This window comes from Chenopodium album, chromosome 11 (assembly GCF_948465745.1).
Source record: "Chenopodium album chromosome 11, dcCheAlbu1.1, whole genome shotgun sequence".
Taxonomy (NCBI): Eukaryota; Viridiplantae; Streptophyta; class Magnoliopsida; order Caryophyllales; family Amaranthaceae; genus Chenopodium; species Chenopodium album.
In genome coordinates, this window is record NC_137844.1 from 37,357,156 (window position 1) to 37,426,859 (window position 69,704).

The 69,704-nt window shown below is 33.6% G+C and overlaps 3 protein-coding genes across 4 annotated transcripts; all 3 read right to left on the bottom strand.

Annotated features, from left to right (window-relative positions):
- Positions 1–31,275: 31,275 nt before the first annotated feature.
- Positions 31,276–40,799, bottom strand: LOC145567545 (uncharacterized). 2 transcript variants are annotated; one of them, XM_081626846.1, is made up of 11 exons: positions 40,527–40,799; positions 38,724–39,439; positions 38,178–38,355; positions 37,859–38,087; positions 36,750–36,889; positions 36,271–36,560; positions 35,989–36,201; positions 35,396–35,887; positions 33,750–34,409; positions 32,483–32,950; positions 31,276–31,798 (listed from the first exon to the last, which is right to left on the bottom strand). In XM_081626846.1, the coding sequence occupies exons 2-11, from the start codon at positions 38,997–38,999 to the stop codon at positions 31,577–31,579; spliced, it is 3,168 nt and encodes a 1,055-aa protein (XP_081482972.1). In that variant the 5' UTR covers positions 39,000–39,439; positions 40,527–40,799; the 3' UTR covers positions 31,276–31,576. The 2 variants fall into 2 exon arrangements, with proteins under 2 accessions (XP_081482972.1, XP_081482971.1); XM_081626845.1 differs by having other exon boundaries at positions 32,483–33,004.
- Positions 40,800–44,963: 4,164 nt separating this feature from the next.
- On the bottom strand, positions 44,964–51,987 carry LOC145568843 (binding partner of ACD11 1-like). The gene is made up of 8 exons (XM_081628233.1): positions 51,819–51,987; positions 51,609–51,712; positions 51,445–51,520; positions 47,113–47,181; positions 46,963–47,028; positions 46,175–46,500; positions 45,439–45,562; positions 44,964–45,313 (listed from the first exon to the last, which is right to left on the bottom strand). The coding sequence occupies exons 1-8, from the start codon at positions 51,822–51,824 to the stop codon at positions 45,296–45,298; spliced, it is 789 nt and encodes a 262-aa protein (XP_081484359.1). The 5' UTR covers positions 51,825–51,987; the 3' UTR covers positions 44,964–45,295.
- A 3,662-nt stretch (positions 51,988–55,649) lies between these two features.
- On the bottom strand, positions 55,650–56,414 carry LOC145566570 (uncharacterized). Its single transcript, XM_081625948.1, has one exon. The coding sequence runs from the start codon at positions 56,412–56,414 to the stop codon at positions 55,650–55,652; it is 765 nt and encodes a 254-aa protein (XP_081482074.1).
- Between the last annotated feature and the right edge of the window lie 13,290 nt (positions 56,415–69,704).

Sequence of the window (69,704 nt, forward strand, 5' to 3'; positions counted from 1 at the left end):
TATTTGGACGTAATTTTAGGAAAATTGTTAATCATGACACGGTGGCATTTACCGCGCCACGATGGGAGCTGCCGCGTCATGGCATCTTGTACTGTGTCACGGTACACATACCGTGACACGGGAATCTTTCGTGTTTTTCCCGCGTCCGTACCTGCACTCGTTTTATCTTTTAGGGCAGATATTTCCCGCGTCACGGTATTATGTACCGTGTCACGGCACGTTTTGCCGTGTCGCGGCAACCTCTGCTGTGTCACGACGCCTCAAAACTAGGGTTTTATCTTTTTAGAGTTCCGTGTGTTTCCTCTACTCATTATCTCTATAAATACCCCCTCCTTTTTACAGTTCGGGGCACCAAAAATCATTCTCTCTCCCTCTACACCAACAATCATTCTCTTCTCTCTTTCTCTCTTGATTTACCCTAAACCCTAGCCACCTTATTCTTCCATAATACTTCCCCTAAACACTCCAAGGAGTCCATACAACACCTGAGGTTCCGTCCTTAAATCAAGGCGTGAAAGGTATAATTAACTGAGGGTTTGGACCAAATCAACTCTACTTTTAATTTAATTTAATTTAATTTCAATTTGATTTATACTTTTATTGAAGTTACTAACAATTTATTCATGATGTAGCAATTTTAAGGAACACGCAGAATGTGAGTAATTAATCACTTAATCACTCTTATTTGTATTCTTATTGCTAGTATCATGATTAGGTTTATTATGATTTTATTTGACTAACAATTTATCGTTGAATTGCTTCCAATATTAATGTTGATTTTTACTATATTTGTTGATCACTATATTGCATGTTTCAAGGGAATATGTAATCGAAAATCACGCCTAATAAGATAATTTAGACGACCGGTTTAGGTTCCTTTTTAATCTTGTTATAAATCGAAGCGATCACGATATTTTAGAATTATGTGTTGCACTAATATTCAACCAATTTAGCATAATAATAGTTTGGAGCGAATTGAATCTTTGTTTACATGCCTTTGAGATTGCAGGAATCACTTTTCGCTATAAGAATCAAGTAGAGGCCAATATTGGCGAATGTGACTCCATGACTCACTTCGTACCATCATCCCCGATCCTCCTTTCGTGGTTCCGAACCATATGGAGTTAGTAATCTCATGGACTATGAATGGGGTGTAACCTTCACGGGTTAATCGTTGTTGCATATCGTTGTCCCTTTATCGTGGTTGCCTTTTATGATCCGGGAACAGTTTACAAGTTCCTTAAAAACTTGTTGGCGGCTCCCTACTTTCCTTGTCCCTAATCGTATTATGTCAATTCTCACTTCCTAAGAGTGCCAAGCATATTCACACATGCTTAACGTAGGCGCACTTCAAACGACGCTTATAGTATTTAATTATTAAAGACATGATTTTTAGGGTTCTTATACAAATTAATTTGGTACTTTTATATACCCAATGTTTCTATGGATAATTTAAGTATAAATATGTATTGTTGATGGTGTTATAATGGGTTTGATTATACTAAAAGTGCTGAAAAAATTTATTTAAAGTACTAGTTTTGATGGTTTTATTAAAAGGGTTTAATTACCCATTAAAATAGGGATTATTTAGGGGTTTTTAAATAATTTTCAGATTATTATATGTTGTTTAAAGTGAGTTTAAGTTGCTGAAAATTGTGTATATAAGGGCAATTAATATAGTATTATTGTCCCTTTATGTAGGAGACTTGGTTCGGGAATTGTTGTAATGTACTCGGCTATTTTGAGAGCTTATTTGAGGTACGTACGCGTATTCGGAAATTTTTTAAGCGCGTAGAAACATTCTAGAATTTATTTGAGTGATTTCAAATTAGTGTCATGCTAGGAATTGGTTGGAATGGTTGAATTGAAATGAGGTTGGTGATTTGAATTGGATTGTTTGAATTGAGAATGGTTTTGGTGAATTATTTGTGAAGCATGATTGGTTGAAATAAATTATTTATTGGATTGGTGATTGGAAATAGTTACTTTGGCATGTTGTATATGAACCACACTTTTATTATTGGCATGATAATGAACATGTTTAATTAAACTAAATGTTTAATTTGGTTTGGAATATTGAAAAGGAATTTTATTATGGTTCATATAATTTTTATTGATGATATAAGCATGAGTAAGGAGCTACTTAAGTGTCTTTGTACACGAGGAATAAATTATATTTTGGTGCCTTGGTGCAATTAAGGTGTTTCTAACACCGAGGGATAGGAATTGTGGCGCATTATGCGTTTAAGGCATCTTTGACACCGAGGTAGATTAAAAAGGGTTCAACATTTAATATTATGTGGTCACTAATTACTCAAGAATTAAATTGGTATGTTGAATTGTTTGAATTATTATAATGATTGAATTGTGTTACGGTTTGACAGTCATCACCAAGTCTAATAATAATATGTAAATAACGTAAAGTGAAAGAGATTACACACCAAAACTCTTGGAACATATATACCTTGAGTATGAACATATGGGGGGAGTCATGGGGTTTTATATTTAACCATAACTTCTACTAGGAGTACAGGACGCTGTATATTCCTTTTTACTATTATGCGCAGGAATTCCGCCACTTACGAGTGGTTCTTTTAAACCAAAACGGTTAGCTCCCGTGTTAGTACCTCTTTATTGGGGCAGGTTAGGGGGAAAACCCGTTCGATGCGTAATCAAGCTAAATAAATAAATTAGTTATTTATTGAGGGTCATGTTGAATGTTGTATTCTTGTAAACAGGTGCAACAAGGTAAGTTGTGTAATGATAGGGTAAAATCATGTTAGTGTGTTTTATTTACGCTTATGTACTCAGCATTGCTGATTGTGTGTTTGTGTGTTTTGTTGGTCTTGTCTTTATCTTGGCCCTACGATGACCCATTTCTAATGGCGAGTAGTAGGGACAAGTAGAGAGGAGCTTTTCAGGTAATGAAGCATATTCATGATGGGCACGTGTTAAGAGCGAATCATGCTTAGTTTCCATAAGATTATGATGTGGTTTATTGCTTTAATTACTATATTATATTATGCTTTTGAGACTAATGCAAAGGTTTTTAAGTGTTTGTTCGGTTTTAAGAAAGGTCTACAATGGTTCCAAGTTGTAGGTTGATTTCGTTTGACTTTACTTTCATTTGGTTTGACTTTTATGTTGACTAGTTTTGAATGGTTTTAAAGAAAGTCTTCCGTTATGTGGTTTGATAAATGCCTTAGCCGTTATCACGATGGCGGTAATGCCTTAGAATTTCCTATCTCGTGCTTTTAAAGGGTAAAACAAGTATTTTAAAGGAAAGGAATTTCTAGGGTGCTACAATATTGTAACCAAATCATCACAGGTTTCAATTCCAGTTCATAGATTTTCAAAACAGTACCCTGTGGAACCGTTTACAAGTGAACAAGACCTGAAATTTATATTATAAACAATACAAGTCAAACCCAAGTTTAATACAGTATACTTCCTCTGTTTTTTTTAGTTGACACCTTTCTATTATCACGCTTGCCAGTGCATGTTTTTAACGATTAATATCTCTAATTATCAACATTGTAAAAGTATAAAAAGTGAATATTAATAAAATTTAAATTAAAGCGATTCAAACAAGATCCTACATGAATATTTTTTATTGTACCTATAAACCACAAAAGCGAGTCAAAGCGTGTTGTGTAAATAGTGTAAAAGTCAAACGGTGTCAACTAAAAAAAACGGAGGAAGTAGTAATTAGGCTTGAGCAAAAAGAAACCAATGGGCCAATGCTTGCATTAATATAAATGAAGTCCAAGCCCATTTCTCACAATCAACCCAAAAATGGTTACATATCTCACTCACTATTTCTCTCTTAGATACCAAAGACAAAGACACCACAAAAGGCAAGTTCGCAATTACCAATCTGATATGCTTCCCATCTAGGGCTACCCATTTTAGATATTCGAACCAATCTGATCTTGATAAATTATGTTCAATGAATGCCAATTAAGCAACAAAATATTTTAAAGCAGAACATGAAAAAGAAATTTCAATATTGTTTCTCGTCGCAAAGTAATACATCTGTGCATTAGCACAAAGTGCATTTTATTTAACAAACTAGCTTATGTCCCATACAACGCACATATTTATTATGAATTACGACATCAATTAATTCTACAATAATTCACAAATAAAATGATTATATTATAAAATATCAATAATATAAATTGAATATTATACCTAAAAAGGTTTAAATATAACAAAGCAAACATCAAGCTTGGTAATTGGTTGATACTATAACCATCCTTAGTTAACAAAATATGAGTGACATATTATTGTAGACAATAATATTTGATTTTTTTTAGTAAGTACTCCATATAGTAGGGAGGATTGTTTTATTGAAAAAATTGATTTAAACAATCAAACTTTTGGCCTCGTCAAAATCAATCAATCCAACCTTTATTCACAATAATCCAAGCTTTGGGGGTGTTTTTTTTTTTTTTTTATTAGGGCAAAGTGACCTGTTACCTATTATTAGCTGACCTTGTGTTAGTTAGTAGTTGTTTTTCATTTATTAGTTGGTTGCACGTCAAGAGGGATGGGAACTTCGTAGCCCACCATATTGCTTAGTTAGTGCCGTGTGGTGTTGAACAATGTTGGGAAAATCATACTCCAGGTGAAAATTCCCCGTATGTACTTTTGGACTCTCTTTCTATTTACGTCTGTTTCACCAAATGGCACTGAACACTTTAATAATTCACCAAATGCCATCAAGCTTTTCAAAATTCACCAAATGCCACCGAGTTTTAAAAAAATTCACTGAGTACCATTAATGACTAACGACCATTAACTCCGTTAGTCATTAGGGTTTAATCATGACACATGTCACAATATGATTGCTTCATTTTAATTATTTATTTTAATTAATAAAAATTAAAAAAAAAAATTCGATTTTCATGACAAAATTTATTCGGGTAAGTGTAGGGAATTATTTCAAGCAACCCTCACTACTTAAGCCCCACTATGATCATACACTTAAGTATGGTGGCGTCCAAAGGGAAGGAAGCTAGAGAAAAAGAGTCGCCAATAATTTTTAGGAACTTGTTAACCGTTCACAGGGTGAAGGTTACACCCCTTCACGATCCATGAGATCGCTACTCCATAGTGGTCCTGAACCATGACTGGATATTCGGGGATGAAGGTACAAATCCAACCTAAAAGAGATTGAACTTGCCCTAAATAAGCCTCTACTGTGTTCTCCTCATATTCATGTGCGCTTTTCGATCAACGTACAATCAATATATTAATCCTAAACTTGTTTAATATTAATGCACAAACAAATCTATTATTAGTGATCACTTGAATTAAAATCATATTAGTCTAATTCAAATTATTAATTATCTTATTAAGCGTGATTTCAAGTACAAATTCCCTTTAAACCTACAAGAGAGGGCGTGATCAAGTAGTAACAATAATATCAAGCAACATAAAATATTGATACAACAAATCATAATTATCAAGACAATATTCTCATCAAAGCATAATAATATTAGCAAGATCCTAGGCATGATACTAACAAGACTAATAACAAATCCTAGCATGTCACTAAACATTAAAGATCAAAGTTTTAACCCTAACATGATACTAGCGTACATGATATAAGAAATAGGAAGCAACCTAAACGTGAGACTAGAAAGCAATAAAAACATCCTAACATGATACTAGGAATTAAAATAATCTAAGCATTCTTTCTAAAGATATAGAGCAATGAAATTACTCACTTTGTTGCCTCGTATCTCTTTCTATCAAAATAATACACACGTTAGTAATTTCAATGAAAATATTAAATCAAACGATTAATTTAAATAATTGAAAAAGGGAATTGGGACCAAACCCTCAAAAATTATCAACCTTTCACGTCTAGGGCAAAGGCAACTTCGAGCTTGGCTATGTGTGTCTAAGTCTCATGATGGACGAATGATGTTTCGAAAAGGCAAGGCTTAGAAAGAATAAGCTTCTAGCTTTGAGAGAGAGAAAATAGAAAGATGTTTGTTGATGATTGTTGGTGATTGTTGATGATTGAAGACGGAGAAATACAACCCTATTTATAGAGAAAAACATCCGCAAACGATCAGAGAAGATCGAATTCATATCGCGGTGCGATGGTGCTGCTAGATAATTTTTGTTGTACGGAATCCTTTTTCCAATATAATTAGATATTTAGAGTCCGTACTTTATCATTAAAATCAGATTAAATCCTTTTAAAACACTTGTTTTATTTCAACTAAAATTCTTTATCTTTTCTAAAAATATAATTAAAATATAATTATAAATCCTAATCTCTTTAAACCTCAAAATAACCTTCTAGATTATTCTAGAAAATTAAAGTAATTCCTAATGACTTTAGGAATGATAATTAATGGACCATCCACTTGATCATTGGGTCGCCCATAAAACTCATTTAAGATCCAATTTAGTATTTGGGCCATAACTTCCTCATTATTCATCGTAATTGGGCTTATAATATATCGTTGGAATGTTCTTTTCGAGCCCCATCCAACTACACTATTATGGGACCCATATCATGGACCAAATTGCATTAGACATTTTTCATAAATAAGGTACGAAAAGAAAGATTTTTGAAAACAGAAAGAAATATTTTTATTAAAAACAGAAGCTTCACGAGACTCTTTCACATTTCACTTCGTTCGATAATCAAATGACGTGAAAAGTACTCATCACTGGGCTTGGTTTTGGAGAGACACAATTTGGAGTCTACGGTAAGGTTTTGGGGGTTATTTTAACCCTTTATGGATCCTAATTAAGCTCGAAATTGGCAAAAAAATAACGCAATTACCCTGTTTTTTTTTTGTCAAAAAATATCTCGTTAGCGAGTCATCATTTTTTAACCATGAAAATTAATCGTGTGAGGTTTTGGAAGTTATTTTGACCCTTTATGGGTTCAAATTAAGCTCGGAATCGACAAAAAAATAACGTAAATGCCTTGTTTTGTGTGTCAAGAAATATCTTAATTAGCGAGTCGTTTCTTTAACCATTAAACTGGTCGGTTAAGGTTTTAGGGGTCATTTTTTTCCTTTAAGGATCTAATTTAAGCTCATATTTTGCAAAATATTAACGTAAATGCCTCATTTTGCGATTTTTACGGTAAAAAAATTACGATCTTAACACGTAAAACAGAACATTTACATTATTTTTGCCAATTGCGAGCTTATTTTAAACCCATAAAGTTCCCAAATGACCGCCAAAAGCTTACCTTGACAATTTACACAGTTAAAAAAAACGACATGCTAATTGAGATATTTCTTGACACATAAAACGAGGCATTTACGTTATTTTTTTGCCAATTCCGAGCTTAATTTGATTCCATAAAAGAATCAAAATAACCTCCAAAACCTTACCCGATCAATTTTTATGGTTAAAAAAAATGACTCGTTATCGAGATATTTTTTGACACACAAAACGGGGAATTCACGTTACTTTTTTTGGCCAATTTCAAGCTTAATTTTAATATGTAAAGGGTAAAAATAACCCGAAAACTTTACTCGAAAAATTTTCGTCACGAAAATCGAGAAAAAATGTTATTTTTATTAATTTAAATAAATGGTTAAAATGAACCAATCATATCGTGACATGTGTCATGCTTAAACCCTAATGACTAACGGAGTTAACTCGTTAATCGAGATATTTTTGACACACAAAACGGGAAATTTACGTTATTTTTTTGCCAATTCTGAGCTTAATTTGAACCCCTTAAACCCAATTCTGAGCTTAATGGGTTCAAATTAACCCCTAAAACTTTACTCAGAACACTTTTCGTCACGAAAATCGAGAAAAAATGTTATTTTTTATTAATATAAATAAATGATTAAAATGAACCAATCATATCGTGACATGTGTTATGCTTAAACCTTAATGACTAACGGAGTTAATGGTCATTAGTCATTAATGGCACTCAGTGAATTTTTTAAAAATTCGGTGGCATTTGGTGAATTTTGAAAACCTTGATGGCATTTTGTGAATTATTAAAGTGCTCAGTGGTTTGGTGAAATAGTCGTTCTATTCAATTTAAGCACTAACTTTCCTTTAAAAAAAAAAGGTAATTTTTTTTATATCCTTTTCAATTTTTTTTAAAAAAAAAGGATTAAAAAATAATTTCTTAGCCACTCACTCCAACCCCTCCCCCCACCCCGACCAACCCTCCATTTCCTTTTTTGACCACCTCAACCCCCACCTCCCATTGTAGGTGTCATTTGAAGCGCGCTTACTTAATCATGTATGAATATGTTTGAAGCTCATAGAAAGCGGGATTTGACATAGTACGATTAGGGACACAATTAGGGACAAAGTAAGGTATGGAACCGCCAACAAGTTTTTTAAGGAACTTGTAAACCATTCACGGATCATTTAAGGCAACACGAAAAGAGATAATGAAAGGCAACAATGATTAACACGTGAAGGTTACACCCCATTCATAATCCATGAGATTATTACTAACTCTATATGGTTCGGAACCGCGAAAGGAGGATCCGGATGGTGGTACGAAGTGAATCATGGAGTCTCATTCGCCGCATTGGCCTCTACTCAATTCTTATTGTGAAAATTAATTTCTGCGATCTTAAAGGCATACGAACAAAGATTCAATTTTCTCCAAACTAATATTAGGCTAAATAGGTTGAAAGTTAATGCAACATATAATTCTAAATATCGTGATCACTTCAATTAAACAATAAGATTGAAAAGGATCCTAAACCGGTCATCTAAATTATCTTATTAGGCATGATTTTCAATTATATATTCCCTTTAAACTTGCAATATGGTGATCAGTATACTAATAAAATCATCATCAACATTGGAAGCAATTCAACCATAACAACAACGATTAATATAAGACAAAAATCATCAGAAATATAATAGGAACAAAAGGAACATGATTCCTTACTTTGATTGCGTTTGCTTGCAAGTATAAAACAATAAACACGTTAGTAACTTCAAGAAATCAATAATAAAATGGAAATTAAATCAAATGAAAGTAAAGTTGATTTCGGGCTAAACCCTCAAGCAGTTCTACCTTTCACTTCTTAGTTTAAGTTTATGATTTCGAGTAAAGTACGAACTCCGGGAAGTGCTTAAGGGACGAATTTTGAGAATTAAGAAGAAAATTGTTTAAGCTAAAGCATAAGAAAGATAGAATTATTTGGAGCCTAGAAACTGTATGGCCTCGTATTTAGAGCTGTCAATTCGGGTAAATAAGTTGGGTTTGGGTTGGGTAAGTGTGGGTCAGGTCAACTCGAGTCAGGTCAATTCGGGTTAATGTCGTAACCTATGTGGTTCGGGTTTGGGTTGGGTCAGGCTTGAGTCGGGTCACGTCGGGTCATACATCTTATCGGGTTTGGGCTAGGTTAATAACAAGTCGGGTTACATTCGAGTCGGGTGAATAATTGGTCGGGTTTAATTCGGGTTTTCACGAGTTAAAACGTGTTATAAGGTCATTTTCGGATTCGAGTCGGGTTTGGTTCAGGTAAATAATTGCGAGTTATAATCAGGTCAGGTTATTCTCGGGTTTAAGTCTGGTTCGGTTCAAGTCAATAATTTGCGGGCTATATTCAGGACGGGTCATTTCCAAGTTGGGTCATTCTTGGGTTCAAGTCGGTTCGGTTCAAGTCAATAATTTGCAGGTTCGGTTCAAGTAAAGACAAAATACTTTCAACATTAACATAGATTAGTTTTAGCCTTACGAAACTGTGACTTTTTAATAAGTAGATTACAATATATATAGCATTTATCATTATTTAGCTAGTCAATATCTACAATAATAAAGATGTATAAAATAATCAGTTGAGTTGATTTCGGGTCTAGTCAATTACAAGTCGTGTTGATTTCGGGTTAGGTTTGTAACAGATCGGGTTGAATTTCAAGTCGGGTTAGTAACAGGTCGGGTAAAATTCGGGTCGGGTTAGGAACATTTCAGGTTAGTAACAGGTCGGGTTTTGACGAGTTAAAACGGGTTTGGGTCAATTTTGGTTTAGGTCGGGTTCGATTCAGGTCAATAATTTACGGGTTATATTCGGGTCGGGTCATCTCCAGGTCGATTCATGTTCGGGTTCGGGTCTTAAATACTCGGATTAACTCGACTCTAGGGTTGGTTTCAGGTCGGGTCAGATCGGGTTCGGGTCACCATTCTTTCGGGTTCAGACGGGTCGGTTAAAATCGGGTCTGGGTAGGTATTTTTGGTCGGGTCAGCTTTTGACAGCTCTACTCGTATTTATAGAGGAAATAAGAAGGGTGCAGCTAAAACCCTAAAAATGAGGCGCTGCAAAAAAAATAAATTGTCGCGGTATGGTACTAATTGTCGTGTCACAGCAAATCTGCCGTGACACAGTAATTAAATCGTGGCTCGGCATGTGATTCTATCATTTCTGGAAGTCAAAGTGTTTTATAAGATAAAACCGGGTCAAGGAAATAGCCATGTTGCGGCAATGTCTGCCGTGGCACGACATAATCTGCCATGGCGCGGCAATTCTGCCGTGGCACGACATATGCATTTTTCTAGAATTCCGTCTAAATTCATTTTAATCTTTTATTCTACATTAAGTACGGGATAATTAGGTGTCGTTTCAGCGTTCCAGTTTTATTTCAGGTTTAGGGTTTTAATAATTATTAATCCGGCTTAACTAATAAATGAAATGAATTAAAATAGTTTGGGCTGAAATGAGGGTTGGACTATGCTTTGACTAAATACTTAGACTGATTTACAGAATGTGTTTGACTTGAATATGGGTTTTAAGCACTCTTGAGATTAAATACTCGACTGACCAATAATGGTAGTGAAAGGTTGTTCATAATAATGTTTGGTTTTAAGGAGACATTTTTAGATGTCTACACCCATCCCCCTCGCTCATTTTTCCAATTTTCCACCACTCCCACCCACCTACCGCCTCTCCTCCACCCCCTCCCTTGTCCTGTTTTTGACCACCCCCACCGCTATCGTACTTGTTCCCCCCCCCCCCTCCATTTTCCAATTTTCGACTATCACCATCACCGATTGGTAAAATATCGATCAGCACCACCAGTGAATGGCCCACATTAACGACCCACATTGTTTTAAGGTATTTTAACCCCCTTTATAGACAAATGAGAGGCTGGAAAGTGGCCAAATTATAAGCCTCCATGTGGTATCCTACTCAGCTAAAAAAGTCCAATATGAGCATGACACGTGGCCTAAAGAGAGATATCAAATAATGAAGGGCTCAAAGCCCATTAACAGGAAGAATACCTACCATAAAGCATACCCTAAGACACGTGTCAACCACGTATAGGGAAGTCGATCTTCCTAGGCTATGAAGCGCTAGGAGCATGATCTCCCACTTCCCTATAAATACCCCATAATCATATGACGGGAATAATATTACACAATTACCAAAGGCACACTGCCCAAAAATTGCTTTTACTTCTCTCTATTTTCTCTCTCTAAACTTCCATTATAGGTCACTAACTTGATTGTCGGATGTGGATCTTCGATAAACCAGATATTCATTGTTTTGCAGGTGTTCAAGCTATATAAGTGTAGCATTCCGGATATATCTCCTGAGGGAATCCATACCCCCCTTTAGGTTATCCCAAAAACCCCTGAAACAACCACCACAAGCCATAAGCCCTCAACGCCAACTGTAATAGCCCGTATTTTTATACATATTTTATTTTAAAACATTATTTTGTGAAATAGTTAAATAATTTTAAAAAGTTTATTTTAATTAAAAGTCCATTATCATTTATTAAATCATTTTAGAAATATTTTGTTTTATTATTTGGAAACTTTTGGGTATATTTAATTTACAAAGGAAGTTTTAAAGAAAGTTAATGACTACCTTGAATAGGAGTAGGAACCATTAAAGGTAGAAAAGGAATTTAAGTTAGGAAGGTTTTGAGAGAGGAAATAAGTACCCATCATATGATCAAATTAAAATTTGCCCAAGGTGGAGAATATCCAAAGGTAAACTCTCTCTCTCTCTCTTTCATTTTCTTTCCACTTAATTTCCCCCTCCCCCTTTTCTTCTCACCTCACATGCACACCATCACCAGCATAGCCGAGCGCTGCCAGCACAAGGCGGCAGCAGCAGCCAGCCGCGGATAGGTGCTGCTTCGGCCACTCTCCCCTTCTTCTTCTTCTTCTTCTTCTTCTTCTTCTTCTTCTTCTTCTTCTTCTTCTTCTTCTTGTGTTTGGCCCTTATATATATAAATAAAAAAACATTTCCTTTTGTTTGTAATTTAATCTAGTTTTGATTTAATTAATGATTTTGGTTATGTGTAATGATTTTAGGGAAATTCCCAATGGTAGCCTCCAACTATTGTTTATTCCCAATGGTAGCCAATTTTTTTTTTATTGAATTCTCAATGGTGGCACTCTACTTTTTAAAAGTTGCAACTGTAACCTTTATTATGCTTTTCTGGTTAAATTCTGTTAAATCTAACCTTAATTTAAACCAAGGTTAATTTTATTTTTGTAAAAAAATAAAAATAAAAAATAAAACCACTCCTCCCCCTCCACTGCCCAGCCACCCTCCTCCCTCCCTCCACTGCCGAGCCACTCAAATTTAACCCCCTTACACCAAAATTACAAACCCATCAATTTTTTTGTATACTTAAAAGCAATTACAGATTGTTGAAGACCAATTGTAGCTATATTCCAAATTGGGTGGTCCAAAGTTGACCCACCATCATTCATCGGAGCTCGCCGGAGAAACCCCTCTTCTCTGGTCGGTAAAACAAACCCTTAAGATGATTTTACAAGTCGTAGAAGAAGGAGATTTCGATAATAAAAATAGTAGATTAGTATCGATTAAGAAAGCAGCTATATGATTATGAGAAGACGACAACGACAATGGCGACGAAGGTAGTAGCGGAGGAAAAGGAAAAGGGTCGGGATTTCCATGAATGATGGGGTAGCAGTTGATCGAATAACAGGGTTTGGTGATGTTTTCACAACTTCGTAAGAAGCAAGAAATGACGCCAAGATTGTGAGATTTTGCCATTAAAGGAGCTTCAAAGGGATGAAAATGGCAGAATTGTGTTATATTATCGTTGTGGGCTGGTTTCGTTGACTTGAAGGGGTGGAATTGCGGTGGAAGGGGGACAGAGAGAGGGTGAGTGTACCATGGAGTATGGAGGGTATTGTGGTGGAGGGCTTGGGATTGGAGGTGGAGGTGGCTGCCATAGAAGATTTATGAAGGGGAGGAGAGAGAACGGTTAAGAGAGAAAATGATTGACCATAGTTTAAGTTAACAGATATTTAATGAGGTTACAGTTGGAACTTTTAAAAAGTAAAGTGCTACCATTGATAATCTAAAAAAAATGGCTACCATTGGAAATAAGCAATAGTTAGAGGCTACCATTGAGAATTTCCCATGATTTTATGATGTTTTAATCATGATTAATATGTATATAATTTTCAAATTAAGTTTTTGAATTAAAAAGCCTCAAATTGAAAACCCTAGGTTTCTAAATTAATGTTTATTGATGGAATTTGATTGTATGTAGTTGATTAAAACTATTGAAATTAATGTTTCAAACTCAATTACAGCAACTTTAAGAGTTTTTATAATGCTAGAATTTTTTATGTAGAGGCTAGAATTATCTTTCTTGAAAGGATTTTTCATTACCCATTAATTGGGAATAAAATTAGGTGGTTTAAATTAATTTTCAGAATGTTTTAGAAGTTTTAAAAGTGATTTAAAGAGTGTATATATTGCTAGAAATTTAATATGAATAAATATTAATGTCTCTTTGTAATTTTGGGTTGTAGGAGACTTCCGAGTGAGTGATTTTGTATAGTCATGGCGATTTTGAGATCATATTCGAGGTACTTTCGCGTACTCGGTAATTATTTAAGTGTGTAGAAGCATACTAGATTAGGCTTTGTTTAATTAATTCCAAGGTAGTATCATGATAGCTATTGGTTGGAATTGTTGATTGGATTGATTTTGGTGATTTATTTTATGAAGTCTGAATTATTTGAGGTGAATTGTTGATTGGAATTAATTATGTTGGCATGTTAATTATGAACCACACTTTTATTATTGACATGATTGATAACATGTTTAATTAAACTAAATGTTTAATTTGGTTTGGATTATGAAAAGACAATTTTATTATGGTTCATATAATTTTTATTGATGCAATATACATGGGAAATAAGCTATTTAAGTATCTATGTACACGAGGATTAAATTATATTTTGGTGCCTAAGTGCCTTTAAGGTGTTCTAAACACTGAGTGATAAGATTTGTAGTGCATTATGCGCTTAAGGTGTTATTTAACGCCGAGGTAGTTTAAAAGGGTTCAACCTAAAATTAAATGTGGTCACTAATTGTTCAAGAATTAAATTGATATGTTTGATTGCTTTAATGATTATTATGATTGATTGTGTTATGCTTTGAGTCATCACCAAGTCTAAAAATATGTAAACAACGTACGTAAAGTGAAAGAGATTACGCACCAAAACTTTTGGAACGTATATACCTTTAGTATGAACATATGGGGGGGATTATGGGATTTTATAATTAACCATAACTTCTAATGGGAGTACAGGACGTTGTATTTTCCTTTTTATTATGCACATGAATTCCGCCACTTACGAGTGGTTCTTTTATACTGGCACGATTAGATCTCGTGTTAGTGCTCCTTTACTGGGGTAAGGGGGAAACCCGTTCGATGCGTAATCAAATTAAATAAGCAATTTAGTTATTTATTGGTCGATTATGTTGTGTGCTTGTAAACAGGTGCAACAAAATAAGTTGTGTGATGATAGGATGAAAGCATGTTAGTGTGTACTGTTTATGCTATTGTACTCAGCATTGCTGATTATATGTTTGTTTGGCCTTGTCTTTATCTTCTCCCTATGACAACCCATTTCTAATGGTGAGCAGAGGGGACAAAGTAAAGAGAAGCTTTTCAGGTGATGAAGCATATTCATGATATATGGGCATAAGTGAAGAGCGAATCCTGTTTTGTTTCCATTAGTATATGATCTGTTTTGTTTGCTTTATTTATTATATATTTGCTTGTGAGACTAACACAAAGCTTTTAATATTCGTTTTGGGTTTTGAAGGGCCTACAATGGTTCCAAGTTGTAGGTTGACTTTGTTTGACTTTGGTTTGACTTTATTTTATTTTATTTGACTTTTTGAGTTGACTTGTTTTGAAGGGATTTTAAAGTGAGTCTTCTGTTGTGTGTCTTTGATAATTGCCTTAGCCGTTATCACGGTGGTGGTTATTTCTTAGAATGTCCTATTTTGTATTTAAAAAGAGCAAAATAGGTATTTTAAAGGAAAGGAATGTCTAGGGTATTACACCAACACCAAGTCGTAACCCTAAACTCGCGTCGTGCAACGTCGGCTTTATCCACGACAACTTATTCTCAGCCTCGGCTTTGTCCATGGTTGCTTCAGACTCTGATCTTGGACTCCAGGGTAGGGATGTCTACATTAGATGGATATTCCCTAAACTGATCCACCTGCTTAAAATAAATGAACGTAAACCCGAAATAAATGGATGAAAAGCGGGTGATGGATGAAGTGGATGATGGATCGGATTGGATTGGATTGGATTGGATGTGGATGATGATTTTTTCACCCGTTAACCATCCACCCACCCGTTTAACATATATAATGATTTTTAATCTAAGAATTTTAATTAAAAAATTGAAATATACAAAAAAAAAAAAATACTTTATTTATTGTTGCAAATTAAAAAAATTTCAATAATATGTAGTTCGTGCTTCCTTTTTACTCAAAAAATAATAACTTTTAGTAGAAATAACCATAAATTAAATTTTATGTGAATTTTTTTATCGTAAAATGTTCATCCATTAGTCACCTGATCCACTGGTTTCATCCACAGATTACGGATGGACGTATATGGATGATAGGTGAAACGGATGATGGATGGATGTGAATGGGGCGATTGAAACGATGGATGGATGCGGGTGAAGCTCCACCCAATCAAAATCCAATCCATTGCCATCTCTACTCTAGGGTTTCTTCTTTTCGAGATTGGGTGAGCAAGGTTTCAAGGGTGAGATTTTCTTGGGTGGGGTGGCTAAGAAATCGAAATGATGTTTTTGGGGGTTGTCGGAAATTCAGCAGGGAAAGGAGTAGTTGGTCGGAAACTGAAAAAAAGGGTCTAAATTCATCGAGGGGGAAAGAGAAGAAGAAGAATAAAGAAAAACGCGGGGGGGGGGGGGGGGGGGAATGTTATGAAATAATAAGCGAATGACTATTATCCCATGTACTATCTAGAATATTGTATTTGATCTTATTCAAGGGTAAACCCTAGCCCTACGGTTATGTATATCTTTTTCCTTACAAAAAAAGGGGTAATGCCATATATAACCCATAGGGTTATAAATAAGCATTTTTTCCAATTTAGTATTAATTTAGCAATACATGACTAAATAAGCTTTAAGTGTTACACTCTACTTTGTAAAGCAAGTGTTTTTTCAAGTACTTTATTAAACTTTATTTAAAACTACTAGTCATATATTAATAACTTAATATACTATAAAATATATGATCTCCTCACATATCCGTTATTATTGTTGTTGTTGTTATTGTTATTATTATTATTATTATTATTATTATTATTATTATTATTATTATCAAATCTTTACTTTTTCATCAATAAGATATCACCTCTATTATCTTTTCTTATTATTTTTAAATATCTCAAATACCCTAATAAATCAAATTACTAAATACTTTATGTCGTTCAACATGTAACTAAAGGCGACCAAAAATTCAGGCTGGACCAGGCCTTAACATCAAATGTCAAGCCCAAATCCATAAAAAAAATAGCGGGATTTTTAGGTTATATTCGTAACAGCTTTGGCTTTTTAACTCTAGAAGGGTTCTTTATGCTTGTTCAAACCAACCCTTTTCGGGTTTTTTCTTTTTTTTTCCCAAAACCAACCCTTTTCGGGTTAGACTGTAATTGATCACCTCTATCATAACATTTTAAACAAATAGAGGAAGTATGCATAATTTTATGTGGATCGAGTTTTGGGAACTGAAAGTGTGCAGGTTGCACCCATATAGGTTATTAGAATTACAAAATTTATGGACGCGTCACATGCCAGATAAATATTCAGTTTGTTTATTTTTATAAATGCATAACTTTACCAGTGTAGATTTTTATGTGGATGAACTAAATTTTTTAATATTTTACTCACTCCGTATGTAAGTAGTGTTTCTTGGGAATAAAAAAAGATTAAAAAAAATAAAGGTTGTTGTATCTAGGCAATGTAAAAATATTTTTTAAACAAATGTTGTTAAGGAATTGCAAATTCCTATATCATGTAGCGCTCTCTTCCTTTTTCTATGAGTCTTAATTTATTGATATCAAATCAAATCATATTGAATTTTATAATTTACATTAAGAAAATTTTGACTTTTACCACCAAAAAAATCAAAAAATTGTCTTTTATCACCAAAATTTCTAAAACTTTTATTTTACCAAGCTCATTTCTATAATATAAGGGGTCTCGTCTCGGACATTATGTCAAAAACCTAGCAGATTTTTTTAAATTCTTCGATTTTCGTATCAAACGCATGTTCTTTAGGGATTTTGGGGGCCTTTTGGCCCTAAGGATCCAATTTGAGGTCAGGATCGACAAAAAATGTTTGGAAATGCCTCGTTTTGTGTGTTTTAAAATACCTTGATTTGCGTAAAACACGCAAAACGAGGCATTTCCGATCATTTTTTGTCAATTCTGACCTCAAATTGGTTCCAAAGGCCTACAATGCCCTCCTAAACATCTGAAGAACATGTGTTTGCGCACAAAATTCGAAGAAATTTTTTTTTTAAACCATTAGATTTAACGGTTTTCTTGACGTTAGGTGGTAGAAAACAATTTTTAGAATTTTTTTTTTTTGTGGTAAAATAAAAATTTAAGAAGTTTTGGTGGTAAAAAACAATTTTTTGATTTTTTTTTTGTGGTAAAAGTCAAAATTTCCTTACATTAAAGTATAAACAAAAAAAAAATATTACGAAGTGTTTTTAAATATAAGAACAAAACATTGTATAATGAATCATTTTCAAAAACCAGAGGATCGAATAATAAAATAAGCTTAATTAGTGTGTGTACAATGAGTGGGTTTTGAGAAAGTATACGTGGTACACTTGAATGTATTAGTTAATCTTCCACCGTCTTTTTTAAATCACAACAGTTTTCTTTTAAAGAAGTTTCATATTAATCGCACTATTTCTATAATAAGTATATTTATACTCTTTTTATTTGTGTTCACACATCAAATTCTCATATTACCCTTCCGTTTGATATTTACCCTTGTTACCTCACTTTTAATCTCTTTCCTTTGTTTCAAGTCACATGGGCATTTTTGTTAAATTGTTCATTTCGCAAACTTTGTGGCTCATTTCAAACGGTGTAATTAAAAAATGAAAAAAACAGAGGAACTATAAATTAGCGTAAAATACAGACACATTACATGCTAGATATGCATGTATGACACCAAATATGTGATATATGTGGAGGCGTGTTTTGTGCGTGTATACACCCAAAATTGTTCGATATCGTCAAGACGATTATTTTTTATTAACGAATTTGCTTGATATATAGGGTATTTCGTATATGCAGTATAAATAAAAGGATTGGTTGTTGTTATATCAAAAACTACATGTCTAACAAACGCATATATCTTGTAACTTTATACATCAAAAAGTCATATATTGACCCTAAAGTTGAAATTTGATTGATTTGGATTAAAAAATAAATAAATAAAGTCATATGCCGCTATCACGATAAAATAGTTGAGTTGCGGATGCTAAGATTTTATTAAACAGGTAATAAAATTAATAAAATAGATAAAGTTTAGAAATATAAAACTTTATTTCAATTTAATTCATACATTTCCTGCAAGAAATGAGTACATTTTAAGACGCATAGAAACAAAGCAACATCATTCTTAACATTTGTTTGGATTAGTTTTGAGCCCTTTTGGCAATCTCTGCATCAACCTCCTCCAACTTCACTTTACCTAAGGCAGAAATAGCATGTGACTCTTCCAATGATAAATCATCCATTTTTGTTGTCCCATTCATGAATGAAATGAGCAAGTTTTCCATCTCGAGTCGATGATTTTTCTCTTTCAATTTGAGGAGCTTTTCTTGAAGCATTTCAATTTGTTTTTTCTTAAACAAATTCTCTAATTCCATAGCCTTCTCACTTTGTTCTTTGTCATTGTTGGGATTAAATATGACAAGAGTTTTTGCCTTGTATTCAGTTGACAAAACATCTATCTCTTTCACAAGATCGCTCATAAGGCTTTCAATGTTAGTGTTTGCATCAGACATGATTGATGTAAATTAGAGTGTTTCTAAGAAGGATGGGATGTGAGTTTTATTTAATTAAACACGTTAGCCTATTTATAGAGGATCATTTAATGTTATGAAGTTATTTGTTTTTTTTAAAAAAAAAATCAATAATGTTATGACATTTTTAATGTAAAAAAAAAAAAAAAAAAAAAATCATTGTTGAAAAATTTCCTTAAATTGCTTGACAATGTTGTTGGGAAAATCTCCTTACTGATTTCTTACCAAAGTTAAAATCATTCAATTAATAAATGACGGTAAGACTGCATACCTTTTTATATGAGTTGATGTAACGGAATTATTCATACTAATTGCAGTATAACTTATTTAACCAGAAATATATACTTGTAATGGAAAGAAAAAAAATATTTAGTCTTCTCCTCTTTTTTTTCCCTCGACTAGGTCATTCTTAAACTTTAAGGCTTTCTCGACCAAAATGTGCTATTTTCAGATGTCTCACATTATATATGTTTTTGTCTTTAGTTTCAATAAAATTACATTGTCGAGAGTAGTCAGTTTGAATTAAGTTATATATATGGACTGATACTTAATTTTATGGAATTCTTTCTCATTCGGCACTTCCTAAATACATAATTAACGTAAGGAGAGGAACCCTAATCATGCATCAATCCTCACGTTGTTTCAATTTAAATCCACTATTTACGGGTAAGACACTTGAAATGTAACACCCTAACCCCAAACAATTTAGGGAGGGGCATATTGTCACGAAATGCGCATCAAGGGCCAACAACTGTCCCCACAAACCAACACAAATCCTTTCGGCGCATTTTGTCCTCACTCATGCGCACCCCGGGAAAACTTTCCAGGAGGTCACCCATCCCAAGACTACTCCCAGCCAAGCACGCTTAACTGTGGAGTATTTTAACATATGGGCTCCCTAAAAGGAAGATGCATCTTATTAATATGAGTAGTATATCAAACTCCATTAAAGCAATCATGAGGGGTACTACATGGAAAATGAAAGGGAATTAAAGAGTAAATTAAAGGATCACAACCATTAAAGCGTCCATATGCGATGGGAATTGAATTCCTAACCACAAGCTTTAATATATATATATATATATATATATATATATATATAGTCTTTCTAATTAGACCAAACTTAACTTGGTAAGTGCGTATTAATTAATGACAAATATTTTTATTGCACATATCATATATACATTCTCTGTTCTTTTAATATTACAAACATGACAATGAATAACACATAATAAAGCACATTAATAAAATCTTAAATTTCATATTGGCTATAAAAATTACTACATATAAAAAGTTTATATAGTGAGCTAATAACCTAGATATCAAGACAAACTAACAGATCCCTATAATATACACATGTTTATATATCTCGTACTAGAAGGAATAATATACACAACAAAAAAAATTCCTCATATTTCTCTCTATATTTAATACATTATCAACACCATACCTCTAATTGAAACAATTAAGTTAGTTCGATCAATTCACAAATATATAGTTGAATATACCTAGCCACAAAAGTGAATCATTTCCAACCTTGCAAAACTCAAATATGTTGCTCTTGATATTACTGGAAAAAACCATTTGTCTAGTTTAAGTGTTATATGTTGAAATACACTTAGATGCAAAAGAACTTGGGGATACTATCAAAGATAATAATAATAAAGCAACAAGCTAAGACAAGGCAAAAGCTATGATATTCCTTTGCTATTACCTTCATGAAGACCTTAAGACTGAGTACTTAACTGTTAAAGACCCATAAGTCTTTTGGAGTAATCTAAAGGAGAGGTATGACCACCAAAAAAGTATGATATTACCAAATGCTCATTATGATTGGCTACAGTTAAGATTACAAGATTTTAAGTCTGTGAGTGAATACAATTCAACCATGTTTAGAATTACATTACAATTGAAATTTGGGAGAGAAATTAAAATCACGGATGTAGAAATTTTAGAGAAAAAAAAAACATACTCTACATTCCATGCAAACAATGTTGTCCTGCAGACATAATACTGTGAAAAGGGTTTCAAAAAATATTCTAAATTGATATCTTGACTCTTTGTGGCTGAGAAAAATAATGAACTATAAATGAAAAAAACATGAATAGCGCCTAATTGGCTCTACTCCATTCCCTAAAGCGAATGCAACATCCCATAGTGGGAAAGAGCAAAAGTCTAGAGACCACGCCAGCATTCATGGTCGGGGTCGTGACCGCGTACATGGATATGGTCGCGGTTGAGGTGGTCATTTTAGGTATCCATGCTCTCACCAGAAGTGGGAGAATAAATACGAAAACAAGAATGAAAAAAGATAAAAATGTTAAAGGCCATTGGTCTCGTGTGTGTTGTACACTAAAGCACCTTGTAGACCTTTATCAGCAGTCAATCAATCAGATTTGAAAGAAAGTGGAAACAAATTTATATGTATGGTATGAACGAGCTGAGTTGAGCCGAGTACTACCTTGTTCATGATCAAGTTCATTTAACTTAAGCGAGTTCGTGATCTTGGGCTTTTAAGCGAGCTTAAAAGTTGTTCAAACTCAGTTCATATAGTACAACATAGAGCTCGTGAACGGTTTATCAGCGGCGTTTATTCAAATGAGTTGATAAATGAGCTCTTTTCATGAACAAGATTAATTATAAACGAGTTTCTCTAATAAATGAATTTAGTACTTTTGATATTTGAAAATCTCACAATAACCATAATAATTAAATCTTAATTATAAAATTTAGATTTAAATTATCAATTGTTAATAGGCCAATAATTTATTAAAAAGTTATAAAATGATCAATTTACATCAAAGCCTTCACATAAAAGCCCTTTTAATCTTCGAGACATCACATCTTATCATATCAAGCGAGTAGCTCATGAGTCGTAAACATAAAATAAACGAATTGTTCATGAACATAAATAATAAGTTGTCAAGAACTTATTTGAACGAGTATATCTATGTTCAATTTCAAGCTCATTTATTAAATGAGATTTAGAATCTATTCAATAATCTATTAAATAAACAAACATGAATGAGCTTCAACCAAGCTCGAACCCAATTAGTTCATTGATCAACTTGGTTCATTTACAACGACCTATTAAAGCATACCTTCAATTCAGACATAAATAAATTCAATCAACATTGAATTAAAAGGGTTACCTCCTGTAGACACCTGATTGTGTCTCCCAAAAAACCAAATCCAGTGATGAATATCTTTCACGTCATTTGATTATCGAACCAGGTGAAGGTGTGAAAAGTCTTGTGATGTGGTCGTTTTAATAAAAAAATACTTCTTTTTATTTTCGAAATTATTTCTTTTCATACTCTGTTTATGGAAAATGTCTAGTCTAGTTTATTTTATTCATCATAAGGGTCAAATAATAGTGTAGTTGGATTGGGCTCGAAAGAGCTTTCCAACGATATATTATAAGCCCAATTTCGAGGATAATGAGGAAGTTATAGCCAAAATACTAAATGGGGCCTGAAATGAATTTTATATATGGTCCAATAATCAAGTGGAGGGCCCATTAATTCTCATTTCTAAAGTCATTAGGATTGATTTTAATCTTCTAGAACAATCTAGAAGGTTCTTTTAAATTCTAGTGGAATTAGGATTAATACTTATATCGTTTAGAAAAATAAAGAGTTTTATTTGGAATAAAACAAGTGTTTTGAAAGATTAAATCTGATTTTAAAAGATAAGTACGGATGTTAATTAGTCTAATTTAATTAGATTAAGGACTCTGTACGGCTTTGAGTTAACGCATGGACCATCGCGAAAACGACAGCTTCATCGCGTCGCGATGAAGCCATCGCGCCGCGATGGAAGCAGTTTTACTCCGAATCGAATTCGATCTTTTAAGGATCGTTTCGGGACTATTTTCTCTATAAATAGGGTCTTTATTCCCCGTTTTCAATCATCAACAATCATCTTTCTAATTCTTTTCTCTCTCTTAAGCAATAGCTTGTTCTTTCTCCCTCTTTCTAGCCTAGCCTTTTTACAAACACAATACCGCATTCACAAGTTCTAGACACACCTAGCCAAGCTCGAAGTTGTCTTCGCCCTAGACGTGAAAGGTTGATAATTTCTGAGGGTTTGGTCCCAAATCCCTATTTCAATTATTTAAACTAATGGTTTGATTTAATATTTTTATTGAAGTTACTAATATGTGTATTGTTTTGATATAAAGAGATACGAGGCAACAAAGTAATTGGTTTTATATCTTTAGAAAGCATGTTTAGATTATTTTAATTCCTAGTGTCATGTTAGGATGTTATTTATTGCTTTCTAGTACCATGTTTAGGTTACTTCCTCCTTTCTTCTATCATGTTAGGGTTAAAGCTTTGATCTTTATTGCTTTGTGACATGCTAGGATTTGTTATTAATCTTGTTAGTATTATGCCTAGGATCTTGCTAATATTATTATGCTTTCATGAGATTGAGATTGTTATTATGATGATGATTGTTGTTATTATGTTGCTTGATATTATTATTGTTATTGCTTGATCACGCCCCCTCTTGTAGGTTTAAAGGAAATTTGTACTTGTAATCACGCTTAATAAGATAATTAATAATTTTGTTTAGGCTAATATGATTTTAATTCAAGTGATCGCCGATAATAGATTTGTTTGTGCATTAATATTCAAACAACATAGATTAAACAGGTTTAGGGTTAACCTAATGATTGTATGTTAGTCAGAAAGCGCACATGGTTCCAGACCACTATGGAGTTAGCGATCTCTAGGATCGTGAAGGGGTGTAACCTTCACCCTGTGAACGGTTTACAAGTTCCTAAAACTTGTTGGCGACTCTTTTGCTCTATCTTCCTTCTCTTTGGACGCCGTCATACTTAAGTGTATGATCACAGTGAGGCTCAAGTGTGGGATGCTTGAAATATTTCCAACACCCACTTATAAATCAATCATAATTAATTCATAAAAATAAATATGCATGATTTCATTCTATCCCATCAATCAACTCTTATGAAACCAAAAATAAGTATCAATCATCTAGTATATAATCAATTCACTCCTTATTTTAATCACTCAAATTAAAACAAATTTTCTCTCTGTCTCTTTGTCTCTCAAATGTATGATCATTTTACACATACTTTGTAATATACTTTCCATTCTTATTACTTGTTATTGATTGTCTTCGAACTATACAATTAAAAATTCCACTTACTTTCATAATTACAATCTTACAAGTTACAATTATCATGCATTTGATAGCTCTATGTAATCTATTTTACATTCTTTGTTTTCAATCCCTAACATAATTAAATATTTTTTTTAAAAGTAATATAATCGATCAAAATTTTAAATTTTCACTACTATTCCCTCCGTTTTTAAATACTTGTTCTATTTCTCCATGTGCGGAGTTTTAGGAGAAATTGGAGAAAGTAAAAAAATGTAGAAGTAGTGGGGTAGGTGGAAGAATAAAAAAATTGTACAAAGCAAAAATATTGGAGAAAATTGGAGGAGAGATAACAAGAAATTGATAAAATACGATTAATGGTGAGTCCATTAGGTGAGTGAAATTAATTAAATATTGTAAAAACTTTCTAAATAAGGAAATGGAATAAGTATTTAAAAGCAGCCGAAAAAGAAAAGTGGAGCAAGTATTTAAAAACGGAGGGAGTAATATTTTGTATGAACCAAAGCGGCAAATATGATATTCATTTTTTCCTTGCTACTCCAATAATTCTGTATTCGTATATATATACTCTTACACATTATAATGAATATATTAGCTATAAATTTTTGATTTTTTTTTATATCACATATGCTATTGAATCAATCACGCAATAAATATATATTCTATCAATCTCATCTACATATCACAATGCATGACAAAATTTTCAAAACACAAAATTAAATTATGAGGTAGCAATTAAAAATAGAGTTATTCCCTCCATTTCTTATTGTTCTTCGCACTTTGCTCAATATTGTCTCGCAAAAAGATTTTAAGTGAGAAAAATAATATGAAATGGAGGGAGTAAATTATTTGTGATTAATACTACAAAAATATCATTTGAAAAATCTATTCTATTAAAAATTACTAAAACAAAACGTTGCTGACATCATCATTGTCCACATGTCACTTTCATAATAAAAATTTTCCCACCTAAATGCAAAGATGTGTCATTTTTTTTTTTTTTTGGTGGAGCTATCATATTTAATAATTTTGAAATTTGAATAGAATATTCTACATTACAACTACAACCTATCAATTTATCCTTAAAAAATGAAAATTTTTAAGTAACACACTAATAAATAGACTCCTACAATGAAATATGTATTAGGCGAAGTTGAACAAGTATTATATCATAATTTTGATGAAGATCTAAAATTTTAAAAGTACAGATATTTTTGTACAAGGTGCATAATTCTTATTTGTACTTATCCAATTTTTTTAAAAAAGTACAAATTATAAAAATAGATTTTATATCAATCGTGCATCACACAGTTCTAATCTAGTTATTAATAATCTAGCATTATTTATAATTAATACAATATAAAGTATATGACAAAAGAAATTAGTTTTTTCATAAATTTTTAATTTGTTTTTAAAATCTCAATTATGATAAATTAATATCGGTAAACTTTAAAATCTCAATTATGATGAATTAATACCGGAATGGTGTGGCAACTTCACATAATCACATATAAGGCAATTAATTAAATAATAGGGGGTCACGGTGATAAACAATTGGGTTACCTTAATGTATGTAGGTTACTTAAATGAGAAAAAGGGGTTACCTCTCTTATAAAAGTGGAATTATTCTTTCTTTTTCTTAAAACAAAATAATAAGGGTTACTCGAACGAACAAATGGGGTTACTTTCTAAATTGCTTGATTTTACTCGTATAATGAATTTGGGTTACTTTTATTCATAACATGGGGTACTCACATGAAAATATGAGGTTACTCATACATATAAATGAAGATTACTCTTATAATAAATCAATGTGGCAACCTTTTAAAAATTGTTAAAAGTACTACCTAGCGGAAAAAATCATACAATTGAATTGTTATAGATATTTTCATAAGTGTATAATATTTGAATTACTCGTTCAGGATAAAAGCCTAAAATGGGGTATCTACCCATTAGTTAAAATATACTTTAAAAATTTATTGTAGGGTAACAATTTTACAATGTTAAATATGAATTTGATAATATTGTTTGAATTACATCACGCGTGCATAAATACCTAGACATTAGTAATTATCATCAAAATTTGCAAGTATTGTGTGTAAACAACTAGTCAATTTAGTCACGTTCTCCTCACCTTATTCATATTAATTCGTGGTTGGTGCACCATGTGCGTGGTGCACCCGATACAAAACGACATCCCCGAAAACATAAAACGCAGACTCCTCGCAAATAAAAAAAAGGCGGAAAGAACATTAAGAAGCATTGTAAAGAACATGGGTTTATAAATAAACATAAAGGCTTTGATAAAAGAACGGGAGAAATGGGGTGGAGGTTTCATTTATTTTCGGAAAATAACTAACCCATATCCCACCTTTTTGGTAAAAAATTTGGGTAAAAATCATTTCCAAAGCAATCATTTTCTCTCTCTAGAACTTTTCTCTCTATCTTCAATTTTTTTTCTATTTTTCAAAAAATTTCAAAACAGCAAAACTGTTCATCTCCAAAGTGAAACCCCAGAAAAAAAAAATTGAACTTATTTCAACAATTCAACCTTCAAACTTGAACAAATGGCAGATTTTAGTAAAATGTAAGTATAAATTTTGTACATAAAAATTGTTTTTCGTCAATAATTTTGAAGTTAAAGTGTTTAATTTTGTGAAATTGGGGTTTTTAAAAAAAAAAAAAAAAATTAAAGCAATGAAGTACAAGTTGTTCAAAAAGAACAGTTGGAGGAGAAAGAAGAATAGCAACAAAGCCAAGTGGAAGATAACTAAGCAAGGTTAATTTTTCAAACACTAGCATGTTCTTTTTATTCCATGTTCTTCAAAATATGTCTAATGTTCTTTTCGGGTGCCATGTTCTTTGTCAAACACAAACATATTCTTTTGTTGAACACTAGTATGCATGTTCTTTTTTAAACACTCGTATGTTTTTTTTTTCTCATGTTCTTAAAATAAACGTAATGTTCTTTCTGGGTGCACTATACTATTTTCATATTCATATATATAATATTCAAAAAAAAGTTCAAATCATTAAAATAAAGTTTTAATCTTTAAAATAAGTACTTAGATATAATAGAGAATCAGTGAAAATAAATATTAATCTTTTAATATAATTTACATTTAGGAAAAAAATAATTTAATTTAACAAAAATAATATCAATTCAGCAAAAATAAAATCAGTCTAACAAAAATAAGGCAAAGAGAACAAGGTCTTATTAACAAAGTATGTAGATTGGATGTACATCTAGCTAAGATTTTCTTTTTTTTAAGGACCCTAATATTGCACAGGTTAACACTTGAGAATGTCTAGAGAGGGAGGATCGATAAGGAAATCTTCTACCATTTAAGCATGTGATGAGGATAATCGAGCTCGAATTACTTGTGACCTCAAAGTTAGTAAACCAAACTAAGATGCAATAGACTCGATGTTCTATTATTCCTCTTGAATCTAGATCTAGCACTAGTGCACTACTATACTACAAACCTAATATTCGTACATACAAGTAAACTTCGATCCGGGGTTTTGGGTATCATCGTACCTCGTATGAGTCTATGACGTTGAACTAAGTTTGTTACTTGTTAGCATCCATTTAAAACATTTGAAGTAAACTTGCTTACTTGCACAAGGGATTACTATTCTTTCTTTGCATTGGCTAATATCAAAAATAACATAGCACAAAAAATAAATAAATAAATAAAAATAAAAAGTAATTAGAATTCTAGTGAAACAACAAACAAGAGATTACCTCAAACCTTGAGATATCATATAAGCATGCATATAAACGGAAGATTGGCTAATGTGAGGAATGAAGCCTGGTCCGAGATCATTAACATACACTTCTCCCTACTAGTTAATCTCACCAAATATATAAAGTTTATATTACAAAACTTTATAATAAAATGGTGAGATTAATGATAATAATAATAATAAGTAGAAAAAATAGAAGAAGATCTTGGATCTGACTTCATTCCTTACAAGCCAACTTCCTAGCTAGCTTCTTTGATCATAATCTTCAATACTTACATTTGTGTTTTACTTGGAATTTTATTCTCCTAAAAATCATTTTATATTGAGTTTTTCGTCAAAACAGATAGAGCCGTAATGCGGGTAGCCAGCTAAAAGCTGCTAGATAGCATAAATAGGTACACAATTTCATGCAAATTATGTAGAGCTTGAGAAAAAGTATAGAAAAGAGGGTGTAAAGTGTAAAGTGTAAAGAAAAGTTGTAGTAGATGTGGAAATCACATGAATTCGACAATAGGTCACCATTTACACTTAATAAAAACAAAATAATAAAAAATAAAGTTGTTTTAGGATTTTGGAATTGTATTGTTGTCTTATTATTAAGAATTTTGCTTTTCTATTATTTTAGTATTCATTTTATATTTTTATATATTTGTAAAGTTTTTTTTGGAAGACTTTTGTTGGGTGTTAGTAGAAATAGGGAAGCACTGAAATTAACGAGGTCAGATCCAACAATTATGTATGGAATGTCGGGCATGCTTCTAATATTTCTTTGTTTTTCTTGTTTTTATTAGTTACATTTTTTTTAATTATTATTATATGGTAGGGAATTTAAGTTGCTTCCTAAATTTGGCATGTGTGAAATAATCTAAATTTTCTTTGATTTATTTTTATGTATAACACTATCATGTAACATGTCGGGGTAGAGCATGAGATATAAGTTGTTTAGAGCTTAACATTCAACCAAGTAACTTGATCATAGAACATATAATACAATACCACACAACAATCATGAGCCAACGATCCTAGATTGTGTACAAGTGAAAAGGGTTGTGGCTACCTCGAACATACAATTTTAGGCTAATTATTTTGGAAAGAAAATACTCGAGTCCAAACTTTATATGATTTGTATATCAAACTCATTATAACCGATTCATTCTTTAGAAGGGTAAATGAAGGAGAAATCTCTAATCAATAGTCCTAACTTGACATTCAAAGAGTTAGATTTTTAAAGTGATTTTAAGATAATCCAACTCCCCAACCTCATGGGGGAGAGTTAATTGTCCCTATTATTTTATTTTTAAATTAAAAGGTGAGAGAAAGGATATTATTTTCAAGGGTAAAAAGAAGAAAGAGGGAGAAGCATTTGTAGTTCCATGGACCCAAGACAATATTGAGCATTGAGCTTGATCTAAGAGTTTCATAAGACCCTTTCTAATGGTGAGACTTGAGTGAGTTTTTTTAGGAGAGAAAGAGTATTTTTTGCAAAGGATACCAATAAGTTGGTATCTAAACTTAGCAACTCCAAAAGAAAGTTACTAAGTTTAGATACTCAACTTTGAGTCTCATTTGACAATAAGTGTGGGCCCTTATCAATATAATAATATGTTTTGTAATTTATTTAAGTTTTAATTTAATTTTTTTTCTAAAAAAATCTTAAAATATGATTTGGTGGGCCATAAATTGAAAGTGACATTAGTATGCTTTAGAAAGTCTCACAATTAGGAAATTAGACTTCACATGAGTTGCTAAATTGAGAAGTGGGTTGAGTATCACCATTGGAGGTAAAAAAACAACTCATTTTGTATTTCAATACTCATAGTTGAGTCTCACCATTGGAGATGGTGTTAAGGTAATTCGAGATACTATAGTAGCTAAACATATATATGGCCTAAGTCTGACCACTTCAAATGAGATCAATTGACTTGATATGCAGAAAGGTTAGAGAGAAAAAAAAAATTCAATTGACTTTAGAAACACCAACAATTAGGGGTGTGCAAAATTAAACTTAGACCGAAAAATTGGATTTGAATCGGATTGGAAAGGACTACATTGGATCAGTCTAGTTAAAACTAAGAAAAGTGCAATTCCAAGTTTTTACATTTATACAATTGAGCCAAAAACTACCAGCTTACTCTTTCTTAAAGCTGTCCATGGTCAAAAGAGTATAGAACACTGCTGTCGTCAAGGATGAGAATGCTGGCGCTTGGGCTCCCGTGTGTCTCACTGTCATCCTCGAATATCCCTCCATTTTCGAAGACCTTATTGTTTGGTAATGTGAGGGATTTTGGTTCTTTTCTTTTTTAAAACCAACCATTTGCTAATTAATCACATACAACTTGTTTGGGCCAAGTCCATTGTCCTAAGCCCATTGACTTGTAATTACGAAAATACCCTTTCATGATCCAGCCCATCATTAGTCAAAGCAAAGTACGGATTTACTTCTAATCTGTCCAACTAAGTACAACTTCTGCCACCTGAAAATACATCTATAAATAGCTCTCCAATCATTAATGATAGTAACTTTTTCCTAATTCTCTAACCTTCTCTCTCTACTTTCTCTCTCTACTTTCTCTCTCTAAAGTCCTCTCTCTCTACTTTCTCTCACTAGAAAGTACATTCGCTGACTTAAGCATCGGAGGGGCTTTCCCGGGTCACACTCCCGAGACAGTTAACCTTCTCTCTCTTTTGCAGGCCTAGCTCTCGAACAGCAAGGCGTAGCTGAGGGAAATTCGGACACTCATTGGACCTAGCTCTAGGACATCTTGATATCATTACCCGAACACCGAGGAGTATTCTGTTTCCAGAAACACAACCTATCTCAAATCAAATCAAACTGGGATTATCAAGTCCAGACTGGTCTATACAGGAATTACTTGGGTCCAGTCCCCAGCCTAAGAAATTTGGTAGTTCCAAATCCTATCTGGTGCAGTCCTGAACGCAGGATATTACTAGAGGAATTGCCGCAGTAAACGCTGTTTAGAAACTAGAAAGTAATGCAATGAGAAACAAAAAAAGCACTTTGGGTGAAAATACACACCGCTATTATTTCACTAAATGTAAAATTTAGATTCACAGTTGTAACATAAAAGTGTTGATATGCATACATATTAATATCATAGCCTACCCTAAGCAAAAAAAAAAACCTCTATAAAGGGATTGATTATACAAGCTACCCTATGAACTTTCAGTCAACCACAATTTTTTTCCGCCAAGATAATAAACCTAGCTAAGTGAATATACAAAGGATCTGTACAGTCTGAGAAAGAACAGAAAAGGTGGTATTCAGAAGTCTAACCTGCTAAAGTAAATAGACAAAACACTAACTTTGGTTTTTTACGATCCTAACACTGCTATAGAAGCGCCTGAAATCCTTTATTGCCTTCTCTTCTATCTGGATGGAACGGATTGAAGATGTTAATTCCACCTCGGGTTTGTACCAACGGCTTTGCGTGCCAGACTCAGAAGGTGACCCCTGACCAGTAGTAACTGCAAATCCAGTTGTCTTTGTTTTTGGGCTATGAGAAACAGATTGATTTTTACCCTGTTTAAATGGAGCAAAAAAAAAGCAAAAATTAAGAGCAGTGAATAAACAGGGCTGGCATAGATGACAGTAAAAAAAATGGTTATTAAAACTTAAAACGAAGCAGAGCTATGAATTGCATTAAAGAACAAAGAAATGCTTTATGAGAAACTGTCAGGAGAGAACTCATGTTAAAAACTAATTTCAACTTAACCTAGTATACATGAACACCAAACTAGCCAATTTTGCTTACCATAGAAACTGAAAAACAAAACTCCAAACACTAACAGTAAAAAAGCAGAAACAGATAAGCTAAAAACGTCAAATGCTCATTAAAAGAGTTGTGGACACTTTAGCACTATATGTATCACAAGAAGTTACCATTTCCATATTTGACCATCCAAAAAAATTTTGATTTTTCCAAGATAGTACACAAATGGTATATTTAAGCTTCTCTTAACCCAACCATAGGCCAGGTCTATATCTGCAAAAACTTATTCCAAAAAGTTCACTATAACACAAATAAATAAACCTAGTATAAACATGCACATCAGCAAAAATACAACATAAAATCAGCCAACATAAACAAGACATTTCATTTTTCCATTTCTTTACTCACCCTAGAAGGAGAATGAGAGGCAGCAAGTGTAGAAAAATAAGACAGCAAAAAAAGAATTACAGGGCAACTTAGTGCCATAATGGTACCTGCTGCATTTGTATGTCCCTGAGAGAAGGCCTTGAAAGATGAGGTGGGGTCCCAGAAGCAGCCCAAGGAGGAGTATTTTTATCTCCATCAGGTAACAGTGTTGTGCGAGCAGGCACCACTGGAATCGGGTTAGAGGCCAGCAAAGAGCTCAACAAAAATTTTCCACTGCTCCTATCAGGTAGCTCTTCTGGTTTTTCTTTATTTTTAATAGGCAGATTATTGAACAATTTGCTTTGCTCATTTTGGATCTCACGGAGAGATGCAGACATCTTTGAAACCTTAGATCCACCCCATGCTGGCCCTTCACATTTGGGTGACGGTGGTGGTGGACTAACAACTTTGCTAGGCTCTTCAAGAGCACCACTCAGGAACATGGAGAGCCCTCCCTTGAGTATCTTCTTGCTCTTCTTCTTCATTCCCACCACCAATGAGCCTTTACTCGTACCCACACCAGGAGAGTCTTTCTCCTGAGAGAGATTTGGGAAGCCTTTAGTAAATGAATCTTCAGGTTCAGCAGGAACCTATATTGCCAAAATAATATATAACTCAGTAGACTAATATAAAAACTGATCATATTCCTGTAAATAAAAACAAGCTCATCATTGTAGTCATCAATCGAAAATTATGGAATAAATTACATGACATATACCTTGAGGTTTAAATTGATCAAACTTAACTTACAAAACCATATTCTCCTTCCGTGCCTAAATAAAAGCCCCATTTATCCCTAATTTCTTGTCCCTAGATTCAAATCTCTATTTTTCAAGTGGGTGGGGCCCACAATCCACTAAGTTCTTTATTTATTAACTTTTGTTCAACAAAATCATGTAACCCCACTACAATTTCTTACTTCCCCTAAACTTACCAAGTTATTCCCACTAATTTTTTTAAATTAATAAACTTTGATCAACAACTCCCCACAAATCCTCTCCTAAAACCTCGTGCCCAAGGGAAATGAGGCTTTGTTTAGGGACAAAGGGAGTACAAATTAATAAGGATCATATACACTAAACATAGGACGATCAAACAAGTTCTTAATTGTTATAGTAGATCAACAGCTGCCAAACACTTTTGTTCATTGACTACCTTGTGATCTTATGCAGTAAGAATGTTATTTCACTGCCTGATTAGGGCTTAAGGTTTTTTTTATCATTGTTCAAAACACACAACTCAATAACTAAGCAAAAACCTGAAAACTGTGATGCAAGAGCTATCTTTGATCAGAAAAGAGCACAGATTATAAAGAAGATGCATTAAAAAGATCACCTTCCCCTCCGTCAACTTCGACAAATTGAGGTCCACGACAGCCTTCACATGGTTAGATTCCAATTCGGTACCAGAATAAGCTTCTGTCTGAGATTCCTTCTGTCTACTCTTTCTCCTCTGCTTCTTTGGCATCCCTGCCTTAGAGACCTTGCCATCTGATACCACTGAAACTGATGACTTTGCTATTGTTGTCTCGATAGGAACACCCAGCTCTGCAAGTGAGCTCTCTAGAGCAGGCCGTGTTTCCAGCTTTGCAATCTGCTGATCATCAAGAATGTGTCCCTTAGACTGCTTTGCCTCAAGAACCTCAATCTGTTGCAACTTTTTCCGCAGTACTCTTATTTGCTTGCTTACTTCCTGATTTGTAACAATCATAGGTTGCAAAAAATTATCTAATCTGAAACAACCAGCTTTCTTTGCACTATCAGTAACGGTGAGGCTATCCCTGGTTCTTGGAGACTCACTATCACTATTCTCCTCTTCACTGTTTAAAACAGCAGGAAAAGTAGCTGTTGGAGTAGGGAGTCTACGATGACTCCATGACTCAGATGATCTCACATCCAGCACTTTCTCAATGTGAGCTAAAATTTCCAGTGAGGCAGTAGCAACAGTATTCAATGAAGCCGTAAAAATGTAGTCAAAATTGCGAATAACAATTTCCTGCAAGTACAATTTCTACATCAGATAATGAATTATATCATCCTATATATCTACAGATTATATTTCAACGCTAGTTTATTAAGAACATACAAGATAAAAACTTAATTAATTTTTTTTTTCAATACTATTTCATTATCTTTCATTTTTTTAATGCTCCCTTTGTCCCAAATTAATCATCACGACAAGCTTTGCATACAAAATTATGTGATAAGTTGTTGGCTTATCTATTCTAGAGTAATAGCTTAGGGTGTGTTTTGTTCACCTGATTTTCACTGATCACAACTTATCTTTATCTGAACCTATCTTAACTTACTTGAACTTGTTAAAACTTATATTAGTTGTAATTTGAAATTGGGTAACCCTTACCAACCCATATCACAATTTATTTTTCCTCAACTAATCCTATCAGAACTTATGAGAGAATAAGTAAAAATAAGGTGATCAGAATAGGGCCTTAGTGTGACAAATTGTATTGCTAAATGACTATATTATGAGAAATTCAAAAACAAAACAAAAAATAAAAAATTCATCGCCATATTTACTCTTTCAATAACTATTTCAGCAGTAAAGTTAGCTATCAATTTTTGAAATTTATGAATTGGATGGCTGACCATACAATTACGGAGTACAAGAATACAAGCAACAATATATGGTGTTATACACTCTAAACCAAGGCATGTAGTAGAGATGAGAGGGGGGGAAAAGATGCTAGAAGTTCGAGCTCAACTATTCCAGCAATTCTGATTTCAATAGTAAAATATCTAACATATGACTCTGAGTAAATGCTCAATGTTATACCAATACTGGTAACCTCACTCTATTCTCATATATGTTATATGACCAAAGCCGTACAGACAGTAAAATTCAACAATGACATATCAGCTATGTTGCAATAGAAAAGAGGATTGAAACACAAAAAAATAAAAATAAAAATAAAGATAAAAAAAAAAGGGAGGTTTTTGAGCATAATTTAATACTAAAATTACCTCACAGTACTTCCGAAGATCACCTGCTTCCAACGTATCTGCAATTTCCAACATTTGCAAAGCATTTCGTGGCGCTACCAAACACTGCGCAGCTACTTTCTCACAAAGGCCCTTTAAACTAGGCACAACCTTGTCACCAACATTTTCCATTTTCAAACCAGATTTAGCATTGTCAGACTCCATGTCATTGTACATGAATCCCTCATCCAACTCTCCCAAAACATCACTGACAGCAAGGCTTAAATTTTCACAGTCCTTTACTGCATTGACAGGATAAGCAGGATGATAAGTTGAGCCAACAATCAGTAGATGTGTTTCACCCACAGAAACTTTAGTTGCCCTTTTCACACCGTGAAGCCTAGTAACTTCTGGCAGCTTGTCCTTAGCTTTCTTCCCATCCCACATGTAAATGTCACCAGCCGATGTAACTGCACCATGCCAATACTTACCAGCAGAAATACTGACAATTTTTTTTCCATTAAGATAACATACCTGCGTAAACGAAGGCAAACGGATAAAGAGGTATTAATAAACTAACAATCTGCTATAACATTGTGGTCAAATAAAAAACCTCGTGTATTTAGAATACCAACCTGCTGGCATTTGAGGTCAGGATCAGATGAAATCCAGTAAAATAGTGCCCCATCATCAGTTAAAGCCATGCTATGCACCATTCCTGTGGCAATAGAAACCACGTAAAGCCTCTCCATTCTGTGAAACTTCATTAAAGCATTCCCATTTTTCTTCAAATTCCTAGCAATAATCACGCGTCTCGGTGTTACAAGTCGATGACCCCAAGTGAACACCTACAGCCAACAGAAACAATGAAAATTTACGAACCCAAAAATAATGCCAGCTTGGCTAAACTTGCATACCTCCCCATCTGCTCCTAGGACCACTGTATGATATTTTGCAGCGGAAACTGCCGTAAAGAACTTTCCTTTCAAATATTCAACCAGCCTTGGAGTATTATTGGAGCTCGAGTTAGATGTACCATAACCAAGTTGCCCTTCCTTGTTGCAGCCCCATGTGAATACTTCACCAGTCTCAGAAACAGCAGCAGTGTGTTTATTTGCCGCAGCAACAGCCACTATTTTTGACTTAAGAGAACTAACCCTACGAGGAGTTGGTTGGGTGTCCACAGAAGCATAGCCAAGTTGGCCCTCTGAATATATAGTTCACAAGAAAGCCAAAACACGACATACATAAGTTACAACAGAGGCAAGAAAAAAGTAAGAACATGATTCTGATGATAATGCAAATTTAGGCAAACAAACATCAAATGAACAAACTCAGAGAGTAAATGAAAAGCAATTTACACCCACTAATCACTAACTTTACACATCAGCTATACCTCTATTGGATCCCCAAGTAAAAACTTCACCACTTTCAGTAGCAATTACTGTGTGGTGTTTAGCAGCTGCAACTGCCTTGACACGTCGAGAACCAAGGCCTGAAATCACTTGCCTTGGTGTTATAACTGCAGCTTGTCCACTACAAGAAGACAACAATATCAGAATCTCAACATTGAACTATGGACCACAGCAGCCAGAGCACACACAAGATGCAAAGGTAGTTATAATACAATTAATGTGGTTGCAAGCTCATCAACTTTCAATATTTCAATGTTTAGCATTGGACAATTAAGCATTCATCTATAAAAGGCCAGGAAAATCAATTCACTGAAAACAGATTCTACAGCTATCAGCAGTAAAAAGTAAACAGATACGGTGTTTAGTGTTTACAATGCATAATCACATTCAGAGGGGTCTTATTAGAGCAATTTGCGATTCCAAAAAACAGGTTCAAATATTCAAACATTACTGGTGAAAACAAAATTAACCCTACAGCCTCATCTCCCTTGCCACACCATGTAGAAAGTGTCCCAACAACCACACATTTGCTGCTTCAGGCTACAGTAAGGTGTGTGAGTACTTAAAAAAGTGAATTGCAATGGATACAAACCTGAGCAAGGTGGATGACCATTCATCACTCCACACAGGCACACAGTACCTGGCAAAATGAAAATTGACCAAAAGTCCAAAATTTTCCCACTACTTATCTTCGTTGATTATTTTAGATATATCAGGCTCACTAGTTCACTTGCTTTCTTCCTTTACTCGAGCCCTCTCATCAGCATCTCCAGTAACCAACCCTTGGTCCTTGTCGAAAACTCTCACAAAGAATCCCTTTTGCAACTCATCAATTCTTCCATTTTTCATTATTTTAAAATCAAAAACCCTAACAACTGGACTTCTCTAGGTAACAAGCCCTTAACTATCATGAATCATAAACTCATAACCATGAAATATCAAAAATTATTCTTGATAAACATACAAGACTAATTTAACCAATGGAAATACTTCAGCAAGACATAAAAATTACAAATTACATGATGATTACTTAAAAGGAAAAGGGGGGGGGGGGGGGGGGGGGGGGGGGGGGGGGGGTCAGAATCTTTACCTATGAATGTCAAACTCAGGATGTCCAAGGCGGCCACCCCTTCCAAACCCCCAAGTATAAAGCTCCCCATGGCCGGTGACTGCTACACTATGAAACTTTGAAGCAGAAATCAACTTAATAAACGAACCATGAAGTGCGTCCAATTTGCAAGGTAACTTTTGTATATGAGCATTTCCAGTTCCAAGTTGGTAATTAGTACCACTTCCCCAGCTTAAGACTTCAGTAGTAACTGTGCAAGAAAGAAAAGTACAATTTAGTCATCCTATCATATCAATGCAAGAATTCCTAAGAACGATCACTAAGAGGCAAAACCACAAACCTGAAGCATGTTGATTGCCCAGAATCTGCGACAAAGGTCCAGAAAGGAGATCGATAGGGGTTCGTAATTTGAAGTCCTCTATAGAGATTGATGCACCAGACTGAAGAAGGACACCTGCCACAGCAAAGTGGCCAAAATAAAGAGCCCTATGGAGACTACTCCATCCCGATTCTCCATCCTAAAAGACAAGCTGCCTAAGTAAGAAGAACAAGAGAGCAGAGAATAATCTAAAGGTCATCCATTCTATTAAGCATTCGAATTCCTTTGAATAGTGTAATTAAGAAAGGACATTAACAATGGATAACAAGAAAGAAAATAAAGGTTTCCAAGGCTGACATCAATGCAAATAATTTATCAGCAACTGACCCACACATGCAAATCCAAATGAAATAACATACATTGACAGATACTAAAAACGTGGTTCAAGTTAGATTTTTTTCACAATGCATATACTAATATCCAAGCTTGAAAAAGGACGACCCAACTCCCAACTTAACTAGAATAGAGGTAAATCTTATAAAGACAGAGTAAAGAGGAATAACTCACCCTAGCATCAGGGTCAGCACCTGCTGCAAGTAACCTCCTCACGATAGGAATGTGATTTCTCCAAGTAGCAATGTGAAGAGGAGTAAGGCCAAATGCATTCCTTGAGTTGATATTACCACAATTTTTTTTCAGTTGAGTTAAAGCTAATTCGACATCGGCTAAGCAGCCCTCCTTCACAATAAGCCATATATCTTTCTGAGTCCCAACTAAAACAGATTTGCGCCCATGGCTTTGAGGACTTTGCTTATGCCCTCGGGGTGAGAGAGAACCTTCCATTGACAGTATTTTGAGCCAAAAAGCTTCTATTTGAAACTAATGAAATTTGAATCCAAGATACTTTAACTAGGAATAGCCTTTAGGAAATTGAGAAAGAAAATGGTACTTCAAAACCAAAAATAAGTCGGAAAAGAGATAGCAACACAAGGGCTGTGTCCCTCTAAGAAACTTGATGCAACTAGTCCATCACTCCATCTCAATAATTATTTCAAAAAATTGCTTGTTGAAGCATCAGAAAATCTCAGCCATAGTTTGAATTAAAGGAACTATCACAATATATAATTTGTCAACGACGAAGCCCTTGACCTAACTGTTTTCTCATCATATTCTACAGCAGAGTTACAGAAAAATCTGTTCACGCTTCAGATGCTGGTTTTCAGTTTCTCATCACACATTTTGACTTTTTGAGGCATCAATATCTCTACAAGGGTTAAAATGTGCTGCATATAAAAAAAAAAAAAAAAAAAAAATGAGTTAAGACGGCTAGGCCAGCCCTTGTTGCAAAATTAAGCAGCTTAAGAAAATGTAAAATAAGATCCACAAGTCGACAGTCCGTTTGACTAACCAGGAAATAGTATTCGGAAAACCTAATAACCAACATAAAAAGAGAAGGATCAAACGTGTGTCAGCTACAAACAAAAAAAAAATACAGATTGGGACAACATTCTTGGAGACAAATTGCAGTTTAGAACCTCAAGCTTACTACTGTATAGGTGCATTTAATTTTTCTTAAACACATGTATGAAACAAATTTCGGATTAATGCAAAGCACAATATAAAAGGGCAAACAAATGTCTCAAGGTGGTTCATACATTGCTCTTGATCACAATCTCACAAACAAATATTGCACAAATATACAGGACTATAAACATACGCATTAATACATTACTGCCATTCAGCATACTTCACTTCACCCAACAAGAGTGTAAAAATTACAAACCTTATGATCATCCCTCAAAGTTTTCACATACAACAGTATGGAATACTGCCAAACATATCTTGCACTCAAAGAACTGAATCAAATTCCATTTATAAAAGCATCACTTCAAGATCACAAATACAAACATTTCGAATTTCCGGTTTTCGGTCAGATAAATGCATTTTAAGTAGTTGTGAGTCTTGTGACTTTTAGGGACCCTCTTAACTACTGCGATTGCCAACCAAATTACCAAACGAGTAAATTCAACAACAAAACTACTTGAAAACCCAATTCCAGCAAAACCAACTAAACTAACAAGACAATGCTGCAAGTAACGCCAATAATTCCAGAAAAAAAATTAAACTTTTACATAAAAATTGATAAGAATTATCATAAAATTACATTAAATTGATCATCTAATCACAAAACCCAGATCAAATACAGGCACATTGGATCCACCCTCTTGAAATCAAACAAATCCCAATTTAGAAAATTACCCATTTCAGATAAATTTGCAGGAAACAAAATTAAAAAAAACAAAAAATAATTATTAAAAAAAGAAACAAAAATTACCCATTTGAGATTAAAAAAAAAAAAAAAAAAATTACCTGAGATAATTTGGTGATTTGAGAACGGCAAGAAGGATAAAAATGAGCAAATCAGCAGAGGAGTAATTATCTAATCCCTCATTATTTTAACTTCCTTTTTTCTTCTTTGAATATCACGAGCTTCTATAATATTAATAATGGTGTTTATAAATCCCAAAATTTGTGTTCACAAACAAGAAGAGAAATAGAGAATCAGAATATGCTTTCAAAACCAAAGAGTATAAACGGAGAAAACATTGGCATGAGAGAGAAACCGAAAGAATGGGCAAACGAGATACGGGTCCAAGAGCCTAAGGGTAATTTGGGAATATACCAATTTCTGTTTTTTTTTTCTTTTTTCTGTATTTTTTTTACTAATATGCTCATCTATGGTGAATTTTACATGAAAATTTTAAGGTGCAGGCGGTTGTACCTTGTTTGGTACAGGTAAAAAATGCAAAAAGAACATGTAACTATTTTGTAAAGAATATACCGTTAATTTGTAAAGAACATATAGTTATTTTGTAATGAATATCCAATTTTATATATATTTTTTCATATTTAAAGAACATCTATAATATTAATAAAGAACACGATAATATTATGTAATAAACATTATCAATATATAACCACCATAATTTGAAAATAGACAAAATTCAATAAACATTTCACAATAAGCAATGAACATTATGTCGCAAATAAAAGTACATTACACTAACTATCAAAGAACATAAACATATGCTCTTTTCAATTTTTTTTTTTTTTTGGTGCAAATATGTTCTTTTCACATAGGTATATATATGTTCATTACATTTTGATAGTATGTTATTTTCACTCTAGGTATATGTTCATTACATTTTAATAGTATGTTCTTTTCACTATAGGTATATGTTCATTACTTTTATATATCATGTTCTTTCCTACAAAACGAATGTACGTTTTACCGTACAGGCGCCTGTAGGAACCAATTATTGAATTTTACATACATCCGGGCACACAATATACCTAAGTTTATCTTTTGCTCATTTGATAAATCTAATTAGTAGGGGTGTAAATGAGCCGATACATTCCGAAATACTCATATTCGCGAACAACACTCGGTCAAAATTCATTTGTTAAGTAACAACACAAGGTTGAACAAAAATCTTAAGCTCACTAGATAAATGAATAAAGTTCAAACAACATCATGTGCTCTATGATGCTCGTGAACAACTTGTTTAAGTTCATTTATAAGTTTGTTCACGCTTAATTATAACTCAGTCAAAACTCGCTCTTCCTCGAAAAATGTCTATTATATTAAAAAATACATTATTATAGGAGGTATCATGTCTTTTACCCATATAGATATTTGAAAACAGACAAATAATTTCATCCTATATAGGCCTATAAAAACTCTAAATTTACCTTTTTCCATAAAAAGAATGAAAAGTTCTTATATGAAATTAAGTGTATGCATTAAAACTTAAAAGATATCATATTTTTATTGATGAATTAGGACTCGTTCTTCAAGCTCAAGATTAACCTCAAAATTAAAAAAAAACCACGTTCGCGAACAAAGCTCGAACAAGCCTAATCCAACGAGCCAAACTAGAACAAGATTTTTAAAAGCACATTTAAGCTCAAGATAGCTCGCACGCTAATATTTCTTATCAAGCTTAGCTTAAGCAGACTAAAACTTGGCTCGACTGGGATCGTTTGCAGCCCTACAAATGAGCAATATAATCATCCTTTAATTATCAAAATAAGTGAAAAAATACCTTGAGTTCACCATGCACTTGAGTGTATATAACAACATATAGAGTAGAGGAATAAGTCCATTTAGATGTCACATATATCAAGTACGTATAAAGAAAAACCTAGCCACCTCTTCCTTTTTCTTTCTATTTCACTTTAAGGTCCAAAAAAAATTAGTGTATTATAGGTCGGAAATACCCGAAATTTTAATTCTACATTCGTTGAGTGTAGTAAGTGTCCCTATAGTGGGTTTTGTTAAAGTTCAATTTTCTGTTAGTAGAGTACAAGTTATTTCTTATGCGGAGTCAAAAAGGTGGTTAATCTATCATTTTGCTACAATCAGATGAATCAAACGAAAATTTTCTTGACATACATCTACAACATATTGATAGCCCATCTTACTGATAGTATATGACTTTTTATCAATAAATGAATCTGTTTTAAAAAAACTCCAGTTGTCTCCCCTCAACAGAAAAAAAGTCCACTTGTCCTTAAAAATATGCCTTTTATAAGGAAAAAAATTGCCTTCATTTTATTATCTAAATGATCCATACTTTCATTTTACACCTTCATTTTTAAATAATAATATGCTTGGCTGTTATTGCGTTTGTATATTTCAACCCCTTCATTTTTTTTTTTCCAAATTTATTATCATCCGGCCACTACATTAATAGCTAATCTCTACCACTAATTCGTATCCATTGCTCTAGCTATTACCCACTATTTGACTGTATAAAGCTACTCTGTACCGCTAATTTTGTCGAGCAGAGTCCTAAAATAATTGACACGATCAATTTGTACTAAGTCAATACACTAGCTCAATTTCTTTAATATCATATTTGTAAAAATATTAAAATTTTAATTTTAAAACTGTATCCCTACCTTATAAAAAATACTCCGTATAAGATTATTTTTATAAATAGTGTGCTATCAATTATATCCTTTAAAATGTGCATTTACATGTTTACCCTCATTAATATGTACAAAATTTATCTTGCTTTCATTAATATTTATAGCTTTTTTTTTAGGAATGCCTTTTTTTTGCCTTAATTAATGTTGATTGTTGTTGTTTTTTTTTTTTTTTTTTACTATTTAAAATAGTGTGCGGGCATTTTTAGCCCTAATATATTTATTTTACATATTTTCCTTCATTAATATAACCAACAATTAAAAAAACCTCACCGAAGATGGCTAGGTATAGTGTTCGCATCGGGCGCATTAGCCACCCTAGTCTAAACAAAACTACTACATATTTAAGTTTCAAATATAATATTTTTAATATATAAATCACAAATACAACCAAAGTTTGTAAAAATAACCAAATGAATAATAATAATAATAATAATAATAATAATAATAATAATAATACAGATGATTAAACAAAAAAGAAGAAATGTGAGTGTATATATTAGATTATAAATGGACATAAATATCCTTAGTATTTCTTTGTAAAGAAAATTATTATATTATTTGAACGTGAGGTCGTGAGGATGATCTCATTTGTATTTGTACAAACTAGAATGTTTGATCCAAACAAAAAAATAAAAAAAAAATTAAAAAAAAAAGTTGATAAAAAAAGACAAATGGCGTGCAGGAGACTAATGGTCCGAAAGAATTTGGGATTTCTTCAATTGTTTTGGCCATCCTTTTTCATTAATATAGATTTTTTATTTTTTTTTCCAATCTAATTTAGCTTTTTTTTTTTTTTTTTTTTTTTTTTTTTTTTGACAAAACACATTTCTTTTTGGCTTTTTTTTTTTTTTTTTGTTGAAAAATGCATGAAAACTTTGATGCGGTGTGCTTGATGCATGCTCCACGTAGCTTGTTTGCATGACATACACAACATCTATAGAAAGCTCTTACTCAAGATTTGACATTTCCAGAACAAGCGTGTGGATAATTTAACTTGCTTCGTAACCCTCCGTTTTCTTTTTAATTTACTTTTTTTTTTCTTTAAATGTTTCTTTTTAATTTACACAATTGTAAATTTCTTTTTCTACCAAGCTAAGCTTGGTTTAACGGGGAAAGATTGTATCTTCTAATCTTAAGGATGATAGTTCAATTCTCACTAGAGGCACTTTGAGGGTGGGGATCCCTTATCCTTTTCCCCCTCACTTTCAATGTATCTGACCCGCAAATGCCGGATCAAAAAAACCGCGAGGATTGAGGTTTGGTGAGGGTCTTTCTCTTTACCTTTAAAAAAATAAAATAAAATAAATAAATAAATGTAAATTTCTATTTTTGAAATATCCCACCACTTTTACTCTTGCAAATATTGATTGTCGCATCCATAATGTAATTAGAGCATACTCGTGTTGAAGCATGAGATATGTTATTCGTAAAAGAAAACAACACAAAATGACCGTTAAAATATACCATAGATTCTAGATTTCCGTGAAAAACGGAGGTGAGTAAATTCAAAAAAGACGGGAGTATTTTGGTTTTTTGGCAACCAGACCAAGCATTTAAAAATTTTTAGAGAACAAAATATTTGAATTTGCAAATTATCCCTGGTTTTTTCATCCTTCGCAAGGCTGGGCTGCAACATCACATTGGACTTAAACTTATGTAAGGTTGCTTGCACAAATAAAAGGAAAAGTAGAAGGAGACTCATGTTCACAAGAGCTTCCTGTATTCAAATATGGAGTATGAATTGATACATTGCACGAATTGGTCCAACCTAATCAACATTGAATGTAATTTATACACAAAAATAACACGAGATACCATTAATCAACTTATAAGGCATAAAGAATATAGTGTTTGGGGGTGACAAAATTACAGGGATATTTTCAAATCAAAATCTCCGGTTTTACAAAACAAAGATCACAAGCTTAGTCCTGCTACTTTTACCTGGGAAATGAACAAAGATGACACAATCTCCAGGACGATACTTAAAGGCTGCAGCATTGCAGCATCTCAAGTATGTCCCTATATTCTACTTCTGACATGACATCTTACTTCGGAATTTGCTTGAAGATTGATTGGACTAGGGATAATCATGCATTGAGAGAATCAACTTAGATTGCTCACTTGTAGTAGTACAGGATTTCTGGCTATGCAGCTATTGGATCCTGCCATTATAATAAATTTTAAGCACATAGTCGAACATAACCCAGAACACGGCGAATGATGAAACAACAAAACAGCAGAGAGCTTTGATAAAAACTGAGAAGAGGGAGTAGTGAGAAGAACTTACCTTCGCTGTAAGATTTGACATAGCTGTGTGGAACTTCTGTCTGGTTTTCGTACCAGCAACATGACCAACCTTTGAAACTTTGCTAAAAGCACCATTAAACCATGCAGCTCCTGCAGTAACATACCTGTACAGAGCAAAACCAGAAATATTTACCAATCGAGTTACAAATAACATGTAACATACCTGTACAGAGCAAAACCAGAAATATTTACCAATCGAGTTACAAATAACATTACTCCATAATTTATTGTCACGTGACCTAACGTTACATTTATACATTCCTTATCAAAAAGAGGGGGCAGGACATTCTCCCAATTTCTTATCCCTACTTTCATTTTATATATATTTTTTTTCAAGAGAATGTTTTCCAACAGCTTACAGGTATAGTTTCTCAAATTTTAATTTGAATATGTTGGTCAAATATAAGAAACTGCACATAACAGACCGCCTCTAACCAGTCTATAGTGAGAATTTGAAAATGTCGGGCATTTATAGCAGCTTTAGCCATAGAAGTGTTTAAACTATGCGAGTGACTGCAACAAACTGATGTTACTGATCTAAGTAAGTGACAGAAGAGCTAGCATATGACCCCACTGAACCCAGAGGTACCAAGGTTGAAAATCATAGGTAGGGTTTCCAGCTTACCCTTCACCCCCCCCCCCCCCCCCCTCTCTTCCAATCTTTATAAAAAAAAAAAAGGAAAAAGAAAAGGAATGCAAGTAACAAGAATCAATACCGGCTTGACTTGACAGCTGTTCCTGTATCGTTTAATTTCCTCTCTGCTGCAAATAAGGCTGCCATTGTTTTGTCAGAGACTTGAAGCTTTTGGTCCACAGACTTCACTTTTTCATTAACGGCTGAAATCCCAACAGTGAGCTTCTCGGTGAGTCCAACTCTTTTGTCAAAGGAACTGACCTTGGCAGATGCGCTAGCTGTTAGCCGATGCTTCTCATCAAAAGCCTTAGCCTTATTCACAGCATCTTGCCGCATAGCAGAGCCTTTAGCTATCATACTGGAAACAACTTCTTGTGCTTTATTAACATATGCTTTACCAGATTTAGCCTGTCGTCATATCAAACACTTTTAGCCCCAACAACAACACATAGAAAATAATCAGTATATAACATTATTCTTAAACATTAAGGGCATGCAATCTGGTAATGGAGTTTGCTGAATTTAACTGTTCAGAGGCATGGTTGTATGTGGTCCTGTATTACCATACATTGACAACATACAGAAAGCAAGAATAATGACTTGATAAGTCCAGATACTTTGTTTCACATTACAACAAGTGCATATTAGGGACTCTAATGGAAGGGATATATTCACTTGCAACGGAGTACATTTACAAAACTGTCCCAAAACTCCAAAAATGGGTTTTAATTTTTCCAACAAAGACATGGATCATGAATTGTAAATCTGATGATAAGCATATTGATTAGTGACATCAATTTATAAAAAAAAGCATGTTGGCAATGAATAAGATAAACTTTTTTCCTATACCCAGGGTGCCCTGGTGCTCACCTCAGCATTAATGGATGTATCTTCAACATTTGCTGTGCTCACAGTATTTTCGACTGTTCTTACTTCCTGAAGAAAATATAATCAGTGATGAAGAATGAAGATACAGTCATTTTGGTTGCAGATGTTACAGTTCAGTTCAGTGACAATTACCGTCTCAGGCTTTAGAACATAATTTTCTGCAAGAGAGATATTCACAATGCGGTCAACTAAAGTTGCTCCCTGCAAAACAAACAAAAATAATATTAACCAAGGTTTGAGGGCCATAAAGCTTCAAGCTTAAACAGTTAACGGATCATTAGTATGGCATGTGTCAGCAAACTGGCAAAGTACATGGATTTGTGTTACGGATGCCTTCATAATTACAGTTAGATTCCAAAAATTACAAAGCGCATAAAAATTCGCTTAAACAGTACTGATGAAGCAGCTTTATGGTTTTGTTTTCACTTAATTTCAAGTTAGTAAGCTACAATAGGCCAATGCTAGGAATTTTGTTGGTTGTTAAAATAAATGACAATCTATATACTATGATATTGTGTTGTCTCTTAAGCCAACCAACCACATGGTGCGTCTTATCTTTCGATGGCTACCGTCCACACAGGATGCCCCCTGAATTTACACAATCACCTAATGTTCATTGAGTGGAGAGCCCGACAAATGCTCATGATTTCCACCATCAATTAACCCAAGGAGAATTAATGACTTTTAAAAGCAAGCCAAATATAAAAGGATGTGTACTTTATATGCAAAAAGAAATAGAATAAACAATTAAAAACACACAGAGGAACAAAATTCTCACAAATGTCATCCTTCACTCTACCTTGAATCCCATCCAATATTCATGATCACTTATTATATTGGCACTTTGAAAACCAATACACCATTTGTTATAGCATAGGAATGAGTTTTTCTGTCTATAAGAATAAAACATATATACACAATGTATTTGTGCAATGCGCGAGTACAATTCTAGTTTAGTGATTAAATGCTATTAGCTGATTCTTACAACATATCTTGGAATAACCATCTAATTATTTTGGCAAGACTAATTAGTCAATTGGGTAAAGCTTAGACAAGATTGCATTTATCAAATTGCCAGTACAACTAGAGCTATTTACAAAATAAAAACTATAAAATTCCTCTCAGCTCGAGCACTCACACACAAAATGGAAAAAAGGAAAAGCTGGCTACCTTCATCCATCCAAACAAGTGCTTCACCCTATTTCTTTCTTTCTAGTAACAAAATGTGAAATTTCTGAATGAAATAACACATAATTTACAACAAGCATTAAAAAATAGATTTGTCTAGGCAGCCTGAAAGGCTACTTGATCTCTATCCCACCAACTACATGAACTGTGCAACCACAAAATCCTTTCTTACAGTGTTTTAGGTTTTCCCAATAGTTTGGTTCCTCTTATAAGTGTTTATAACCTGAAAAGGTCTTTGACTTCTTTCACTGAAACAAAATCCAATAACACTTTAGCAGCTTGTGTTTTGATATTGCTGCACGATTGCAAAGTTGTAGCTTTTGTAAGATTAAGAAATAAAAAAGTCTGGGAGTGATATCAAAATTAAACCAGAATCTTGACATGCATTTTGCAGTATATATAAGCAAAAAGTGGACACATTGGGAAAATGAGGTAATTCAAATCAAATTGGGTGAAGGAATTAATAAGTTCACCTCTTTCCATCATGCTTAATTGCTTATAACTAAAGGAGTCAAGGACCTCATAGCAGAATAGAATTAGATCATTGTTTTTTGCTTTGGCTTTAGTTAAGGCATCCAGCATAGCCTTGCATAGGTTCATGGAAAGGTGCATACAAGGGGGAGCAGAAACATGAGTTAAAGTCTAATAACAGCTAACCACAGTTCTCACACAGCGAAGTGGCAATAGAGCACAAGAGCACCTCTAAAGGTGAATCAATATGGATCTCACTTCAAATTTGCTAGCCAAAACAAACTTTTTTGACAACCTCAAACCCTGCCACAGAATATATTGAGAGAACTTCAATCCATGGATCATGGCATTGGCATCATTGCTTTTACAGCTTAAGAGTAGAAAATTATTATTGTTGATGCATAATATCAGCATAATATTGAATATCAACACGTAGATGCTCATAGGAACTCAAGTTAATTTCTTATGCTGGTCTACAAATAAAAGAAAGGTGCTTATAAGTGCATCATAATACTTAAACACCTCTGAAGACCCCTTGCACGTATTAAAGAGGTATCCAACTGCAAGCTCACTTGGGCACCATGTCTATTGATACAAATAAAAATATCAACTCCCCTTACTAACCATTTAGTACACTTAAACAGGTGGGTTAAGTTGTTCAACATAACAGACTATCAGTTTTGCAAACTAAATTAATAGCTTAAAAAAAGTGAAGAAAGAAAATTTCCACTATAGGGAGAATTAAGGCTGTCAAACGGGTCGTGTCGTGTCGGGTTCGTGTTCGTGTTGATATTAAACGGGTTGAAAAACCCTTGACCCAAACCTAATAAACGGGTTGAAAACCCTTGACCCAAACCTAACCCGCTTATTAAACGGGTTACCCGTGTAACCTTTTACCCAAATAGTATGTAGTAAACTAATTAATATTCAAAAAAAAAAAAAAAAAAAAAAAAAGACATCATTAGTTCATTAAAGATACTACAACAATTTTAAGTTAGTAATTTTAACAATATATACCACAAGGGTTTAAAGTTAGTAGTTTTAACTATATAACCATACATAAGAATTGTTTCAAATTAACCGCAAAATTAGATTTAATTTACAAAAGATGAAAATTATAATTTTTTCGCCAAATTAACCGCCAAAAAATTACCAAAATGTATAAATGGTGTCAAGGTAATTTACAAAATTACAAGTTTTGAATAAAAATTTTCAGTTTTTTTTACTACTCAATTAATAGATTAAGCGTGTCGGGTTCGGGTTGACAGGTTGTCGTTCAACCCATTTATATAATCGGGTTATGCGTGTCGGTTTCGGGTTGAAAATTTCAACCCAAACCTAACCCGTTTACTTTCGTGTCGTGTCCGTGTCGACCCAATTATGTAAACGGGTTGAGAATTCTTGACCCAAACCCGCTTATTTCGTGTCGGGTTATCGTGTCGTGTCAGCTTTTGACAGCCCTAGGGAGAATAGTTTAATAGTATAATACTAAACTCTACTTATAGCACATTGATTAACTTATATGTGGAATCTATTATTATTTAAGCTTGTCGTGCCTTAAAATGGTAAGTTTAATCATAAAATGTAAAGGTTATATGACTCGTTGATTGGCCCTTAATAGGCCTGTCCTTTCTCCACTGTTCCTGGTAGCTATTCATCTAGAATTCAAGGTACATAAAGGGCAGACATTATCAGCATGTGCTAATGCAAATTCCAAATCCAAGAAAATTCACAAACCTTTCAGCCACATATGCACGAGTATTTCGGCCTCGCATCACCATGTAATAAAACTATCAATAGTGACACTGCCAAATTGCAAACTCCATGATCAACAATGCTTCCAAATTCCAAAAAAATTCACAAACCTTTCAGCCACATACGCACAAATTTTTCGACCACTCACATAATCACATCACCAAGTAATAAAACTACCAATAGTGACACTGCCAAATTGCAAACTCCATGATCAACCATGCTTTAGCCACAACGTAGACTTCTAAGTTTAAGCAGAAGATGGCTATCAGCCTCCACAAGTCAACCGTCAACCAATACTTCAAGTTGAGTGTGAGCATTGAGCTCCAATTTATTTCCAGGGAACAGGAAAGCTCTAGTTCAGGTACTTGGGCAATATCAATTCTCCTCTAGCAAATTATATTACAGTCTGAAATCCAAGTAAGGAGCTCAAAGCCTCTAAGGTTACCTTTCCAGCTGACATATCAAGACTGTAATCATCAGCTCAAGTCACTTTCACACAACTAAACCCAAAAAAATTCCCCATTCTGTTCTCTATAGAACTTAATTGTCTACTGCAAAGCCAAGTTCAGTTCAAAAGAATGTTCGGCACATTGCACACGCCACAGGGCTATACAAAATACATAAGTGATCCTACATTTGCAGTCAGATTGTACATCCAAAATTACAATTTATTAAGATCATTAACCTTCTACAAACTTTCTCCAATGTTAGCACTCCTCATTTTCCTACTTAACAAAGACATGAGTAACTATACTAACTACAATATTCACTTTGTTTCAATAGACTCCACACTATAAAATCAAGTGCAGTCTCATTAAGCATAACAATCAGCAAAACTCCACAATACAGTCTGCATTCTTCAGTATTTGCGGTTAAAGGTTACGAGTTCAAATAATCCCTTTCCTCCTTAACCCTCAACTAATTAATAATAAAAAATAAATTATAATTTTACAAACAAACAAGAAAATAATAATAAAAGAAAAAAATTAAATTAAAACAGATATTAAATGAAGTTCAAAATTAATATGCAAATAAGGAAATACAATATACCGATAACAGCAAGGCGATTTCAAGAGCTTTCTCTTCTTTAAAAGTAACAAATGCAGTCTTTGAGTTAACTGATTCACTGCACCCAGAAATTAATGGAGTTAAACAAGAAATACCCATTAATTAATTAATGATAAATATCCAAATTTAGAAGAGTAACAACAAACCGTTGAATCTCAATGTGTTGAATTTCACCAGAAAATGAGAAGAAATCATAAATTTCTCTCTCAGTTGCTAGATCTGACAAGTTTCCAACTTTAACTGTTGTAGTCTGACAAAAAAAATAGCAAAATTTAATCAAAAAAATTCAAATATAATACTAAATAAATGAAAGAATTAGCAAAATTAAAATGGGTTTTGTTTGAATTTTGTGATACCTGCATTATTAGCAAACAAAAGGGATTTTTGTCTGCAACACAGAGGATTTTTTTGAATATTTTCTCTCTCTCCTGAATATTTGGGTGAGCTAGTAATTGGCAATTACAGAGTGGAGTTGGGGGTTGCTTTTAAGAGTTTTAAAAAGGGGAGAAAGACAACTCATATAGAAGAAATAGCACTCATTTCATTGCCACATTTTGAATATACCTTAGTTGACTACTAGGGATTGAGTTGGACTCTTGGAGCAAGGCAGCCTTCTCCTGACTAGATGCTCCATTGCCCCAATAAATGTTAATTACTTTCTTCGTTCCTTGTATATGTCTCATATTGGTAAAAAAAAATAAAAAATTATGTAATTAAGGGTCTGTTCTCTTCAGCTTATTTTCATTTTAGTTCAATTCAATTCACTTTGCTTTAGCTCCAATAAGTTCAGTTTAGTTCAATTCTTATTTTTTTTTTTGACGAGAAAAGCAAGAAGTATTATTAAGCTGAAATAGAGTCAGCTGCAAGAGCAGCAATTACATCAGTAGGAGCTTCTTCAAACCACACACGCATATCAACATACTTCTTACTTAATTGAGCTAAAACATGAGCAGCAAAATTTCCTTTCCTACCAACATGTGAGAATGCAATGTAATGGCATTTCTCAGCAAGATGCAGGATGTCATTTACTATGAGGCCAAAATAAGATTTGTCCCTTTTCTTGCTACTTAGGCGTTGAATCAACTTCAAATTATCAGATTCTAGTATGAGACTAGTGAGACCAGCTTCGATAGACACCCCAAGGCAGTGCCTAGCAGACAGGGATTCAGCGATATCCACATCATAGCAGCCCTCAATTTTAAGGCAAGTAGAGAGCATGACCTCTCCAACACAGTCCCTAACTATACCACCCAGGCCAATTGCTTCATTCTTGAAGACTGCAGCGTCAGAGTTCAGCTTGTAATAACCAGGATTGGGAGCAGTCCAACGATGAGGAGTTTCATTTCTGCAGTTTAACTCAGAAGCCAGGGAAGCGTTTGCCTTCTCATATTCACCAACCATACTTGCAGCTTTGCTAATCACTTCTTCAATCTGAATTTCTTTTCTCTCAAAGCACCAAGCGTTCCTTTTTAACCAAACTCCCCAGAGAATACACCAGAATAAATTCCACCATTGCTTGTTCTTTACCAACCCACCCATATTTGAGCACCAAGAAAATAAAGACTGAATATTATCATCTTCAAAACGAATTCTTAAGGGGGACAGGTACCAGCAAGCTCTAGCAGCATCACAAAGAAATAGAGAATGAACAATAGTCTCAGAGGCTTCCCCACACATCGGGCAGATGTCACACTCACATATCTTTCTTTTCTTCAGATTATGGCGAACATGGATAGCATTTTGTAGCACCCTCCACCCAAAGTGCCTAATTTTTTGGGGAACATGAGCATTCCAGAGGTTGTGCCAGAGAGAGGAGTTAGGGGGGGCAGAAGTCGACACCATGGTGTTCCACTTTGCTTGCAAGTCACTAAAATAAGCACTTCGCACCGAGAATTCTCCATCTTTTGTATGGTGCCAAGTCCAATTATCATCCTCTCCGTAGAGAGCAATTGGAATCTTGAGAATTTCCATGACTTCCCACTCCGAGAAATGGGCTTTGAGAAGGGTGGAGTTCCACTCCCCATTACTGATCAGATCAGCAACACGGGAAGGGGCATTTTCAGCAATCTGCCCTCTATGCAACACACGGAAATTTGGCAGGGTTGGAACCCAGGGGTCATTCCAGACATTCAAAGTTGAACCCGAACCAATCAGCTTCCTAGCACCCCTAGAAATCAGATCCCTCGAGGACATTAAGGACCTCCACGTATAGCTGGCATTACAGGGCACTTTAGCATCCATTAGCTCAGAGTTTGGGAAGTATTTTTGCTTGAGAGTCTTAGTCATTAAAGACTGAGAATTATTCAACAAGCGCCATACCTGTTAGCCAGCATTGCTTTGTTGAAAATATGCAGATCACGCATCCCCATACCCCCATCTTTCTTGGAGAAGATCATCCTTTCCCACGCTACCCAGGCAGTCTTGCGCTCCTCTTTTTTTTGCCCCCAAAAGAAATTGCGGCACATTCTTTCGATCTCATTGAGGATACTAGACGGGATGTTGAAACATTGCATAGCGTAAGTCGGAATTGCATGAGCAATAGACTTAATAAGAATCTCACGTCCGGCTTGAGAGAGAAAACCCTCCTTCCAACCTTTTAACTTCTTCCATACCCTATCTTGAATGATAGAAAAGATCCGTTTTTTTGAGCTTCCAAGGTAAGTCGGGAGCCCAAGATATTTGTCATGTCCTTCTACAGCCTTAAAGGTTAACTTCGATTGAAGCAAATTTTTCTTTTCCGGCTCAATGTTTCGGCTAAAGGACACTTCAGATTTTTCCATATTCAATTTTTGGCGCGAAGCCGTCTCATAGGTGGCAAGGATATCGAGCACATTCTCAACTTCATCTTCATTAGCCCTAACAAACAAAAGGTTATCATCGGCAAAAAATAAATGAGAGATGGGGTCCACTTTTTTCCCAATTTTAACACCATGGATGATCTTCCGTTTCTCAGCATCTCTAATAAGGGCGGAAAGGCCTTCAGCACAAATAATGAACAGAAAAGGTGATAGGGGATCACCTTGCCTAAGTCCACGCGAGGGGCAAAATTCCCTAGACGGTTGCCCATTGACAAGGATTTTGAAGGAAGCACTTTGCACACACCTCATTATGATATTTACATAACTTTCGGGAAATCCAAGCTTCAACATCATACTCTCAAGAAAACACCATTCAACCCTATCATAGGCTTTGCTCATATCCAACTTTAGACCAAGGTGACCCATCTTCCCGTTTTTTTCTTTCTCAAGTAGTGGAAACATTCATAAGCAACCAGTATATTATCAGTGATCAATCTTCCAAGAACAAAACCACTTTGTGATTCATGAATAATATTCGGGAGAACAAGCTTTAATCTGTTAGCAAGGACTTTTGCTACAATTTTGTATAAGACATTGCATAAGCTAATTGGTCTATAATCAACAGGAGACTCACAATCTTTCTTTTTTAGAATTAAAACAATGTAAGTCTGATTAATAGAGCCAATCTCACCCCGTTATTTAAAATTTCGAGCACACGATCAATCACATCACTACCCACAATACTCCAGAATTTTTGATAAAATAGAGCACACATACCATCGGGTCCGGGAGCCTTCGTGGGGTGCATCTGCTTGAGAGCAACACGGATTTCTTCACCTTTGTGAGGCGCATTTAGCATTGTTTTCATTGCATCAGGAACATTTGGAATAACTTTGTCAATCACACTATCCATTTCCACTTGATGGGAAGAGCCAAAGAGATCCTCAAAATGCTTCGCAAAAACCTCCGAAATATGGTCCTCATCTTCATACTCATTCCCTGCCTCGTCTCGAATTTTGCCAATGGAATTTCTTTTACGCCTTTGTTGAGCTTTATTGTGGAAAAATTTTGAATTTTTATCCCCATTCTCGAGCCATTCTTGCCTACTACGTTGCTTCCAATATATTTCTTCCCTTTCTTCTAGCTCATCCATTCTTTCATCAATAGCTCGCATTTGGGCAATATTTTCAGGCGAAGGCTCACCCTCCATCAGTTGAGTCATACGAGCTTTGCAGTCCCCCATTTCCTTGGCAAAGCTTACCAAAGTATGCTTTGCTCCATCCACCAAGATTTGCTGCTGTGCGCTTGATATTTTGCATGACATCACCCCCTCCTTCCCATGCTTGTTGTATAATGTCACCACATGATTCCTCTCTAAGCCACATCTCCTCAAATCTGAAAATTTTTAACTCTTTTTTTCTTTTTTGGAGCATGAATGCGGGTTTTTATACAAAGAAGAATCGGGAGGTGATCCGATTTTCTCTTCTCGAGATGAGTAACAAAGCTTCCAGGAAATAGTTCTCTCCATTCGTCATTTGCAATGTAACGGTCAAGTCTCTCTTGGACATTACCCTCCTCTTCTCTGTTATTTGACCACGTGAAGGGAAAGCCCACATAGCCAAGATCACCTAATCTGCAGTTATCCATAGTGTCACGTAGAATAGTGGCTTCAGCAAAATCAAAGTCATCACCCCCTTTCTTCTCATCCGACCATAGCATCAAGTTGAAATCTCCACCAACAAGCCAAGGCGTGCTATCATCAGTTTTGAGACTTAGCAGAAGGTCACCTGTTTTTTGCTTATTTTCTGTTTCGGGATAGCCATATATTCCGGTGAAGCGCCAAGTTGCAGCCCCCTCATACTTGATTATAGCATCAATGTGATTTTGAGAGTAGCTTTTTATATCAACATCCCATTCCTCTCTCCAAAGAAAAGCAACCCCTCCTTTTCTTTTTCTTCCACTCCCTTCACAGCCTACTGCCAACATTCCCTTACATCTCAGCTTATTTTTTATTTTTTCCATCTCATACACACTCAGCTTTGTTTCTTGTAAAAATATCATGCCCGGGTCTTCAGTGATGACAATGCGACGGAGCGCATTGACCTTCCGGAGGCTGCCCAACCCCCGACAATTCCAAGATAAAGTGTACTTCATTGTTCACCGAGAGCCCAAGGAGTGGGGCCCGCCACATGTTCATCCATGATTGTGTCATAGTCATCACTATGAGTATCACTGAGTTTTGCTTTCTTTGTGCAGCTATCTATCATATCACTCTCCTTCAAGGTCACACTATCATCTTTGCTCTTTCTCACTGTCCCAATCATCTTATTACTTTGAGAAGTTGTCACATTTTTATCACCAGAAGGTTTCTCACGTTTCTGGATTTTAATGCGAGTAGATGGTTTTTTTGGAGCATTGTTCACAGGGGCGTATAACAAAAAGTTTGCCTTACTTACTTGGTTATCATCACTTTCCTTTTCCATAGCAATGGTGTCAGATTTTTCCGTCATAGTAGTGGCAGCCACGATTGCACTTTCAACTCCCTTCTCTCCATGCTCTCCACTAACTTGCTCTGTAACATTTAAATTTTGTAACTCCCCAGTCAAGTGTACATTCACAACTTCCTTTTCCTTCTTCTTAGGCCTGGTGGTAAACAGTTGTCTTGCACAAGAGTTGCTGCTTGAATTCCCTTGAGAATTCTCATCAAGTTTGCTACTTTTCCACGGGGAAGCCTTCAACCATCCACCATAAGTAAGCTGTGGATTATCATCATCCCCACACCCCTCGCAATCCTTAACTCCATGCCCAAGTTTTCCACATAAATAGCAAAACAAAGGCGGTTTCTCGTACTTTACCTCAAAGAATTCTTCACACCCTCCTCGCATTTTGACTTTAACTTTTTGCAGGAGCGGTTTGTTAGCATCAATTAGCACTCTAATCCTGACAGACTTATCAATTCCCATACAACCCGAGGAGTCGAGCTTGACAAATTTCCCTATTTTGTTACCAATTGCTTCAACATTTGAGGAGTTCAATCTCCCCTTTAAAGGAAGATTATACACCCTTGCCCACATAGGTATCTCACAAAGATTAACATCCAAAGGCTTGATGTTATCATCAATATCTCCTAGAATTACGGCATGACGATCAAAGTGCCATGGTTGCCCTTCCACAACATTCATTTTGTCTTTCCAATGATAGAATTGAAAAACAAAAGTATTTTTGCCTATGTTACTGACATCTAACCCATGCTTTGGTTGCCATACATTCTTCATCGTCGCGATGAAAGCGTTCGCATTAATGCTCCGATTTGTCCATACCTTTCCTACCAATCCTAACTCCACCCTAGCATCCTCATCCTGTTCTGCCTCCACTACCCATTCAATGGCTTCCTCCTCCTCCTCCTCCTCCTCCTTATTCTCTCCACTAGCATCCTTCTCTTCTACTATTTCTTCGGTAGCCGAATTGCCTACTATTATAGTTTCAAGGTTTGTGTTTATTATTTGTGTTGAATTTTGCAGTGTTTGATGTTATGGTCGATCAAAAATTCGAGACAAAGCAATCAAATTGAAGAAAAAACCTTCAAAAGAAGGAAACCCTAGTAGGAAACTAGACAAACCCTCCCAAGGAGAACCTAGAGGGAACCCGTTCAATTCTTAATTTCATTATCTCATAAATTTAAAAAACCCCTTACTAGAAGAAGTGGAGAAAATAAGTGAGTATTCGTATTAAATAAGGCAAAAGCTAACGAACATTAAAAAAAAAATTAGATTACACATTTACATGATTAAAAGTAGAGTTATTAAATTGAAATAAACATTAATTAAGATGTTTCAAAAAAGAAAAAAAAATTACGACAATTGAAGCATGATTTTGGCATACATTCAAAAATTTAAACTTTGTACTGTAGGGAATATTTCAAGCATTATGATCCCAAACTTGAACCCCACTGTGATCATACACTAAAGTACGGTGGCGTTCCAAAGGGAAGGAAAAGAGAGCAAAAAGAGTCGCCAACAAGTTTTAGGAACTTGTAAACCCAAAAGACAATCCAAAAGGACCATCAATTACTCCATAAGGTCTTGAACCAAACAGGGTCCGGGGATGAAGGTACGAATCCAATCTACAAAAGAAAGGACCCGCCCTATAAAATAGGCCTCTACTTTGTTCTGCTCGTATTCATGTGCGCTTTTCGAATAACATACAAACATTATATTAAACCTACCCTGTTTATCTATGTTGGTTGAATATTAATGCACAAACAAAACTATTATTGGCGATCACTTGAGTTAAAATCACATTAGCCTAAACCAAATTATTAGTTATCTTATTAAGCGTGATTTCAAGTACAAATTCCCTTTAACAATCATAAAAGGTGTGATCAAGCAATAACAATAAATATATCAAGCAACATAATAATAAATCATAAACAATAATGATAATAGCATGATAAGGCATAATAAAGCTCAATAATAATAGCAAGATCCTAGGCATGATACTAACAAGGTTAATAACAAATCCTAGCATGTCACTAAGCAATAAAGATCAAAGCTTTAAACCTAACATGGTACTAACATGATATTATGATATTTAGAAAGGATTAAAGGCACCCTAAACATGACACTAGAAAGCATAAAATAACATCCTAACATGATACTAGGAATTAAACATTAATTAACATGCTTTCTACATTGAAAGAGAGAAATAGGGAGTAAGCTAATCTACTTACTTTGAAGCCTCGTACCTCTTTCTAATAACAAAATACACGAGTTAGTAAACTTCAATGAAAATAATAAAGAATAATTAAAGAATCAAATTGAAATCAAGTTAAATAAAGTTTTGACTAGTTTTGGACCAAACCCTCAGAAATTATCAACCTTTCACGTCTAGGGCGAAGGCAACTTCGAACTTGGATAGGTGATTCTAAGTCTTGTGAATGCGGAATTGTGTGTAAAACCTAGTTTAGAAATAGAGAGAAAAAATAAGCTATATTGCTCAAGAGAGAGAATAGAGAGAATTGATTGGGAGAATAGATGAGAGATGATGAATTGATGAAAGTTGATGAATAAAAACGGAGGTTTGAGACCCTATTTATAAGGAAAAAGTCTGGAAAATCATAGAATTTGATAAGGAATAAAACTACACGCTGTCGCTAACAAACCGACCTTGTCGCCAGAAATTTATCCTGTCGCGAGGCGACAAGCCTGTCGTTTCGCGACAAGACAGTTTTTTGCGGATTTTGTTTTAATCATATCTTTTGATCTAGAAGTCCAAATAAGTCATATAATATGTCGTTGGAAAGCTCTTGAAGTCTACTTTCAAATGCAATTGGAATCAGATTAAAATATTTTGTAGATAAAAATATATGAACGAAATAGTGAAAGGGTGTCAGTTTTGGATAGAGTTTCGTATATCTTTCATATCTTTTTCTTTATAGCTCGGAATTAATATTATAATATATCATTGGAAAGATAATTTCAAGATATATCCAACCATATAAAATTTGGATAAAAAATATGAGGCACGAAAATAATATCTGACTATCTTTGAACAAGTTTAAATCCGAATAGAATTAGGAAAGTTTTAAAAAAGGAAAGTTTATATTCAAATCAAATTCTATGATCTTATCTTTTCAAAAAAGGATAATTAAGATATTTTAGAAACTTATAGAAGATTCTAATCAATCCTAATTAGTTTAGGAATAGGATTAAACCTTTGGACCCTCCTCATGATCATTGGGTCGTAGGTAAAATCCGGTTTGGGCCCAGTTTAGTATTTTGGCCATAACTTCCTCATTATTCATCGGAATTGGGCTTATAATATATCGTTGGAAAGGTCTTTTAAAGCCCCATCCAACTACACCATTATTGGACCCTTATCATGAACCAAAATAAACTGAATTGGACGTTTTCATAAAATAGAGTGGGTTTTCGAAAACAGAAAGAAGAGAATTTTAATAAAAACTAAACCGCAACACAAGACTTTTCACACTTTCACCTCATTCGATTATGGTTCGACGTGAAAAGCATTCATCACTGGGTTTGGTTTTGGGGAGACACAATTTGGTGTCTACATGTACCATTTTAGAAAATGTTTTAAATAATTTTCAAAAGCCTTGGAGACACTCGTTAGCAAGATCCATTAAAAAAAAAGTATGGAATAAACATAAAATGACAGCTTTAGAAGATGTAGTAGTGAGCCCGTGATGAAGTGAGAGGCTATTGAGCCTCTAGCCCTACTAGGCTAAAAAAAGAAATTTTCATTCTTTTATATTACGATAGAAAACTACTCATAGTAAATAATCATATTAAAAACAAACAACCTAATTAGCAATAAATAGTGATCCCACAATTTATTAAGTTTCTATGTAAATCTCTATTGTATAAGCCAAAGAACATGATAATGGTGTTCACCCAAAAATTCAAAGATGTTCTAACTCTTTTAAAATTGCCTGTGTATATAAATTTAGAAACTTAAAGCACGCATCACGTGCATATAAATCTAATTCCGCTTAGTTTTAATGGAAAATTTGTCAAAAATAAGCAAACCTTAACTTAGAATAAGTTGACCTTTATGTGGTATTTTCTTTAAATTGACCAAATTACTTACAACGTACCAAACAAGTCACTTTAATTTCCTCTTCTTTTGTGTTAATTTTTTTTTCAAAAAGTCCCCCACCCCTATCCAACTAATGGGGAGAAAGAAAGGGGCAATGAGAGAGGGGAGGAAAAGAGTGAGGGTGGGGGACGGTCGGTTGTCAGGCAAAGGAAGAGAAAAAGTGGTGGGCCGATAGTAAAAAAAAAAGCGTTTTTTTTTAAGAACAAAAAAATAAGAATAATTAATTTTAATAAAAAAATTTAAATAGAATCAATTGTATTATGATATGCGGTATAATTTATACTAAACAATCAGTTACCCTCTAAAATTACCTAGTTACAACTCATTTTGGGAAGATACCATATAAAAGTGACTTATTCTTCGTTAATCAAAACGTTGGCTTATTTGAGCTAACACTACCCAATAATAAGTCTCCTTGTTCTAGACAAGCTTTCCTTTAAATATTAGGTAAAACTACCCACTAACAATTTTCCTCCATGTGGACATCAGATTGTATCTCCCCAAAAACAAAACCGAGTGATGAGTACCTTTCACATCTTTGATTATCGATTTAGGTGAAAGTAGAAGAGTCTCGTGAATTTCCCTTTAGCCTTAACCATTCCCAACCTTTCCTAAAGTGTTTTAATTCAAAATCATTTATTTCGTGCCTATAAACCCAAAATCATTTGTTTCGTGTCCTTAAAATCATTCATTTCGTGTCCTTAAAACCATTCAATTCGTGTCTGAATCTTAAAAAAAAGTCCAAACCAAATTATTTTGGTCCAATTATTGTGTAGTTGGATGGGCTTGATAAGAGCTTTCTAAAGAAACATTATAAGCCCAAATTCGACTTAAAACAAATAAGTTATGACCAAAATACTAATCCAAGCCCAAACTGAACCTAGATCTACCTTACCTACGACCCAATGATCATGTGAGAGTCCAAATACTTTAATCCCAATCCTAAACCAATTAGGATTCATTAGTAACTTATAGAAGTCTCTAGAAGTTTCTAATCTATCCTTTCTGAAATATAAAAGATCAAAGAGTTTGAAATTGAATAAAATTCTTATTTTTGATAATCCTTGTTCAATTTGAATTTAAAGACGTTCAAATATGATTTTCATACCTCATGATTTTTATCCAAATATTGGATGGTTGGATAGCCCTTGAAATTATCTTTCCAATGATATATCATAATCTCAATTCCGAGCTATAACGGAAAAGATATGAACGAAACACCAAACTTTATCCAAAACTGACACTATACCACTATTTCGGTCATATCTTTTATTCTACAAAATATATCAATCTGATTCTAATTGTATTGGAAATTAGACTATAATATCTTTCGAGCGATGTATTATTTATCTTATTTCGATTTCTGGATCAAAAGTTACGATAAAAATAAAAACCGCAAAAACTGATGTCTATTGCGCCGCGATAGTCGTGTCCCATCGCGCCGCGACGAAACCTGTTTTACTCTGATTCGAATTCTGACTCTTTTCTGATCCTTCAACCCTTTTCTTCCCCTATAAATAGAGGTCGTTTCACTTCATTTTCAATCTTCAACAAACTTGATCAACACCAACAATCATCAATACTCCTCTTTAATATTGTTTCTCTCTCTTGATTCTTTTCTTAGCCTAGCCTAAACACATCCCAACACATCCTTGTTACTTTTCACAAACAAACACCATACCTCCTTCACGAACTTTGAATACTCCTAACCAACTTCAAAATTGCTTTCGATCTCGACGTAAAAGGTTGATAGTTTTGTGGGTTTGGTCCCAAATCTATATTTCTATTATTATTTGATTTATTGATTTAATCTTTCTTGAAGTTTACTAACATATGTATTTTTTTGATAGAAAAAGATACAAGGCATCAAAGTGAGTAATTCAATTACTTAATTATTCTTTTGATATAGAAATCATGTTTAGAATTTTATATTAATTCCTAGTATCATGTTAGGATATTGTTATGATTTCTAGTATCATGTTCCTAGTATCACGTTTAGGATAAAGCTTTGGTTGTGGTTAATACCTATTGTTCTACTCCATAAATTTCTACTCCATCACGTGTAGCACCCCCAAATCTCCCTCTACGGTATTATTAAAAAAATACGTATAATTATATCGTAGAGATAGACTTAGGCGTATTACCGCCACGTGATTACGCAAGGCTACCAAACTTACTAAATAAAACCAATACTTTGGCAGCGGAAACTTCAATACTCTTTTATTAATTAAACCATAATAATAACCATTGTCATGAGTACTCAAAATAAAACACAAAGACCAACATTCCTAATCTAGGTGAAACCATTCTCGGGACTTCATATGCTCAATTATTGACTCCATCTGAAATTAGTCAACACTGCTTACCATTACGGTAAACAGGGCGAACCAAAACAAAATAAGAAATACGGATTAGCAAAATATGCTAAGCACGATAAGTGCAAGATAATTAAATTCAATTCAGTAGCAAACACGCTTTTAAAACCAATTCCAATACTTAAACCAATAAATTTCAATCCATGATTCAAAACCAATTCCAATATTTCAACCATTCCAATAATTCAATAATAATAAAACCAATTCCTTTAAAAACCAATTCCATTAAATATCCAAATTCCTCACCCAAGTGTGCACACCCCCCAAGTTAGTCTCCTTATATTACAAGGCTATTCTTGAGGAAAGACTCGGTCATACAAAGTCCAAAGTCTTATCAAATAAACCAAATCCACATAGTGGGATTACTAACATGCTTATAAAGCTTTAATAATAATTATTCAATAATTCAACAAATCCGTTTTTTAATAATTCCAATATAATTCAAACTCCTTTTTATTAAACTGCGTATGCTTTCAAAATCAAACCTTTAAATCATGATTAATAATTTAATTAATCAATACATGATATAAAATCAACCTTTAATTTATTTATTAAAAACAATCCTTTAATCATACTTTTTATTTCATAAACCCTAGTTCAATAAAATCGCAATATCAAGATCAATCTATTAAAAACACACATTAAAATCATACGTTATTTCATAAATCATAATTCAAGTCAATTTAATTCAATCACCAATGAAATCCTATAAAACATGTCATTCAAACCAAATCACTTTTGAAGGTATCTAGCCACCTAAACATACTTTGATCCTTGCTTAGCAAAACTACACAAAAGAACTCAAGAACCTTGATTGAACACACCCTACAATTAAATATAACCTTAATTAATATAAGGTTAACAAATAATCACAACAATTAAATTAAAAACCCCCAACTAAATGTACATGAACCTTTAAATTATTTTTCCCATAAATATCATTAAAAATCTGATTTTATTTAATTAAAACTAGTTATAATAATTTTTATAAATCCCTCATAATAATTATAATTAATTAAATAAGAAAAGAGAAGAAGAAAAGATAGAAAACCAAGGAAAAGAGAAGAATTGGATTTGCGTTGGAAAGAATAGGCAGAACTTGCAGAGGCTATAACTCCTTTGATATAACTCCGAATTGGGTGAATCTTGAGCCTAACCTCAAGGACTTTTTGAGAGGAATAATTTTCTGTGAAATAGCAAAACCCCAAAACTGAACAGAAGTACCTAAAAGTTGGCTCCAAAGATGTACGGGCTGATTTTCTTTAGAAAAGAGGAGAAGAAGAGAATTGGTGTGAAGAATGTGAGAGGTATGAAGGGGTATTTATAGGCTAGCTCATGCAAGAATTATGGCAAGAGAATGTGGGAAGAATTATGGTAAAAAGAATTAAGGAATTATTTGGAGAAGAGAATGAAAGAAATATGGAAAGTTTTGATATTAAGGTGATTGTGTATAAACAAAAATATGGAAGGTATGTTGTCATGAAAAATAATATGGCAAGGAAGATTACTTGGGGAATAATCAAGAGAAATAAAAGGTAGGAAAATATAATGATCAAATATTAAGAAGATTGGAAAATGAAATTAAGGAAAATAAAAGATTTTTGGGAGATAATTAAAAATACAATTTACCAAAATAATTTCCCCCAAAATAATACAAGAGGGTCGAAAATCTTGAGCTTTCCATAGCTCAAATTTTCGGACTCCTTAGTAATATTTAGGAAGATTTTTGCTCGATTTTTAAGAAATAAATAATTGTGTAAATAATATAGAATAATTAATTAAATAATTAATTAATTAAATACCAATTATTCACCAATAAATAACTAAGAAAATCAGATTTTCTATACATAGAAAATCCAAAATTCCTAGCTAAATAATTGGGATTTTCGGACTTCTTAATTAATTAATAAAATATACTTTTTGCTTTAATTAAAATATCCGAAATATATAAATAATCTGGTTTTTAAAATCAAATAAATGGATAATAAATCTTATCCAAAATCTAAAAATAATAATTAGGTTTCAAAATATTTTTGGCACCAAAATTCAAATATCATTTTGGCTCCAAAATTCAAATAGTAAGTTAATTTACTAAAATACCCTTTTTATGAAATGATAATTAGTTAATTAATTAGGAAAATACAGGGTATTACATAATGTTTAATTTGAGGTTACGTGTTCAAATCTTGGCGGAGAACTTTTTTTTTTTTTTTTTTAATCATGATGAGTGCATGACATGAAATGAAAAACATATAGAAGGAGAGCCATGTGGTGTAATGAGTAGTTGAGTAGGTGACGTGGCGTAGCGAGTAGGGTTTACGTGACACGTCGATGTTCTTAGAAACGCCTTTTAATATATTAGTATAGATATGCTACTACAAACTTTTAAATAAGGATGGTGGTGGAGCCATATATGACAATGTTTTATCATAGATAAGATATTAATGAGAAATTACAGTCAAGGTTTGTAAAGTTTGGTTTTTAAAAAAAATCTATCTATATACTATACTATAACATGGTACACTAGCTCCACGGCTGCCACGTGTCCCTGTTTTAGGTTTTTTTTTTTTTTTTTTTTTTTTTTTTTTTTTTTTTTTTTTTTTTTTTTTGGGTAAAATGTATAATTGTCAAAGATCTTGTTATTAAAGATACTACAAGATAATATCTTGACTTTCTTAATATTGTTTCTCAATTAATATTATTCATGGATTTTCAGCATATATTTAGTCTATATCTTTTGACTTTAGATTGCTTAATTCAAGGAGAGTATATTTTGTTATTTTGTAATCCGTATATTATATTTTAGGTTTCCTTATTAACACACGTACCGCTATATTATATACTCCGTAGATTATCACTCAAATATACTAATGTGTATAAATTATATATCTTATTTAAAAAATATAATACAGAGTACTATCTCCACTTTGTTAAGTGTTACATTTAAACGACTCCAATTCACTATTTTGACCATTAATTTTTATTTTTTATATATATAATTGTGCATTAATTTAAATTATACAAAGTTGATATATTGAAAAGTCATAACAATTTTAATCTAATAAGATCAAACTTGATAATAATGTGCTTTCTAGCTTATATATAAACAACTAATATTGTTTCTCAATTAATATTATTCATGGATTTTCAGCATATATTTAGTCCATATCAGTTGACTTTAGATTGCTTAATTCAGGGAGAGTATATTTTGTTATTTTGTAGCTTATATATAAACAATTAGACATGTTGTAAATCGTAAATAGCTTATAATATGTAGATTGTGTGTTTTCTAAAAAAATAAATGTAAATTGTGATACAATTACAATGACTTTACTAATTTTCTACCACATGATTTTAGGTATATCATACTTAATTTTTTGAAAAATTATGCATGCTATATATAATTCATTTGCTATAATATTTTGAACTCTGAACTCCTAACCGCGAAATCTCTGAATTATTATAACAAGTTTTAAAACTTTTGCTAAACCTATAAACAAATCATTTATTTGACAACTAAAGCCACAACACACTCATGCATAACATCTACATAATGTAAAAAAGTTGATTGATATACAATTCTCTATAAACTATAATTCTCATTTTTAAATACGAAGTTCGAAACTAATTTTTACTCCATTCTTCCTATTATAACTGACACGTCAGACTTTTTTTCCACTATCTATAATATTAACATTGATTGTAGTTTATTTATTTATTTATTTTACTTTATTTTATAAATGTAATAAATTCATATTTTATCGTTTTAACTTGTTAAACATATATATATGTAAGGTTTTATGATTAAAAAGATTATAATTTTATTGATATTTAATTATATAAAAACTTAGTCAAACTATTGCATCGACATGTATGCAAAGTTTGATTGTGTTAGTTATTAATCAATGTGGGCAACCACTATAGGCTTACTCAGTTAGTGTTATAAGGGTCACTCAGTTAGTGATATAGGGCTTTTTTTTTAGTTTGAGGAAAATATAGCGCTTACTTAATAATAGAGGTTATAATGGTTACACTGTGAGTGTTGTAGGGGTTAATGTAGGGAATATTTCAAGCATCCCATACTTGAGCCCCACTGTGATCATACACTTAAGTATAGTGGCGTCCAAAGGGAAGGAAGCTAGAGTAAAAGAGTCGCCAACAAGTTGTAGGAACTTGTAAACCGTTCACAGGGTGAAGGTTACACCCCTTCACGATCCATGAGATCGCTAACTCCATAGTGGTCTGGAACCATGACTGGATAATCAGGGATGAAGGTACAAATCCAACCTAAAAGAGATTGAACCTGTCCTAATAATAGGCCTCTACTTTATTCTTCTCCTATTCATGTGCGCTTTCTGACTAATATACAATCAATAGGTTAACCCTAAACCTGTTTAATCTATGTTGATTGAATATTAATGTACAAGCAAAACTATTATTGGCGATCACTTGAATTATAATCATATTAACCTAAACAAGATTATTAATTATTATTAAGCGTGATTACAAGTACAAATTCCCTTTAAACCTGCAAGAGAGGGCGTGATCAAGCAATAACAATAGTATCAAGCAACATAATAACAATTATCATCATAATCTCAATAAAGCATAATAATAATATTAGCAAGATCCTAGGCATGATACTAACAAGATTAATAACAAATCCTAGCATGTCACTAAACAATAAAAATTAAAGCTTCATCCCTAACATGATACTAACATGATATTAGAAAGAATAGAAGCATCATACATGATATTAAAAATCTTAGTTATTAACCTAAACATGATACTAGGAATCATAAAGGCATCCTAACATGATATTAGGAATTAAAATAATCAAAGCATGCTTTCTATATCAAAATAATAACAATTAAATTACTTATTTGGATGCCTCGTATCTCTTTCTAATTACAAAATACACACATTAGTAACTTCAAGGAAGAAACAAATCAAACAATTAAATTAAATAATTGAAATAGGGATTTGGGACCAAACCCTCAGAAATTATTAACATTTCAAGTCTAGGGCGAAGGCAACTTCGAACTTGGCTAGGTGTGTCTAGAACTAATGTATGCAGAATTTTGTAAGAGAGAAGGTTTAGAAAAAGAATAGAGGGAGAATAAGCTTCTAGCTTTTAGAGAATAAAGAGAGATGATGGTTGTTAATGGTTGTTAATGACTGTTGATGATTCAAAACGGGGAGATACGACCCTTATTTATAGAAAAATAGTCCGGAAACAAATCAAGTCCTATACGGAATAAAACTGGCATCTGTCGCCAGGCGGCTGATATCTGTCGCCTGGCACTGTCGTTTGGCACTAATTAAAAGATAAAACGCGCTTTGTACGCGAAATCATCTTCTTAATATGATTAAGCAGCAAATTCCGTGTTTATTAAATTAAAATCAGGTTTGTGACAAATCACATATTTTATCCAAAATAAAACTCTTTAAAATATAATTATCAATCCTAATCTTATTAGAATTTAAAAGAACCTTCTAGATATTCTAGAAGATTAAAATCAATCCTAATAACTTTAGGAATAATAATTAATAGGCCCTCCTCTAGATCATTGGGCCGCATATAAAATTCATTTCAAGCCCAATTTAGTATTTAGGCCATAACTTCCTCATTATTCATCGGAATTGGTCTTATAATATATCGTTGGAAAGCTCTTTTCGAGCCCGACCCAGCTACACTATTATTGGAACCTTATCATGGACCAAACTAAATTGGGCTGGATATTTTCATAAATAGAGTGTAAGAAGGAATATTTTCAAAAACAGAAAGAGAGATATTTTAATAAAAACATTCACATCAGTAGACTTTTTACACTTTCACTTCGTTCGATAATCAAATGACGTGAAAGGTATTCATCACTGGATTTGGTTTTGGGGAGACACATTTGGGTGTCTACAGAAGCCCCCACTTTGACTGAGTTTGGAGAAACGCAAGTTTCGAAAACAAAAGTCAAAGTAGCGATAGGAACGGAGAATGATTCAGAACGTTCTGCGATCCTAAATCATTCTTGTAACGCCGATACCTGCAAACTAGCGTTAGTTAAACAGATAAAAGAGTTAAGAAACACATACAAAAAATTGTGATAAACATATCAAATGTCTATAAAAAGATGTGACTATATTCATGCTGTATGTGTATAAAAAATCCTATTTTTAGAAGTTACATGTTAAATTTCAAGTGTTTTAGAGGTCATAGAGAAAAAAGATATGGCATTATTTGTGATATAGAAAATACAATATTAATATAATGATCATGTTGTTTTATAATAAAAATTATTTTTCCAAGCATATATTGAGTTCACAAAGTATCATATGTGGCTGGCTACACCGTGTGGCCGAGATTACTTGGTCAGGGGTTACTCGGTCAGTAAGGGTTACTTGGTCAAGGGTTATTCGATCGGTCAAGGGTCACTCAGTCAGTTTGGGGTTACTC

What these genes read in the sequence shown, in the direction of transcription:
- LOC145567545 (XM_081626845.1), bottom strand. Translation starts at nt 38,999, where the DNA reads ATGGAAGGTTCTCTCTCACCCCGAGGGCATAAGCAAAGTCCTCAAAGC. An exon ending in GGGCAATCAACATGCTTCAG is followed by an intron (nt 38,088 to 38,177) that starts GTTTGTGGTTTT and finishes TTTCTTGCACAG; the next exon opens with TTACTACTGAAGTCTTAAGC. An exon ending in TCCTAGGAGCAGATGGGGAG is followed by an intron (nt 36,202 to 36,270) that starts GTATGCAAGTTT and finishes TGTTGGCTGTAG; the next exon opens with GTGTTCACTTGGGGTCATCG.
- LOC145566570 (XM_081625948.1), bottom strand. Translation starts at nt 56,414, where the DNA reads ATGAAGTACACTTTATCTTGGAATTGTCGGGGGTTGGGCAGCCTCCGG.
- LOC145568843 (XM_081628233.1), bottom strand. An exon ending in AAATCGCCTTGCTGTTATCG is followed by an intron (nt 47,182 to 51,444) that starts GTATATTGTATT and finishes TTTGTTTTGCAG; the next exon opens with GGAGCAACTTTAGTTGACCG. An exon ending in ATACATCCATTAATGCTGAG is followed by an intron (nt 46,501 to 46,962) that starts GTGAGCACCAGG and finishes ATATGACGACAG; the next exon opens with GCTAAATCTGGTAAAGCATA.